At 36.3% G+C, this 72,089-nt stretch overlaps 1 pseudogene; it reads right to left on the bottom strand.

Moving 5' to 3' along the window:
• Window positions 1-27,479: 27,479 nt before the first annotated feature.
• Window positions 27,480-57,070, bottom strand: LOC125164900 (profilin-1-like; annotated as a pseudogene).
• Window positions 57,071-72,089: the final 15,019 nt, after the last annotated feature.

Raw genomic sequence — 72,089 nt, 5'->3', positions numbered from 1 at the left:
TCAACCTCTATGTGAGGAAGGATGGCCCATATGTTAGAAACTTGCAGATAGCTACATGAATTTTAGGGAGTGTCCTGAAAACTCTTGCTGTTTTAATGAATTTTTTGAAGAACTGTGAAGAGTGTACAGAGGCAGAGAAGGGAAATGAATGGTGGCTACAGTGGGCTAGCCTCTACTGTGGGCAGTTCTGTTGGCCCCTGCTGCCCACTGGAGGCGGAAGCTTAGGTTAGAAAGTTGGAGGAAGAGCTGAGGTTAGAGAAGGATGTATGGGTGCCCACTACTCTGCTAGCTTCTGGGCTGGAAGTTAAGGTGAGAGAGCAGGATAATAAGTTAGAGACCTTAACTTGCTGTTTTGCAAAGCTAGGAGGGTGCAAACTACTGTGGATTAAGTTCTGAGTGCTTGTAACACAGCCTGATTGGGACACTAAGTAGGGAAATCCCTGTGAAAGTGAGCAGAGTGAAGAGGAAGATGTTGTCATGATTGTGAAGTGGACGAAATGCCCCTGCTACCTGACCCCTAATATGATAGAAAGCAAAAACACAGTAACAACCCCAGCCGGTGAGGCAGCCCCCAATTGAGGAAATGTTCATGATGAAAGAATATAGTCCCACTGAGCTTATTGATATGGCTGCCAAGTTCCAGCAAAAGGCCAGGGAAAGTAGCCAGGCATGGTAAATGTGGCTATAGGATACAGGGAGTGATGGCGTTTCTCTGACAGGGCAGGAAGCAGAGAAAATGAGTATTATTACCACACCACCCGCCCTCTGGCAGTGCCTGCATGGTGCTCTGGGAGTTCAGTTTACTCATTCCCTTACAGAGTGAATTATTTTATTCTCTGGGGAGGCTTGGTTCAATGAGGAAGATCTCTCATTGCACGTGGGACCCTGGAACTCTATAGAGGAGGTACAATAAGTTCTTAGGGATCTGGCAATGAGACAGGCTATTTACTCCCCTGTCCTTGAAGGCCCTGATCAGGCCACATTCATTGCGTGAGTGAAAGTCAGGATCCTCTAGTCTGCCCTCAGTACCTGGTATGAGATGCTGATATTCATGTTAATCCCAGATGTAGGATAAGACATTTATGATATTGGGCAATACATTGCTTAGCTGGGGGAAACTGACAAATTCTGGGAATGGATATAGACTGTGGGAGAGACCCAAGACAGGGAGGGAACTCAAGAAGCCATAAAGCTATCCTAATTGGCTCTAATGGGTCTGGTAAAAGTAATCCTCAAACAAATGTGGTTTGACCTCATTGCTGATTGAGACCCCACCTGAAAAGATAGGCCTGCAACCCAACACTGTGTTGGTTGATCTGTGGAAAGCCTTAAAATTTGAACAACAGTTCAGATCTGCCCCTACCATCACTAGGGCCACCTGCTCCAGGAGAGACCTTAGGGATATAGTCCTATTCAGGGCGGATGCCTCCCATGCCCCAAGTGTAAGATGCAGGCCAAGATGACCTCCAGGTAAGGCCCCATATTGAGCTCACTGTTCAGTAGCCCCCCCCCCAGAAATAAAATGTGAAATCGCTGGTTGATACTGAAGCCAAATGTAATCTTTTTATTTTTTCAAGCAAATGTACTCTAATACATGGTAATGCTCAGAAGTTTTCTGGCCTCTCAGTGCCATCAGTGGTTGTAGAGGGTAAGTGGTTATGGTCAGGAAGGTCCTTTTCATACTGAAAATTGGATGTTCTCTCCCATGGGAATGTGAGGTTTTTCTCTCTCCAATACCAGAGGGCATATTGGGCACTCACATCCTACAAGGTCAAACTCTGAAAACTTTTATCAGTGAATTCTACTTCTGAGTTAGAGTACTCCAACCACTGCTGAGGGAAAACACCAACCAGGAACCACCCTGCAAAAAAAAATCTATCACCTGCAAAAAAGTCTATCACCCTGCAAAAAAATGGTAGCTGTCAAACATTTCTGAGGTAAGAGGGAACATAAGGAGATATGAGAAACTGTTTGAGAACTGCTTTGGGTGGGTATTGCACACCTTGTTCACAGTGTTTTCAACATCCTGGTATGGCTGGTAAACAATAATAATTTTTAAGATGAATAAACAATTGTAAAGATAAATGAAGATAAAGCCATGGGGGCTGGGGGAGTTGAGGTGGTAGGTGGTACTGTTTTGTAGAGGATTTTGTCAGGAAGGTGACTGCTTGGTGTATTAGAGTAATAGCCCTGGAGTCTTGTGAACATGGAGAAGCCAGCAGTGGTGGCCATAAGTCCTGAGAGATGTCATGGATTATAGATAGTGGGTTTGGGGTTTTACTGTAAGGAAAATGGGAAGTCAGTGAAAGGTTTATTATGTGCAGAGAAGTCTTTTAGATTTAGTTTAGTTTTTCTGCTAAACTTTCTGAAATTCATAAAATTGGTTAAGTATTCTAGTTCCAATTATGCTAGACTTTATATTCAAAAGTAGAACGAATTGGGGCACCTGGGTGGCTCGGTCGATTAAGTGGCTGGCTTCAGCTCAGGTCATGATCTTGCAGTTCGTGAGTTCCAGTCCTGTGTTGGACTCTGTGCTGACGACAGCTCAGAGCCTGGAGCCTGCTTCAGATTCTGTTTCTCCCTCTCTCTCTGCCCCCACCCTGCTTGTGCACATTCTCTTTCAAAAATAGATAAAGAAATAAAAAAAGAATACTGTGCATCAAACATAACTTGTTAAAAAATAGAAAGAATTAAACTTTTATGTATTAAACAATTATAAATAAACAGTATTCTGGGGAGGAATGTAATTTCCCCGAAGTAAACAATAAGACATCTTTAGTTGATAAATAATAGTAATATAACTTTATTACAGCTGTTTTGAGCTGTGTATTGGAGCACTTGGTGCACTGTCAATTACTAGCAGGAGTTAAGAGTGTAACTTGAAAATTACTCCTTTTTTAGAGTTTATTTAATTATTTTAAAGAGAGAGAGAGTGTGCACACGAGCATGAGTAGGGGAGGGGCAGAGAGAGAGGGAGAGAAAGAATCCCAAGCAGGCTCTGTGCTGTCAGTGCAGAGCCCAATGTAGGGCTTGATCTCAAGAACCATGAGATCATGGCCTGAGCTGAAATCAAGAGTCAGACACTTAACCAAATGAGCCACCCAGGTGTCCCCAAAATTATTACTTAATATTTCCTCTCATAATAAGCATTATACTTAAGTATTATCAAACACTGTTAAAATAAATGTGGTGTTTTTGATACTTTTGAACTTATAAGACCAGGCTGAGTCTGAATCTTTTCTTTGCTACATACTTTGTGGCCTTGAGAAAATCTCCCCAGTGTCTTTGCGTCTCAGGTTCTTTATTCCTAGCATGGGCATAATAGTCTCTAATTCATGGGTTATGTGTATTAAATACTTACCCCACTTTTTACCACATAGTAAGCATTTAAAATAATTATAGCTATAATAACTATATTATTTTTGTCTCTCCTGGTATTGTTACATATTAAACAGACTAAAATAGGTTACAATGTTTGCAATCTGTTCACTTAAGCATACTTATTAATATAGCCTCATTTTTTTGATATTCTAAGGATCTAAAAGTAATATGTACAGAAGTAAAACAAAGAAACAACCACTATAAATTAAAATACTTTAGATGGCTAAATAATAAATTCTTTACAATATGATGAAGTTTTAATTTCAGACTCTCCAGTATTATTAGGACTTAATTTTTGTTCAATTAGTTTTGTTCAATGAACGTTTGACAATTGCCTTATTTATCCGTGACTCACTTGGGCATCTTGTAGATAATAAATGTTCAATAAGTGCTTGTCAAAGCGTGTGTGTGTGTGTGTCTGTGTGTGTGTGTGAAAGAGAGAGAAGGGGGAGGGAGAGGGAGAGAGAGGGTTTAAAAAGTAAAACATCTTCTTGAAATTGAGAGTTTTGTGCCCTATTTATAGGAATACAGAATGGTATGAGCCACTAGAAAACAACATAGCAATTCCCCAAAAGTTAAACATAGAATTATTACATGATCCAGAAATTGCACTTCTTTTTTTTTTTTTAATTTTTTTTTCCCAACATTTATTTATTTTGGGGACAGAGAGAGACAGCATGAACAGGGGAGGGGCAGAGAGAGAGGGAGACACAGAATCGGAAACAGGTTCCAGGCTCTGAGCCATCAGCCCAGAGCCTGACGCGGGGCTCGAACTCACGGGCCGCGAGATCGTGACCTGGCTGAAGTCAGACGCTTAACCGACTGCGCCACCCAGGCGTCCCTAAATTTAAACTTTAATTTGAGAGCACTGCTAGAAAAAAGGCTGGCAAACAGAAGGAGAAGCATGCAAAGCAAAAAAAAAAAAAAAAAAAAATAGAGGAAGAAGAAGAAGAAGAAGAAGAAGAAGAAGAAGAAGAAGAAGTTCTTTCTCTTTCTCTTTGTTTAATATGCTAAATGCAGAATAGTGCTAGTATATTTCTAGGTTATCTAGCTTAAACTCTAATTCTGGTCAAAAACATTCAGAAGAGAGTGTCCATCCCATCCCCAACCCTCCTTAGTTAAAGCGAGAGAATCTCCTAAAGGAAACAGAGACAAATTGTTCCTAGTCAGGAATAAATCACCTTTGGTGGAGGTGGGAAGGGCCTATGACTACAAAGAACACAATAGCTGAAGTTATTTTGGTTTTGTTTCTCTGTTCAGTAAGTGCAGGCTTGTGTCCTTTCTTCTCCACTCCTCTCCTTTTCCCTGATCTGTTTGTCAAAAGAGAAACAGCAAAAATAAAGATAAAATAGTAAAATAAAAATGATAGAGACTATTGAATCAGATATAATCTTAGAGAAATAGTGTTTAAATTCTGAATTTGCTGCTTTAATAATGCAAGTGTACCCAACATTCATTTTAGTATAGTTTTTGTAAAGGGAGATGTTTTCGTATTTAAACTGCTTGCTATAAATACATGGAAAGGAGGTTATATTGGAAGGGCTACCAAACAGGAATCCTAATGTTACACATCTTAAGATTTCAAAGCATTCGACCACTGTCACCCTGAATGTCTAGTTGAGGAGAATAAATTGCCAAAAATTGTTATACATTTTTCTAAATAGTACTTTGGTAAGTCAGAAAAACGGCATTCAAGGGGAGATAAATGGTTGAAGGTTTTAAAAGAATGAACAGAAGAGGAGTGATAGAGCAAAACCCTAGAAAAGTGTTGAGAAGGTATGCGAATCACCATTTGACAGGGATTTTGGAGAAAAGTGGCTTCTCACTGCTTTTCACTTGAGCTTTGAGTAATTGTTTGTGCCTTTTAGTTTAAATATATATATGACTTCAAATTTTCTGTAGTTAAGGAAAGTGTAAGTTTCTGTTTTTAGAAACCTAATTGAAAGATTAGAGGAATTATTCCTCTAAAACGCTAGAAATAAAAGGGGAAATGAATCCAACAACCCAACCATGGGCAACAAGTGGAGAAGTTTCTGTTCCTTTAGAAGATGATCTAAAAATATTAAAAGATCCCTGCAGCCTTTCAGCAGATGTATGTGGTGGGAGGGGTCAAGGTGGGCAATCTGAAACTGCATTTGAGGCTCTCCCAGACTAAGGTGTCCATGGTGGTTCCAGAACAGCTCTGGGCAAATGACTCTTGCCTACTTTGTAACTCCCCTTCCACCGCATTTTCCTTTATATGTATTTATTAGGCAAAGAAAATTATAATGAGTTAACAACTTTGAAAGAAATAGATTCACTCAAAGCTCCATCTCTTAAATGATTTTAAATAAGTTTGATTTGTTTATTTTCATGCTCTTTTAAGGTATTTATTGTTCATATGTGCCCATTTTTAAATAATTGCAATCCCTTCACAGATACAATTTTGAATTCACAGTCATTTCACTCCAGCCTTTGTTTATAAGAATTACTCCATGTTCCTGTTAATTTTAAAATAATCTCGTTAGTGGTATCACTGCCTATTTCTGTAGTGTTTAACAATTAAGTTTTTTCATTCTTTCATGGTCATAAATAATATTGAGAACAGGTACTAAAATGTCTTTTAGAGGGTAATTGCTTTTATAAAAATATATTGCAAAAGCTTGAGGCACAAGTTGAGACATTAAGACTTTGGCTAAGATCAAGAATTCTGACAATGCACAGTAGTACACGAGAGAAGCATAGATGAGAAATTATTGAGGATCCTTATTAGACAATGAAAAGTGAGTGGTGAAAAGAGCCATTAGTATTGATATGTTCACTGCTGATTAGCTTTTTAAAAAATTCTTTTTGCTTTTTTTATCTTATTTTTATTACTTTCCTTATTTTTTAATTCAATTTTTATTCTTTCTTTATAAAGATTTAAAGAAAAAAAATATATGCCTGATAACAATTGTTATTCATAAAAAGTGCCAAATTATTTATAAAAGAATTTGTTATTGACTTTTCCATCAACATAAAGAAGAACAGTAAATTCCCCTCAAGGGGCACCTGGGTGGTTTAGTTGGTGAAGCGTCCAACTCTTTATTTCAGCACAGGTCATGGTCTCATGGGTGGTGTGATAGAGCCCCACATCAGGCTCCTGGCTCTGCAGTGACAGGGTGGAGCCTGCTTGGGATTCTCTTTCTCTCTTTCTGCCCCTCCCCTACTCACATGCACATGCACTCTTGCTCTCTCAAAATAAATGCAAAAAAAAGAAAAAAGAAAATAAATAAATTCCCCTCAATATTATTAGCAGCCACAGTATTTAAATGAACTGAGTAGAATCTCATGGTAAGAAAAGGACCTGCCTGAATTGCTTTGGAGAGAAAGGAACAGTGTGGGTGTATGCTGTGATTATATTTGCCAGTTGTATTATATCCTACAGTACTTGGCTATTGTGTTGTTAGTTAAAACTCTCTTCTTTAGAAACCCTTGCCTCATGCATTCACATGGATACAGTGAGAGTTGACATATTATTGCTACAAAATTTTGTCTTTCGTTGTAATAGTGGTTTGGTCCAGATATGAAACGTTGACCCATTTGAATTGTTGACTCTATTCCCTGGGACTGCAGATGAAAATTAGAGTCAACTTATCCTTGGTTCCAAAATTATAATTTGAGAAACCAATGGATTATTGTCTGGTGGTTTCTGGAGAGAAGGAAACTGATGGTATTTGAGCTAATTGTTCCAATTCTTTCTATGATACATAAATCTTGCATTCTCCCATCTTTCCTTATCTACTCTTGAGGACTCTTGGATAGATGCACAGTATGCTTGTACATTTTTTCTGCCTGAATGGTGACCTACTACTATATAGGAATCTCATCCTTCTCAGAGATGAATTTTGCTCTTGGTTAAACCTACATCAACTATTAGTTAAGAAACTTCTTGCTTCTGGAAAAATAATTGTCTGACAAACTAATTCACAATGAGTTGTAAATATAGGTTAATAGTTTAATGCACATTCCCAAATCTGCTAAATAAGAATTTTCTAGAAAGATATTAAAATTTTCTGTTTCTTTGTTATGCCAGTTATTTCAGAGAAATTAGGGACAATCAGAAAAACGTGAGGCCTCGACATAGTATGGATTGGCCTCTTTTTTTTCTTTTCTTTTTTTCTTTTTTCTTTTTTTACTTTTGAGAGAGAGAGTACATGTGCAGGAAGAGGGGCAGAGGGAGAAAGAGAGACAGTCTTAGTAGGCTCCATGGGGCTCAATCCCATGACTGAGCATCATGACCTGAGCCCAAATCAAGAGTCAGATGCATAACTGACTGAGCCACGCAAGCGCCCCTGGCCTATTTTTATCTCTGTCTGTCTCTCTCTCTGGATTTGCTACCTCTCTTTTCTGAGACTTTATTTTTGCTTTTCTTCAGCTGCCTACATGTGACCTCTATGAGGTGGGAGGATGGAGGGTCTATATACAAAGCTTACAAATAAATTTCATATTTGGTCAGAAATGAACAACACAATTCTACTTGGACTCCATGATCATTCCATAAAAACTAAAGTCCCGTGCCTACCTGCTAACACCATTCTTCACTCTTCATTTACGTATGATTTGCTACATCCTGACTCGGCCACATGGTATGTTTTACTTTTAGATCCACTGATAATCATCATAGTCTCTCTATATCCCCTGTACCATTGGGTGAGAGAGACAAATTTGATTAACAAAATTTATAATTTCACTTAGCCTCATGAGTAACATACAGACTGATGGATTGAGCACCTTCTCAGGTGCTCATTAGTGATCCAATTCCAGTGTAAGAAGTATGGATTTACAGAGAATGAACCATGGTCACTTAAGCATAACAGAGAAATCCTCTTACAGGGACTGAGAAGACATGATATTAAATGATCTTGTGTCTTTACTGAAATCTTCATTGATCTTAACCGTAAAATGTGATAAGAGAAATAATTTTTAAAAATTGAGTAGATAACCTAATAAATTCCTTTCTGTCTCTTCTCCTTCCTCCCTCCCTTCCTCCTTCTACACACACACACACACACACACACACACACACACACAGTCTCTGGAGTTGCAGTTAATGATACTAGTTTTTCAGAATTAACGACGAAAAACCCACAATTGTGGTCTCTAGGTTGACTCGGCTCTTTGGAGGCATGTTTAGTCTTAATTTTCTTTTTCACTTATCTTCCCCTTCTCCATCAGGAAATAATATAGAACAGCACAATAGAAAGAAAACTTGGAGACCAACAACTTAGGTCCCCTGACTACCACCAACTATCTAAATGTCCTTGAGAAGTCATCTAAGTTTACCCACCTCCCTCTCTCCCTTCCTCCATCTTTCTCTCTTTATGTATATATATGTATATATTTATATTTAATGCAGACAAAAGGAAAATTTGATGACTCTAATACTCAAAGTGTGTGTTTATAAAATTGTCAGTTTCTCAAATATGTGTTGCTATAGGTCCAAACTTTTGAGTACCAATACAAAAATGAATAATCATTTATGTAATTTATAATATCTAAAAATAAAGAATAATTTCTGGTTCTAAAGGAAAATAGCATTTCTTTTTACTGAAATGAAGGAGCTATTCCTTCCACGGGTCCTCATAGAGAAGGCATCATATAAATATAATAAAAAAATATTCCTAACTATATCTTGAAAATAACTACAGAAGTAGTCGTTCCTGCAATCATTAAGGGTATAGGGTCTGAGTGACCTCGAGCAAATTACTCAATCTCTTTGTGGTCCAGATTTCTTATTGTAAAATAGAGAAAACAATGGCATCTAATTCAAATATTTTTTGTGAGGATTACTTGAAATCTTGTGCAAATGATTCTTATAATAGTTCCTGACACATAGTGAACACATAATAATAAGCTATTATTATTTCTGAAATATGGTTTATTATTTTAAAAAATATGTCAGGGGTGCCTGGGTGGCTCAGTTGGTTAAGCATCTGACTCTCAATTTCAGTCCAATATCAGGCCATGATATCACAGTTTGTGGGTTCAAGCCCCATGCCTGTGCTAACAGTACTGAGCCTGCTTGGGATTCTCTCTCCTTTCTTTCTCCCGCCCCTCTCCTGCTCACACTCTCTTTCAAAATAAATAAATACACATAAAAAAATTTATGTCAAAGAAGACAATGGCTTAAGCGCCAAATTGGATTTGTCTCACAATAAGGTTTTGAGCAAGCCAAAATTTTCAGTGTTCTGTGATGGTCAAACTCAATCCCGGGAGATACTTTAAAATAGACAAATGAATAGACTACCTGTTCTTCAGTCATCCACAAATAGTTTCGTTCAACCTAGTTTTTGATAGCTATTGATCAACTGTGATTTTGTGGTCATACTCTTTGAAAAATACTTGGAAAACAGCTTTTCTGAGTTGTTAATTAGGTGCAAACCTTGTGTTTTAAAGGGGCTAAAAGGAGATTTCAAGTTTATGGGCTTGATAAAGACACATGTCTTAATAGAAACCCTGTATCTCAGCATGGAGATGTACAGAAGCTATCTGGGGCAATAGCAACATTCTAGTTAAAATATAATTTGGGATTTGACCCAGCATCTAGATGAATGTATAGTTGAGGCTCACACATTTTGGCCAGAGAGCAGAGGCATAATGATGTCACCTTGGAATGTTTTGAAAGCAGGTGTAAAAAAAATGCTCACCTCAGCCATAAATAAAAGCCCAGTGAAATACTCATAGAATGTTTAACCTTGAGCAATATTCATTTCTTGTATGTACTCCAAATATATGTCAAAGTAACTAAGTGGATTTTATATACTGTACAGATTTATTGATTAAGAGCCACTTAAGAGTTACAGAATATGTACCCAAAATAATCATTTTGGTTATAGAATGTTTCATGATACAATTTATGCTTAAAAGTATGCTGGTGGCTGTTTGTAGACTAGATTATTATAAGGCAATGGTAAAATCAGGAAGATAAATTAGGATGCTATAGCAGAAATATGGGTGAGACATTTATGGCTCTAGGTAAATCAGTTCAAGGATTTGTAAAAGCGTATCACAGACAAATCCACAAGATTCATCCCTCATCCTGATGTTCCTATCCCCGGGTTCAGCTAAATCCCTCAAAGAATATGGGAAATAAAAGCTAAAATGTCATCAAACCAATCTTTTTTGATCTTAGCAGTGGATGTGTGTCTTGACAGGGGCAATGTGTACTTGTATACTTTAAAATGAACCAGGCACAGCTTGCCAGGGAAAGGAACTGAAATTGGATGAGTTTGCAGTGGTATGAGCCAGGTGACAGTCCCTTTGCAGTTGATGAAGATAAGGATGGCCAAACTACCTTTCTTTTTTCATTTCTTTTCTCTGAATGCTGGAGATTTAAAAGTCCACAAAACTATGAAAGTGAACGGATAATTCCTCTTAAAGTTCAAGTAATATCAGAAAAATATTCCATCAGCATTCTTCTTTTTGCCTGTCCAACTAGCCGTATTTCAGAAAAGAAACCATAGTACTTGGAGGTTATGATACTGGGAACTTCTATATTAAAATTAGGAAACTTCTGAATCAATGCATTTATATTGTCAAACTGGCAACATTATGAGATATTACCAATAGAGAAATTATCTAAAGGCAGATGAGGTCATATGTGTCAAAATATTAGTTTTAAATTTGGAAGTTTATCAAGAACTGTGAAAGATTTGAGATTTTATCCTACTTGCAGGCTGACAAGTTGGCCTCTCAAAGTTTCATGGATATGGGCAGAAGACAAGAGACTTCTGGTCAGAGACAAAGGATTTTATTACTCTTGGCATAGCAGACAGCATGAGTTTCAATTTGCATCTGACCCACTAGCCCTGACTCCCGCCAAGTGCCACAGGAGCAATGTAGAGGTAGGCCCTGGTAGATGCTTGTGTGCATGATGTATTTGTATCATAGCTAAGTAACCCCAAGTATGAGGAACCCCAGTCTCTTACAAGATAGCAACAGGCAAACCTGCCCAGTCTTTGCTCTAAAGGGAGACATTTATCTATATTATACTTGGCAGCAAACAAATCTGCCCTCTGCTTCAGATGTAATATATGCCTTCCATGGCTGTTTGCTATCCAGACATTCTTCTAAAGGTAGTCAAGAAAAATTAGTCATCATTGTAAAAAAAAAAAAAATCATTGTAAAAATGCATAGCCACCAATGACTTGTGACACACACATATACCATTGAAGTACCTGGGTTGAGAAGCTATTTTATATATGATGTAGTTAGCCTAAATTGGGCTCTCCCATCTCGATCAACCAAGAACAGACAAGTGTTCTTTTGGGATCTTCAAAGGAGTGGAGCAAGTCCAGTCAGCCTTCTTTGTGAGGATTCCATTCTGTCTCTTCCAACTACTTCTATTTTCCTCTACTTGTTTTTTTTTTTTATTACATATAACAGCTAGATTAAAGGTCCTATTGCCTGTGGGGAATGGTGAGGGGGCTACAAAGAGAGAGAACATGCTGTTTTTTCATTTCCACCATGTATGATATTGAAACAATTTATGAGATTATTGAAAGTGATAAGCCGAAAACCAAAACAATATGTCCTAAAAAGTAGCAGCTTTCCTGAATTATATCCTAAATTCTTTTCCCTGAATTTAGAATAGAAACACCAACTGTTTATAAATGAAGACTAAATGCTGTTAGCAAAGCATACCTGTATCTGTAGGTTTCTTATGGTGAATCTCAGGGCTGTAGCTAATATCCATATTTTTCAGAATTAATCATGGCTCTGGGGCTCCCTGGTGGCTTTGAGTGCTTACTTAGTTATTTGGAGGTATGTTAGGCTTGCTACTCTTTCAACCAGCTATTTAGCACAGCATTAAATGAATTGTAATTATTTCGTCCTCTTATTTCACTTTCCTCTTCACTAAGCTAATGCCACACATTCTAGATTTTTGACATAAAGTAACTCAAAGTAAAATTAAATTTCTGTAAATTAATGAAATGTAAGTGGATAGAGAAATGTAGTTACTGTACTTTTTAAAACTAACTTGAAACCTTTGGAAATACATGATAATGTAATTTACTAAAAAATTGCTTGTCAAATTAGGATTGGGTGAGTCAGATGTAAATGATTAGACAAAAAAAGAATGAGAAACATTAAAAGATTTTGTAGTAATATTCCTTACAACTGACTCTAAGTTGTCCTTTCGTTTAAAGAAGGGGTGTTGTTATTGAAAAAAAATAAAGAAGGGGTGTTGTATGGAAACCAATTGACAATAAATTTCATATTAAAAAAATTAAAAAAATAAAAAGATCTTACAGTAAAAAAACACAACAAAACAAAAAATAAAGAAGTCTGTACTGGAAACCCCAGATATTTTACTTTGTATGTGGTTTATTCATGAAGAAGGCACTGAGCTACAGCCAGCAGACCTATATATAAGGGTTAGACTTTGTCATATGAAGTTTGGTGAAAGAATATTTATCTGTTTATCTATCTATTTTTTTAATTCTCCATTTTAACCAATGTTTTCAATTACGTGGTAAATTTTGGTGATGGAAGGTATGGGGGTGGGGGATGGCTTCCTTCTCCCCAGGTGGCAGTTGGTGGTATGGGCATGCTTTTAGCCCTTCAGAAGATTTGCATATGTGTATTCTGACCCAGTCTGTGCTGATTTAAAATGTGATCTTTTGAGGATAATTCATTTCCCCCTGAAGTTTCTAGGGGAGAGAGAGAGAGAGAGGTAACGCACTCTCTTACACAAAGCTGGTAAACTATGTATGTAGGTTTTTGTTAGTTTTTGTTTTTAGCTTAATTTTTTTTTCCTTTTTTCACTTAGAATTGAAGTAGGAACACTTACTTATATCATGAAGTCTTGGAAAATGTGATTTTTGGATTACGTAACATTTCACCAAAATAATACCTTTTAAATTTAATACCCAAGTTTTGGGCATTTAGGTTGCTACAAGATTTGTATGATTATCCTCTGTTCTTGTTGTCCAATTATTCCTATGGCTAAGTCCCTATAGGTGGAATTGCTATTTCACAGAGTATGACAAATTTTCAGACTCTTGATATATGTAGCCAAATTCCTGAATAGAGCTTATTCCAATTTATATTTTCCCCAGCTAGTTTATTGAATCCTATTGAACAATATGTATCAACATTTTTACAATCTTTGTCAAATTGTTAGGCAAAAATCGTGTTTATACTACTTTAAAATACATTGGTTTCAAGAGGAACATTTCTTCCATATGCTTATTGATCATTTTTCATTCTCTTATAAATTGAATAAACTCTGCAAATTTCTCAGGAAGATACGATTGTGGTTTGTTATATTTACTGCAATTATTTCCCCCAACTTATTGCTTTTTTAATTTTATGGTGTTTGAAATTGCACAATACACTAGCAAAAGTAGAAGTATGGAAATTTCAATGTTACTATTTAAATTCCAACTTTTTAAAAAACATTTAAATTATCAAAGGGCTTACTCATAATTAACAGTAAACAAATTAAGCAATCCCTAGATGACTTGATTAAAGCTTATTAGTTTCAAAGACTGTCATAGAAAAAGTGAAGAAAATGATGACCGATTATGACTTTGCTGTAGCAAAATACTGCTTATATAGTGTGAAATATGTTTACCCTCCTGAAAAAAAAACTCAAAGTAGTAAATCTACTTTTCTTTTTAATTTTTTTTTTTATTTGAGAGAGAGAGTGGAAGTGGGGGAGAGGGGCAGAGGGAGAGAGAGTGTCTTAAGCAGGCTCCACACTCAGCGTAGAGCCTGACACAGGGCTCTATCCCCTGACCCTCAGATCATGACCTGAGCCATAATCAAGAGCTGGACACTCAACAGACTGGCCACCCAGGCGCCCCAGTAAATTTACTTTTCCTTGTTGTTTAGCCATCCAAGAAAATCCCAAATATCCAAGTTTCAGTATATTATGATATGCAGATGTAGTACATCTTTTAGTTGTCTGTGTGAATTTCTGAAAGATAAGGTCTCTTCAGGTCAGGGCATACTAAAAATATGTTTCAAAAAGTAAAAGAAAACAAAAATATGAAAAAAAAGCCTTGCTGCATTTCATACAAGACTAAGTGAAGTATGATATATATTTGCCAATTAGATGTAAAAGTAAATCTCAATAGAAATGCCATCACTTTCATCACAAGAAAAACTAGTAAGATATAAAAAGATACACAGTGTGACATAGTGTAAACCGTACATATTATATTAAGCTATAAAGGTTTGAGACATTTTAAAAGCATCAATCTTGCAAATTTACTTTATAAAAAAGGAGATGGGGGGATCTAGAAAGGGAATTTTTAAAAATCTCCAAGAGTTCCTAAAATTTTAATACAGTAAAAACTTAAAAAAGGCTTTTTAAAACAAGATATTTTTCCTATACTCACATGGAAACAGAGAAGTTACAAGGAGTCCTCCTTTGATTTCAGATGAAGAAGCATTTTCTAAAACTCTTTTCTAATAACTTTTTGAAGGATTAGTTTCCTCTTACGTTGTCTGATGCCATCCTCTGCTGCTGCACGACCTTTGCATTTTCTTTTTCTGTGCAGATGTTTTATACGTGACAACTTGAGTTTTCCCTTAAGGGGAGTTTACTGTCATCTATCTCCTGTCCTCATGTCTTGCTCTACCTTTACTCCTCTTTCTATTGTTTAGTGTGAAACAGCTGCCATAAAATGTCTGAAACCTGAGCTTCTGAGGGGCAGGTGCAGAACATAGGTGTGAAAAAAATAGAGGGATAGCTGCTTTCTTAATGGAAGTCCATTTATTTGCCTGTGAAATAGCACAGTCAGATTCAGGAAAGGAGAGAAAAAGGTCCACCCACAACTAAAGAGTTGGCATTCAGGAGATTGATCATAGGGTGAATTGGCTTCATCCTTTTACAAAACTGAGGTATAATTTACATAAGGTGAAATGCACAGATCTTAAATATACGCTGACAAATTTTGGCAAATGTTAGCAGACACGTATCTGACACCATGATCAAATTATAGAATGTTATCACCAGTCCGGGGTGCCTGGTGACTCAGTTGGTTAAGCATCTGACTCTTGATTTCCACTCAGGTCATGATCTCAGGGTCGTAGAATGGAGCCCCGTATCAGTCTCTGTGCTGAGCATGGAGCCTGCTTAGGATTCTCTCTGTCCCTCTTTCTCTCTGCCCTTACCCAGCTTGTGGGTGCATGCCTGCAAGCTTTCTCACTCTCTTAAAAAAAACACACACAAAGAATATTTTCATCAGTCCAAAATGTTACCTCACGGTAGCTTCTAGTCAATTAGCAATTGCTGTTCTGGTTTTTACTGCCTTAAATTAGTTTTGTCTGTTCTTGGGGTTCATTTAAATAAACATCCAGCACAAATTATTTTTGATTTGTATCTTTCATTTAACATAAAATTGTGGTATTTATTAAGTTACTGTGTATATAGATATCCCATATTTGGTTTGGTTACAACCAAATGAATGTTATGCTTAACTTTAAAATTAAAAAAAAAGACATTGGAATTTTGATAGGGATAGCACTGAATCTTTAGATTAATTTCAGGAATGTTACCATTTTGGCAACACTGAGTCTTCTCATCTATGGACATGGAATGTCTTTACATTTATTTAGGTATTCTTTTATTTCTTTCAACAATGTTTTGTATTTATCAATGTACAAGTCTTGTACTTCTTTTATAAGATTTACTTCTAAGTATTTTATTCTTTTTTGATGCTATTATGAATATCATTTTCAGATTGTTTATTGCTAGTATATATAATGAAAATTGATGTTCATAAATAAATGAGTAAAGCAGCCTTGCTTTATTAGTTTTAACAGTTATTTTGGTAGATTCCTTAGGATTTTCTGTAACCAGTAAGTATTATCCATGAAACAAGAGTGTTTTATTTCTTTTTTTTAATCTGGATGACATTTATCTATTTTTCTTGCCTAATTTACCTGGCAAGAACCTTGGGTACAATATTTAATAGAAGTATTAATAATGGGGTGCCTGGGTAGCCGATTCAGTTAAGCATCTGACTCGGTTTCGGCTCAGGTCACAATCTTACTGTTCATTGAATTTGAACCCTGCATTGGGCTCTGTGCTGGTAGTGCAGAGCCTGCCCGTGATCCTCTCTCCCTCATTCTCTCTCTGCCGCTCCCCTGCTCCTGGTCTCTTTCTCCCTCCCTCTCTCTCATTCTCTCTCGAAATAAATGAATAAACATTACAAAAATTCAAAAGAAGTGTTAAGAATGAACATACTTGTCTTGTTCCTGATCTTATGTGGCATGCTTTCAGACTTTAATCTCTAAATATGATGTTAGCTATGCATTATTCATCAATATCCTTCATCAGATTCAGGAAGTTGCCTTGTCTTCCTAGTTTTTAAAGTAATTTTATCCTTCCATAATTCGTTGTTGTGTTCTTAACATTAGGGACTTATTTACTCTACATCTGAATTTTAATCTGTTATTGTAGACAAAGAAGGTGTGCCACCTTAATCCTACTTCAAGGCAGGACATGTTGCCCAGCTGTCAGCAATACAATCAGCCAAGAGCCTTCACAGCTCATTTTCTTCAGGGTCAGGCTCAACTGCAGGGAGGAAACTCTGCTAAGGTCATGCATTCCTTAGATATATGCATTTTTGGCTCAATGTGAGAAACTGTAACAGTTTTTGCCCCAGAGTTCTTTGTTGTATTGGCCAAAGCTTTGCCAGATGTATCGTGTTTTTACTTTGCTTTCTATCTAGTCCCTTTTCCTTCCCATTCTATTCCTAAGTGTTGATCCCTAATAACCATCTTGAAACTCCAGACTATATCTGATGATTTGTTTCCAAGGAGCTGAACTTCTAACAGTTGGGACCAGTAGTGTTCTAAGAAAGCCAGTGATAAGGTGAAGTTTTGGCTCTTGATTTTATCACTTGGAGCTTGATCTTTGGAGCCTGACTGGCTGAGGACCTCATCACTGATTATAGGTGGAAGTACAATTGTTTAAATTTTAACTGGGGATGAATTGGGAAGGAAATGTATGGCGATGATGAATGAAAGAAAATGTATGAGGAGTTTGAAATATAGAGGAAATAGTAGCTGTAAAGATAATGGGATTGGATAGTTATTGCTAGATTCTACTGGTGCTCATCAGAAAGACGATAAAGATAGGAGAGCAAATGATAAGTGATTGAAAGCTAGATGTCAAGTCAAAGGTCCTCTTTTGTTGCAGACAAAAAAGTCTTCAACTCTTCCAGGCAGAAAGTAAAGAAAGTAGAGAACCAAGGACTATACTTTAAATGTGATTAAAAACTTAACAAAGTCAAGCTTGTTATATCAAAATAAGGACACTGATTAGGAAAACTTGGGGCCCTGACAAAAAGGATGGAGAGATCTGGATGGATTTTCCTCAAGGTTTTGTTTTCCCAGACTGCTCTGAACACACTGAGGCTAGAGATGGGCTCCATTTCTTTCTTTAGGACTCTGTCTGTTATAAAACAGTACATAAGGGAACATGTGCTCCCCTCAGGATATTCTCTCATTTATTGGCCATTTCTTTCATAACTATAGCTAGGGTTAAGTTATAGCATACCTTTAGTAGATGTATTCTGAAACTGATATATTGACAGGAGCTGGGGGAGTCTGCTTGGATGTGGATTCTGAGATTGTTTCATCAAGGAGGTCCTTAACATAAAATTAGATCAGGAAGAATTTACTAATTTGAGACTGCTTTCCAAAATAGGATTCAACACTGACAAATGACTTAGGATGATGAGAACTTCCCTTTCGGATGGCTCCCAGAAGTATGAAAAAAAGTGATGGCTTATGCTGAGTGAAGTTGAAATGCCATAATTGCCATGGCAGATGGTGGAGAAAGAGATTAAAAGTCTCAGGGAAATGGAAAAACTAGAATGAACCTATTATGTATGGCCAGAAAACTCTCCAGATGATTATATTCCATAGGAAAATTCAAAAGACACCATTTACTAAGATAAAGAATGTGCTGAACGTACTAGTATCCCTAAAATATGTTTCGTGGTGGTTCCCCCCTGTAGCCAGGGCTTATAACACCTTGGCTCCGAAACAATGGAGGGCAGGTGGTGGTGGTGCTTAGCCACTAGATGTCAGAGTCTCAATTTATTAAAGTCACTGAAATGGCAAAGCAAGGAGCTTGACACAAAAATGTTATGGATATGGTTACTTGAATTCAATGTTACAGAGGGAAATACATATGGGCATCCTGTAAAGATACTGGTAAATATATATAATCAAAAGAAAATAAGAATGAATAAGCAGGAGACTGAGATAATCACCCTACAAAAATTTTCCAGTTTTCAGATCTAGAATCTACTGACTGAAGAAGTCATCAAGCCTCCAGAAGGAAATGTGCCATAACACTGATACAAATACATACTACACTTATTCCTCTAATTATTTTTCAATATTACCTATGGCCATTTCCTCAAACAATGATCCCAAGATAAAGGGGCATACCCAGGTGTTTGAGAACTTTTGAATATAGGGTCTGAGTTACCTTGATACTCTTGTCACTATGGCCCCCCTATTAAAGTGGGGACTTATCAGATCAGGTGAAAAATGTAATGCTGGCCAAGGTCCAGCTTATGATGGGCCCACCAAGTCTCCAAACCCACCTAATGGTCATTTATCCATTCCCTGAATATATAATTAGATTTGATGTGTTTGGCATTTAACACTGTCATATACTGAGTCTTTCATATGTGGAGTAATGGCCAAATGAAATACCCCTCACCAGCCAAGATGGTAAATAAGAAACGATAAGGCATTACAGGAAATGGAGTGTGGGTAGAGGAGGTTGGAGCTATTATTAAGGATCTCAACGTACTCCTATTCATTCACCAGTTTGGCCACGACTGAAACTAGATGGATACTGTAGGATTACCATACATTACTGAAAGTCAGGTAAATGGTAGCTCTAATCACAGCCACCATGCCATAAATAGTGTCTTTTCTAGAGGAGAATAATATAGATTCCATGGATAACTCTCTTGCTCTCTGTCATGATGCAGTCTGAAGATGTCTGGACCATTTTTGATATTCTGAGATTACATTGATTCATTATATCAATAACATTGTGTTTGTCTGACTGGATGAGCAAGAGGTAGCCAGCTTTGCTACAGGCCTGATAAGATAAATTTTCTCCAGAGGTAGGATATAAACCCTGAGAAGATTCAGGGGGCTTAGCCACTTGAGTAAAATTTTAGAGGTTCAGTGGTTAAGGGCCTGTCAGTATATCCTCTTTCAAAGTAAAAGATAAATTATTAAATATTGCTTCTTCTCCCAGAATAAGAAAGCACAATGCCTGATGGGTCTCTTCATGTTCCAGAGATAGCATATTTCACACTCAGCTGATATACTGAGTGACAATTTTTTGTTGTTGTTGTTGTTCTACCTATGTATGCAGCCAGAGCAGTGAAAGGCCTAGCAGGGCAAGCCTGGTTTTTGTGATACAAACCTTGCTTTTTGGACCATGCAATCTGTCAGAACCAGTATGTTGGAGATATCAGTACTATGTGAAGGTACCAGGTTGATTTTATGTCAAGTACCAGTGGTAGGATTATAATATAGGCTCCTGGGGTTCTAAAAAAGGCTATAACATTTGCATCAGGGAATTATATGTCTTTTGAATAATAACTCGTGGCAGACTTCTAGGCCTGACTATGGCACTGTAAGTGACCATGTGGACAGAACTAATTATGAGGAGTTAGGTCCTGTAATTCCCACCAAATCATAAAGTCAGGTAATACCAACAATAATCCATTATAAGATGGATTAAGAGTTATGCACCCAGGACTGAGCACAGATTCAGAAGACACACAAAAAAACTGCATAATCAGGCAGTCCAGGCACCCATGGCACCCACTGGAGTAGTACCAGCACTTTTCCCCCTTTCTATGGTTAGATGATAAAATATAAATTCAAGTGACCTATTTGAGTGCCTCTTGGTTCTTTCTTGCCTTGTTTTGACTACAAATGAAGTGAAAGCAACCTCAACCTGGGCATAATGACCATGGTTCAGAGACTTCAGAGATGGTGTGTGCTTTATAACATTAGGCAAGCCACTGCTGTGGGCTGAATTGTGTCCCCCCACCCCCCAAATTCACATGCTGAAAGTCTACCCCTCGATATTATGGTATTTGGAGATAGGGCCTTTGAGAGATAACTAGGTTTAATTGAAGTCATGAGGATGGGGACTTCATGATGGGACTAGAGCCTTTATAAAAAGAGGAGGAGATACCAGAGCTCTCTTTGCCATGTGAGGACATAGCAGGAAGGTGGTCATCTGCAAGCAAGAAGAGAGCCCCTACCAGGAGCTGAATAGGCTGGCACCTTGATCTTGGACTTCACAGCCTTCAGAACCATGAGAGATTAATGTCTGTTGTTTAAGTCACTTTGCTGGCACTTTCTTGTGGCAGCTCAAGCTGTCTATGACAGCCATCAAGGTCAACAGAGTTGGTAGCTCAGGGTAAGGGGACTCGAGAATGGATAGCAAAGGAGACAGACAATAGGCATTGGGTGCCTTTCTAAGGCTAACTTACATAGCCTCCCTTTTCTAAGTTTTCCTTCAGGCAGAGAAGCCTTTAGCAATTGTGGAGAGGCCGTCCTCTGAAAGTTTATGAAGTTTGTATGAGTAGTACCAGGGGTGGGCAATGGTGGCATAGAGATGTGTTATGAAGATGCCCCTTCAGAGAAGAACTTGCTGCTCAGCTATGTGCATTGCAGTCAGCAGACATCCTTCAGCTCTCAGTTCCTTCAGGACTTGCCTCAGTTTCCCAAGGTTGTTCCACCCCAGGTCATACCCTTTCTAGGGAAGCCCACAACAGGTGACTGGATCAGTGAGTTATCTAAGACCTGGCCATTTTGGCCTGATAAAGAACACCATGATAGCTAATACTACCACTAGAACTCACCACCAGGTTGGACAAGACTTTCTCAGGCTTCCATTGCAGTTAAAATTCTTCCTGTATGTAGTCCTGTTTCCTATGTCTTTCACAGATCCATGGATTTTTATAATGTATTTTTAATGAAATTGTTTTTATTGGAAGGAATACTACAAAAAATTGTTTGGGGCCCTGCATACCCTAGAGTCAACCACTAGCCAAATTGACCCAATTCAGTCAATTTCTTGGCTAGTCTTCTTTTACACTCACGATTCTACTAGAGGATGCGGCCATCTGATTTCTTCTCCCATATTGCTAACTCACTACTGCCCACTTGGGGTTGCAGTAAATTCATTCTTAATTTCTAGATATGAGAAGCCTTTTGTAATTAAAGAAAAAAAATCTTGCAAGTAAAGGGATTTTCCTAATTGTAACTAGTTTTGACAGTTAACATATTCCCTTCATGTACTCAGGAATATGCTATTTACTTCTTTTCTGCTTCCTGAAACACCTTACATATTTTCTTGGCAGGCATTTAGAACACCTGCACATAAACCATGGGTAAAGTATGGAATAGAGGCTTCTGTATTGACTTCTGTGTTAATTTTCTGGGCAATGATTAGTTAGTTGAGGTTTTATTTGTTCTTATGAAACTACTGAACTACTGCTCAGAGTCGGCTCAGTTTCGATGGAAGAGATTGATTTCTTGGCAATGTTTTCAATTCTTCTACCCCATGCTGATAGCAGCTGGGTGAGAAACACATTCAGCATTGCTTTCATGCTTGACAGTTATAGTTGTGACCATGCTAATTACCATCCTGTCTAATAGCACAATGGGGACATGGTATAGTAGTGAGAGTGATTATAGTCTTGCTTTTTTGGGGGAAGATTTTATTGGAAGTCATGTGTAATTTGTAATTAAAGTTCTAGTCATCCTTGGTAAATCTATCTCTTTTCTAGTATAAAATTCTAGTTTACTTTCATTTTGATTCAATATTTTGCAAGTTAGGTATATCTGGGGATGGGATCCTAAAGGTCTCATGTTGTGTAGCCTGTGACAGGAATGGGAACATAACAACATTGTAGTATGCCTTATTCTTATAAAATTCTTAAATTAAGAAATAAAATATATTTAAATGAAAGAATAAAATAATTTATATTTTAAAATATTTTGTTGAGAAGACCATAAAACAAAAATATACACTTCAATGAAATACTATAAAGTACAAAGTGAAGAACCAGGAAATCATGTCTACTACCAATTACTGCAGCCTGGATCTCCATCCTTGCCCCCAGAGTAGGCTCTCCTTAACTTTCGTGATATATGCTTTCTTTTCTTTGTAATTTTTTCCATTGGAGCACAGGTCTCTCATCATTATACTATAGTTTTACCTGTTATAGAACTTCATATAAATCAAACCACGCAGTGAGTGTTCCATTTTTTCTGGCTTCTTTTGCTCAATGTTCTGTTTGTGAGACACACTCCTGTTGTTGATGTACATAGAATTGGTTCATTTTCATTGTTTGAGTATTCTACAATTTGTTATTCATTTTAATGCTGATAGATATTTGGGCTCTTTCCAGTTTGAGGTGTTTATAACCAGTATGCATATTTGTAGATGTCTTTTGCTGCACATGTGCACACATTTTTCTTGGATATATACCTTGCAGTAGGATTCTTATTATAGTGTGTGCATATGTTCAATTTTAGATGCTGATTCCAAACTGTTTCCAAAGTTGTTGTCCCATTTTATTATCTCACCAGCAATGTATGTTAGTTCCTATTGCTCTACATTCTTGCTAGCACATGGTTGTAAGATCTTAATTTTAGTTATTCGTGGGTTTCTAGTAGTATCTCTTTGTGATTTTAATTTGCATTTCCCTGATTTCTTCTAAGATTGAAAACATTTTCATATATTTATTGGCCATGAGGCTATCTTCTCTAGGAAATGCCCATTCCACTCTTGTTTCCTTTCCCTTTTGATTGGCTAGCTTTTACTTTTGGATTTGTAGGAGTTCTTTATATATTCCCATATGTGTTCTATATCTTTTTCTGTACATTGGCTTGCTTTTGGCTCTCTTAATGATATCTTCTTCTTCTTCTTTTTTTTTTTTAACACTTATTCATTTTAGAGAGAGCACGAGTAGGGGAGGGGCAGAGAGAAAGGGAGACACAGAGACACAGAATCCAAAGCATGCTCCAGGCTCTGAGCTGTCAGCATAGAGCCTGATGTGGGGCTTGAAATCATGAACTGGGAGATCATGACCTGAGCCACAGTCAGATGCCTAAGCAACTGAGCCACCCAGGCACCCCTTGATGATATCTTTTGAAAAATAAAAGTTCTTAATTTTTATGTAGCACAATTTTTAAATCTCTTTCTTATGTGCAGTGCTTTGGTGCTTTGTTTAAGAAACGTCTTCCTATTCCAAGGTCATGAAGATAAATTATTTTGTATCATATTTTGAAAATTCGTGGTTTTGCCTTTTACATCTGTATGCCAAAATTTTGATTATATGTGATATGAAGTAGAAATAGTAGTGAATATATATATATATATTTTCCCCCCATATTTTATCCAGTTGTTTCATGGCTATGTATTGAAAAGGCTGTCTTTCTTGCATTGTTCTGCAATGCTACCTTTATTTTAAAATAAATGTCCATATATGCATAGATACCTTTTTGGGCTCTTTTTAAATCAATTTCCATTGTCTGTTTGTATATTTAGGAATTAATATCACACTGTATTAATTAAATGTTGCTTTACAATAAATATATCAAGGGTTAAAACAAATATTTCCCCTTCTTCTTCTATCTTGAGTAGTATCTTGACTATTATAAGTCCATTGGATTCAACTTAAATTTTAGAATAATTGATAAAGTTACACACACATACACCCACTCTGTTATCATTGTATTGATTCTTTAGAAGTTTGAGGAGAATTAATCTTTATAATATCAAATTATCTTCATAGTATCATGAATAAACATGCTATATAGCTACATTTATCTAGATCTTCTTTAATTTCTCTCAATAATGTTTTATTTTTTTTGTTTATTTATTTATTTTGAAAGAGAGAAGGAGAGAGAGCACACGATCCTGGGGTGGGGGGGGGGTGGGGAGAGAGAGAGAGAGAGAGAGAGAGAGAGAGAGAGAGAGAAGAATCCCAAGCAGGCTCCACACTGTGAGTGCAGAGACCGACATGGGGCTCAATCTAAATGACCATGAGATCATGACGTAAGCCAAAATCAAGAGTCAGATGCTTAACTGACTGGGCTAACCCGGTGCCCCTGTTTTATTTTTTTAATTTTTTAAATTATTTTATTTATTTTATTTTATTATTTTTATGTAGAGGTCTTACACATCTGCTATTAGATTTTCTATTCCTCATAATTAGGATGCTACTATAAACAGTATGTTCATTAATACTTTTATTTTCTAATAATTTATTGTGCAAATTTATGGAAATATAATAGATTATTCCATTTTGAACATATAGTCAATAACTTCCTAAAATAATTTATCAGTTCTAAAAATGTACATGGTTTTACATTTTCTATATATACTGTCATATGATGGGATAGTACAGGATAGTGGTTAAGAATGTAAGTTCTAGAACTAAGCTGAGTTCCATTTCTAGCACTGCAACATTTCAGATAGGTCTTTTGGTAAGCTATTTAAGCTTTTCTAGTTTATTACCTGTAAAAATGATAGAATCTATCTCATAGGGATTTTGTGGGATTTAATTAGGTGCCAAACTGAGTGAGCTTCCTGAGGGAGCTAGCTAGCTATAGCTAGGAAACCAAGAATAGAGACCAAGCATATATAAAAATTTAAATATAAAAATAAAAATTTTGAGAGTAGTTTTAGATCTACAGAAAAAATGCAAAGGTAGTAAAGTTCCCACATACTTCACATTCACTTACCCCTATTATTAATATCTGACAATATTTTTTTCTGTTCCAGGATTGTATCCAGGATACCATATAACATTTAATTGTCCTGTCTCTTTAGGCCTCTGTAAACTGATGGTTTTTCAAATTTTTCTTGCTTTTGATGACCTTGACAGTTTTGAGGAACACTGGTCAGGTATTTTGTAGGATGTCCCTCAGTTTGAGTTAGCCTCATCTTTTTTCTAATACTGAGACTGGGGTTATGGGGTTTGGGAGGAGACCACAGAGATCACATCACATCTAGGTTATATACTATCAACATATTTATTGTGGTTAATGTTAACCTTGATCACCTGGCTAGATAGTGTTTGTCCGTCTTCTCCACTAAGTTACTTTTCTGCCTCTTTCCATATTGTATTCTCTCAAAGAAAGTCACTATGTATAGCCTATACTTCAGCAGAAGGGCAGAGGCACAAGTTCTTGAGGGCACAGTTATCTATATAAATTATTTTAAATTCTTCTATGTGGAAGATTAGTCTCTTCTTACCCATTTATTTATTCAGTAATTTATATCAGTATCAACTTAGAGATACTTATTTTATACTTTGCGTTATAATCCAATACTACTTTATTTATTTTGTTGCTCAAATTGTTCCAGTTTTGGCCATTGGGAGCTCTTTTAGGTGAGTCCTGTGTCTCTTTGAGATAGATATATATATATATATATATTTTTTTTTTGAGATATATATATATATATATATATCACCCACATTTTATGTTTTTGTTTTGTTTTCCTTTTTTAGATCTTATGTAAAAGTGAAACTTTTAAGGTGCCTCTAGTGAAGAACAAGAAAAAAAATACAACAATAAGCCCCTGATGAAGAAATTCTAAAGGGATAAGGCTTTATGTTTGGCAGAAAGAAAAGTGAGGGAACACTAATTGCCTTAAACTATCTGATATATCTTAGTTGTTAGAACTAGCACTACTAATCACAATTCAAAGGGAAATGGACAAGAACTTGGGAAATTTTTTTTTTAATATGTAGCTGTAAGACTCTAGAATTGCCAAGACAATCTTTCTCTAATTGTCACACTAAAAAACAAAATTAAAAAATCAAAAAAGGAGGAGTTTTAAGGTAACTGAAAGGAACTAATTTTTAGTGAGTACTTCCATTGTATTCCTGGCATTTTGCATAAGTTACATCATTTGAACAATAGCCATCTTCCTCTGGTTTTCTCTGCTCAAAGCCTGAGGAATAAACTCTTGTTCTCATGTTACATTATATTCTGTGAATCATCAAAAGCCAACTGAAGAATTTCAGGAAATAAGAAACATTAGTTATTTTTATTGAAGGAAGTCAAATTACATCCAAACTCCATAGAAATGACTTTTTTGCTTCTTTGTAAGTTTCCAATACTAAGCAGTGAGGTGCAAATAATAGGATTTGGAACAGCTTGTTCCAAATACATTCAACTGTGGAGTGTCCTTTTCAGCTACCAAGAGCACACCAGTAACTTCTGTAATCTAACCTGCTGTTGCTGATAAACATGATTCACCAGTGAAGAGAGGGGTTCCATGGACCTTTGACTCATGTGTGATGCATAATGCTTAGAGACCCCAACTGAGGCTAATCTATTCTCTCTGCTGTGCTTCTGACCTTGGATTATTACCTGTATTTGGTTCAAGTAATGAGATTCTCAGGCAGAATCACACATTTATTTTCTCCTACAATTTAAGAGATCTCAGGGACTAGTTATGTTATTACCTGTCAAAGCAGGTATCCTTGGTTTCTAGGTCTCTCTTGCTCTCCTGACAACAATTTCAGTCTGTTGCTTCTGAAGTTGGAACCCAGAATAAATAATAGAGGCTCCTGAAATAGTTCCCCAAATCCCCAGACATGCATGCTTTCCCTAAGAAGGGTTTATACCCACATTCAGAGAGATAGAGAGGTACCCTCCTGCATTTTAATAACCCCTTTTAATACAATTTCTATAATGTTGGCATATCTATTTCCCCGGACTGCCTTAATAAATAACCACTTAATTTGATAACTTTATATTTTTCAGGAGAATGTTTTTTATTCAGACCCCCCCCCCCCCCCCCGCACACACACACACACACACACACACACACACAAAACCACAGTTTTCCAATAACACACAGGTATGGGTAGGGAGAGGTGTCTGTCCATCCAGTCCCAGCCCCTAGTCCATGTGGTTTTGTCAGCAATAAGAGGTGTGGGGTAATGTCCCAAAATAAAAATGGTGTTATGTATGTGTATGGGAAGGAGAGGCGTGCAAAAGCAGTGGGGAATAGTGGGGGAAAGAGACAGAGGTGGTCAGTACTGGGAACGCTGCAAGTGGGAGGCCACCGCATAACATTCGGTGTTGATCATACCGCCGTGGACACACACTTTGCCCATCAGTGGTACTAGCATCTTGGCAGTCCTGCGGACAGAGATGTTGAAAGTGGGAGCTCTGAGGGTGATCTTGGTACGAAGATCCACGGTAAATTCCCCTTCCTGCAACAGTGAGTCCCAGATGAAAGAATATTTTTGGTCCCCAACTGTCCGCCCATTCACGAAAAAAACCTTGACGGGTCTTTGCAAAGCAGGACACCAAACTCAGCTGGCATGTTTTTGACTAAGGTTTTATCGGGGACGGCGACCCAGACGGGGGGCGAGTCCTTTTAGTCCAGGACAGCCGCGTCCTGACACGTGACCTCCGCCAGGAGGTTGTGGATGTAGGTCGAGGGCGCCTCCGGCTGGCGGGCACGGGAAGGTGAAGAGCTCCAGCACGCGCTGTCACTGGGACCTTGGCTCTGCTGTGTCTGATGACTTTAAATAACAAATTTATTTTCTCAGTTCTGGAGTCTAGAAGTCCGATATCCTGGTGTCGGCAGTGCCATGCTCTCTAGGAATGCTGTAGGGAACAATCTTCTGCTTTTTCTATGTCTGGTGGCTCCCAGAAATCTTTGGCTTTTCTTTGCTTGTAGCTTTATCACTCCAATCTTTGCCTCTGTATTTACATAGCCTTCTTTTCTGCAGGTCTCTGTGTGTTCCCTCCTCTTCTTACAGGATCACCAGTCATTGGATTTAGGGTGCACCCTAGTACTGTATGATCTCATTTTACCTTAACTAATTGCATCTACAGAGGCCTTATTTCCAAATAAGATTACATTCTGAGGTCTGGGTAGATATGAATTTTTGAGTATACTGTTCAACTTAATGTACTACGAATAGTCATTTATTTTTTCAACTCAAAGCCAATTAGGAGTACAGACAGGCAGATTAAGGGGACTTCTGAGACTATACATGGAAAACAATGAGAAATGCTGGCTGACAATCTAACAATGAGGGAAAAGTCAAAAACTCTCAAACACGCTTATATTTTGTGTACATTATATCAGAGCCCTCAAATGTATATACATAATTATTCTATCAAGAATGTGTTTATCTGGAGGCATTGTCCCATTACTAGTTCTTAGACACCATTTTATAAATATTAACTTAATTCTTCATAATGAAACATTACTTTTTCTATAAAACAAAATATTCCTAAAAAATATTTGATTTTCTTATTATCTCATTTTCTCATCTAAAATGTCACCTCAATAAGAAAAAAAAAAGATGATAGATGTATTACTTCCAACATAAACTAGAACACTTTCTCAATAATATCAAGTATTTGTGGAGCATATCCTAATTAATTAGAAGTTTCTATATCATAATAATTAAGAGTGCAAACTCTGATAACAAACTCTATGGATTTGAAGCAAGGCTCTACACTTTATTGTCTGTGCTTTTTTTTTTTTTTAGTTTCTTTCTCTGTAAAATGGACAATATAATGGTACATAGTTCATAAGGTTGCTTTAAGAATTAAAAGATTATATGAATGTATGTCAGTGCCTATATGTGTGTATAGACGTATATATATAGGTATATATGTAATATATATGAAGGTATATACATAATATGCATAATATATAATATATTACACAGCATAGACATTATTATATGCTTACCAAAGTTCTAGGTCTTTTATTGGATCATGTCATATTATATTCACAATCAACCTTTAAATTAAATATAATTTTTAGCATATCTATTCTACAAATTAGAGAAAATGGTATTATTTGCCAAAGAGGTCAGTAATTTGCTGAAGGTCACACAGTGGAGCAGTTAGGATACTAACATAGGTCTTCTAGTTCCAAATATCATACAATCAGTTATTATATAATATCTCCTCACCACTTTATAGGTAATTAATAAACACTAGTTGATTAAGTCTATGCTCTGATTTCTGTTGATTTGACTTGTTCATAAACCTCTCAAATTTATGTTTCTCTTTAGTGGCTGAAAGTCACTTTATTAGTTATCTATCACTCTATGACTAATTACCTCAAATTCTAGCGGCTTAAAGCAATAATAATTATTTATTGTCTCTCACCATTTTTGTGGGTCAGGAATTTGGAACATTCTCACCAGGCAGATTGTGATTCAGGCCTCTTACTAGACTGCAGTCACATGTTAACTGGGGTAGAAGTCATATGAAGCCTTGACTGGATCTGGAGGATCCATTTCCAAGGATCCAAGTTGGTGCTGACTGTTGAAGGGAGATCTCAGTCCCTCTTCACATGGGGCTCTCCGCTCCATAGGGCTCTCTACTTGAGTGTCCTTCTGACACATAAGCTGGCTTTTTCTAGAGTAAATAAGAGATCAGTACAGAAGTTCCAATGACTTTTGTGGCCTTAACTTGGAAGTCACAAAACTTCTTCACTTATGCTGTATTCTCCTGGTCTCAGAGATCAGTCCTGATCCACATACAGGAGATTATTCAAAGGTATGAAGTTTTTTATGGGCTATTTTGGAGGCTGGCTTGTGTGCACAGCATGTTTCTGTCTCTAGCCTCTCTGTTTTGGTATTTCTCTCCCTTCCGATGGAGAGATGCCTCTTCTGGATCCTGTAGTAGTAACCTGCTCCCTGAACTCACTTCCCCATAGGTTTACAAAAGTAGAAAGGTGACCTGCCCAAGGACAAGCATGTGTCACTTCCAGCAGTATTATCCCTGCATGGAAATATACAGATTCAAAAGATCATCTGTCTAAATCATCCAACGAGCCCATAGGAAAACTGTCTATAAATTTCTCTTGCTTCTCCTGGTTCTTGCTCTTTTCATAGCCTGGGTGTTCAGTTCTTCCAGAATTTTCTGTGTTCTTAGGTATATCAGAGTTGTGTTTTCCTTCACCATCAGACAATCCTAATAGGTACATCTTCACACACACACACATGTCCAAGGATAAAATGCATGTGTGTGTTATATGGATAAAAAAAAACAGAAAGCCCTTTTTCGTTGTGGTTGCTTAGTGTCTCAGGCAACTGAATCATTTTGCTCAGGGAGACATGTGATCCCTGAAAGGGAGTTTAAAACCTGCCCTAGAGACACCTTTTACCTCTTCTTTTGTGAGGGCCTGCCATCACAGGCTGGGTGCTAAAAGACTACATTCCTTACAAATCTTGGCTTATTACTAATAGGAGTTCTGTTCATAGAAGAATTGTTGATTTAGTTAGCATTTTAGATTCATGGTTTAGTCCTGTACATATAAAAGTCAAAATATTTCTCTTATATACTATTGATATAATAATAATATTGGTGAATTTATGACTCTTTCATATGCTGAAAGATTCCCACATACTAATGTGTACAAGGTATTTCTTTTGTAAAAAAAATTTTTTTTCTTTAATGTAAATCCATTTCAAATGATCTGGTCTTTTTCTTCTTGCTTTCATTATTATAAACCATGAACACCAACTTCTAAAATATATTTTCTCAGCTGGAAGTATATATTATTAGTTTAGTCTTCAAAACTAATAGAAATAGACATTGTGTTCCAATCACTTTACAACCTGAAAAACAAGCTTAGGGGAAGAAGGGATAGAATTATGTGTGGGAAGGTAAAAACAAGGGTAATAGTTTCTGACACACTGTTAAGTGTGTGTGGGTGGTCAAGACACCATCAGCTGAGAAGCAAATATCAGAGTATTTATGTAAGGTGCTTTCGAAACATTTTCCCTCCAAATTAACGTGTTGAGGTTTTGGGTTCTTTTTTTCTTTTTTTTCCTGAAATGATTAATTGGTATCTACATCAGCTATTCCTTATAAATGAGTCACATGTAACATGATGAATCAGGTGCTAACATGGCAAAGGCTGTTAGCCTTTGAAGATGGATTTCAGTATACTCTAAGTAGAAATAAAAAGATGCCCCCTGTCGTTCGCTTGTGTTGAGTTTTGCCATAAACTAACAAACACACTGTTTGCCATAAACAGTGTGCCTGAAACACTCAGGCATACACAGGTATACATACGAACTTTCATAGGGAATATCAGCTTTCTTCTGTATCCAGCTAGGTGCTTGGATGTTTCACATGTGTAGTAACTGTGTTCTGACTGCTGATATCAGGGTTTGTGTATGTGCAGATTTGTATAAATACTTTTGGACATGAAAACATGTACATACTTGTTTTCATGTTTTATTATCTGTGTGGGCCTTGGATGTGTCTGTGTGTTTGTGTCTCACGTGTCCTGGTTGTTAACTTATTTCATTCCATGCTCCCTGGTTACTACTTCCTCATACCTGTAGTATTTTGCTTCTCTTCTTTCACCTCATCACCCCCATACAGAGTTCACATAACCCTTTGAATCACATAAGTCCCTTTTAGATTAAATGACCATTTGAGAATTCAGAATTCCTTTCTTTTCCTCCCATTTTCCTAAACTATTTCTCAGTGTTTTACAGAAATCTCTTCACTATTGTGGGTTGACAATATCTAAGATACATTTTCCTTGTGTGGGAGAGGAGAAAGGCAAAGAAAAATAACTGATATTCCATGGAAGGGAAATATAAGTCAAAGAGATATATGGAAGTCATCTTTTGGCATAGTGATTTTTTAAAAATTATATAGAAGCGGAGCACCTGGGTAGTTCAGTTGGTTAAGCGTCTGACTTCAGCTCAGGTCATGATCTCACGGTTTGTGAGTTCGAGCCCTGCATCAGGTTCTGTGCTGACAGCTCAGAGACTGGAGTCTGCTTCAGATTCTGTGTCTCCCTTTCTCTTTGCCCTTCCTCCACTCACACTCAGTCTCTGTCTCTCTCTCTCTTTCTAAAATAAGTAAATATTAAAAAATTATAGAGAAGCAATATATTCATTTATTCACCTAGCATTTATTGATCTTCTTTTGAGTAATAAGGTAGTGTTCCAGGCAATATGTAACAATGATAATGGTGTTGAGCTCTTCAAATTTTGCTAGAAGTTATGCTAAAAGAAAAATATCCAAATAAGTGATTTATTTTTAATAGGAAGATATCTCTCAAGAAGTTCTAATAGAAAGAGCACTGGACTTGGAGACTGAATATCTACACAGATACCCTGGCCCTCCAGCCCTCCATAATGTAGCCAGAATCTTTAGATTCAAATGCAAAAACGATGAAATTATGTCTCCTTGTCCTTTAAATGTTTTCTCATTGTCCTTAGGATAAAGACAGCAGTCTTTAACACAGCCTACAGATCCTGCATAGTCTGGCTCTCTTATTTCTCTAATTTCATCTTCTGTTACTGTTCCTCTTATGCTATATCCTCTAGGCACTACAGCCGTATTTCATTTACTAGACAATGCTTCATCTCTTAGAACTGTTGTCCATTGTATCTTTCTCTCTAAAGCACCTCTCGTTTACTTGCTTTTTAACTTCTACTCATCTCACTTAGAACAGATTAATTTCTGTGAGTTTCTTGAAATCCTGTTGCTTTCCTTTGGATTACGTATCTCCTTTTTAAATTGTATATTAATTTGTGTCATTAACATTGCACACTCCCACTCAACTATCTATGTCCCTGGCCATTGAATTCCCTGTGCCTATCAGTTTCTGACACACAGTTTTTGAAATGATCGGAGGAACTTATTTAACTGATTTGAAACAAAGTTTCAGCAATTTTAGAATGGGTTTAATAATTTAGTAGGTTAACTGAGAGAATGAATGTGCATTGAAACTTTGAGAATGCTATAAAATATAAGGTAGAATAATACTTAGAGGATAAAACCAAGAGGAAGAGAAGAACTGGTTGATGATATGGGTGGGGAGATTGAAAGAAATCATGGTTTCTTGTAGAAAAGAAACAATAAGAGGAAACACTCTCTCCATATATATGCATATATGGAGATATATATCTGTATCTTAAGATGGTTTGAAAGGAAATTTTAAAATTAAAGTTTCTTCCTTCATCTGTCTTCACTGCTAGCTGTAATCTGCAGTTGTGAGTACTTTAAAGAATGTTTTCACTTCCTGTGTGGTTATCACTGTTTTTCTAAATTATATGTATTTATTTCTATTTCTTGATTTATCAACTTCAGTCAATATCTACTAAGTTTAAATTATCATGTTAACTTCCACCTTTCTCCTTTCTAGTACCAAATTGTTATTTACAATATTTATAACTTCTCTAGTATTGTATCTATGACTTTAAGTAATATTCTTCAACAAATATTCCTTGAATCATGTAATTTAAAAGTACGCATTGACCTCATATTACATATGATAAAGTAGTATACTTATATTTTTCCTAATTCTCTGTACCTTTGTGTTTTCTTAATTCTGTCACATAGCATTGTTTGATTTGCCAAGTCATATTTTGTTTCAGTCTTTCAAGTTTATTGTTCTTGCCTGTGTTTTCACTATTGGTTGATTTTAAAAATTGAAACCAGGGGCACCTGGGTGGCTCAGTCAGTTAGGCATCTGACTTTGGCTCAGGTCATGATCTCATGGTTTGTGAGTTTGAGCCCTGTATCAGGCTCTGTGCTGACAGCTCAGAGCCTGGAGCCTGCTTTGAATTATATGTCTTCGTCTCTCTCTGCTTCCTCCCGTCCCCTCATTCATGTTCTGTCTCTATCTCTCTCTCAAAAATAAATAAACATTACAAAAAAATTAAAAAATTGAAAATATATCAGCCTCATAAAATATTAACATTATGTAAATGTGATTGATGTTATGCATAAATATTATTTAAATTATTTATTATAGTATTAAGCTTATAAATATTATTGCAATCCAAATATTGTCATGGGCCCATTGAAAAAGGGGATGTAATCCTACGTAATTGAAACTGTGCCAAGCAAAAGACAAATTCCAAGGTCTTAGTGCTCAAAATCATATTATATTTTAGTGTGCTCAATATGTGATCTTTGGGTTTCTTACATAGCTTATGGTTCTCCAAAGAGTTTCTAATTCCATTTTTTTGTTCTTACTGGCAGCAAAATGCCCATAAGTTTAGTCATATTGGTAAAATATTCAAGATCTTAATTATACAGATTGTTGAGTGGGATCCATCTTGTCCTTAAGGAATTTTTTTTTCCAGAACCTTCTGACTTCCTGTTTTTTGTTTGTTTGTTTGTTTTTGTTTTATTTGAGAGCAAGTGTGTGAGCAGGGAAGAGGGACAGAGAAACAGAGAGAGAATCTTAAGCAGGCTCCATACTCAGACTGGAGCCCAACAGAGGACCCTGACTGGCATCATGACCTGAACTGAAACCAAGAGTCAGACACTCACAACCAATTGAGCCAGTCAGGTGCCCCTTCATTCATATTTTGTAACAGAGGATGATCTTTCATTCTGCAGATTATATTTTTCTTCAGCTCAGAAATGCATTTTTAAGGGGCACCTGGTGACTCAGTCGGTTAAGCGTCCGACTTCGGCTCAGGTCATGATCTCGCGGTTTGTGGGTTCGAGCCGCTTGGAACTCTGTGCTGACAGCTCAGAGCCTGGAGCCTACTTTGGATTCTGTGTCTCCTTCTCTCTCTGCCCCTCCCCCACTTGTGCTCTGTCTCTCTCTATCAAAAATAAATAAATGTAAACAAAATTTTTTTAACTTATTTTTTCTTTTCCCGTTTATATTCTTATTTCTAGGATTCTTCTTAGACAGATGTTGTCTTTCCTATATTTATTCTCCTTTTTCCTTACTTTAATAATTTACATTATGTTTGCTTTTTTGCTTCATAATTATTAATTAACATATTGATATATTAATAAATGTTTATTGAATAAATATTGAGCTCTAAGCTCTGTGAATATAATAGGAAGCAGGCAAAAACCTTGTCCTTACATTATAGAGTCTAATACACCTAGTTAAGGCTTTCTGAGTGATTTCCTCAGTTCTGTCTTAGAGAACAGTAATTTTTCTTCATTTATGTTTACTTTATCATTTTTTAACCTCTAGAAAAATTTTAAATTTTTTGTCATGTTTCTAATATATAAAAAAAGTCTTTTTTTAAATCTTCTACTTTTTTCTTAGGCCTCTTCTGGTTTCATGATTTCAGTATTTACTTGAATAGCACCAAGATTTGTAATTATGTTTCTTACAAAACTTTAAATTTCAGAGATGTGAGGTAAAAGTTTTTCAGGTGCACATGGAAAAATCAGACCTGATCACAGATGAAGATGACCTAACTAACTAGTTGTATTGTCCTTCAGTATGGAAGCTAAAGTTCTATGGGTTTGATATATTGTAGGACACAAAGGAAGGGTAAGGGTACACACAGCACATTCCTCATTATCTTTCTCTGGGGTAGCGGTGTTCTTAATTGCCCAGCACACTCTCTCTCCTCCAATCCATTATCCATATTTGAAGGCATGATTAGAATACACTGGGGCAAACCTATGATCCAAGTGGGTCTAGTCCTCAACATTGGCTGTGCCTTGGCCAGGTCTCCTCCAAGAATCACAGTATCAACCTGGTTACTAATAGTAACCTGGAAGCCAGTGGTGTATCAATCTACAAACTGGATTATATACTTCTTTTGATTGTGGAAAGGTCAGAATAAACATTTTTAGGAACTACAATAATGTGAAACTCAACATGGTAAGAGTTACATTTCATGTCCTTATTGTGTGCTTATGGTGAGGGTAATATTGCGCCATTTGGTTCACTGGCTCTGCAAACCTTTGCCACAGAAAGCAATTAATCATGAGGCTTTTAAGCCGACATGACTGAGGCTGATGTGGCTAGAGGGAATGGGGTGCAAGTATAGCATTCAATATTGGTCTGGAATTCTGGCAGATCTATATTCAAGTCATTTTCAAATTTGAGGGAGGCAGTTATGGAGGACTATCTATCTAATAAGAGTGTTAACATTAGTGTACATTGGGCACTCAATACTGAGGGTATGTATAATACATTCATGACCAGGGTGGTATGTGTGGTGAGGATGGAATCATAGGGACATGGAATTTAGTTAGAGCTGTGGGACCTACGTAAATGGAGAATGTGAACTTCAACTTACTACTTTATTCAACCAAGACTTTCTAGAAGTGAGAGTTAAACCTAGAGTCTGTTTGCCCAACAAAAATGTGAAAAACCAAGATTTTTTTACAGACCTATGAACTCATTGGCTAATTTGTGAAACCTGTCCCAGACTAAGTCAGTAATTTTCCTGCCAATGGTACAGTGCTTTTGGACATAGTTACTGGAAGAATTTTCTTTGCCAGTGATGTGCTGCTTAAGGTGGAAGAGACAGTGGTTAAGTGTCAGTACAAACTTCCATCAGTAAATGTGGGTTTTATGTCTACAAGCAATACTTTGGAAGCAAGCTCCCTATCACACATTTCACTGAAAGTAGTTTAAGGAGTCACTTTCCCTAAGCTGCAATAGTCTTGTTACTTGCTAGATGACATGTTCCAGGCAGTAGTGCTCCCAGTCAATTGCTTGTCTGAGCACCAGCCTGCCTAATGTGATAGAGATGAATGCATGCATATAGCTATTGGTTAAGAGCTAAACAGACACAGAGTCCTGGTTACCATGCCAACAAGCTAAGGTTTGAGGTAAGTAATTCACTTAATTTTTTTGAAAGTTTGATTTTATTCTCCAAATGACCTCTTTTGGTTTAGATTGTGTTATTGTGTTTGTGTGTATTGGGATTTATTTTTTAGCATAAAGAGGTCCTCAAATCATCTCTAATGATACTCCATTTTTTGCCTATGATTACGAATGATGATTTAGACGGGTTAGCATAGGTAGCTGGTATACAGGTTTCTTTAGATTTGATATAAATAGGTTCAGGAAGGGGATGGGAGAGACAACACATCAAATAATTCAGAATATCTTAAGTATAATAGCCTTATTTAAAAAATAGCTAAATATAAATAAAGTAGGTGTACTATTTTTAAATAATGACACTGTTGTCATCATCATTATGATTGACCAATATTCCTTTCTCTGTAAACTTGTGTTTATTATATATTGATAAACTCTGATAGAGGGAAGGATATATTGGTTTAAATATTGGCTTAGATTAGATAGAATCCCTGTCATATGAAGATTGAAAACCTACTGGATATAATTATCTTACAGTAACTTTGGAAAGTACATCAACTTGTCAAACCTGACATCAGTTTAGCAAAAAGAGAAAATATTAAATAATGAAGATGGTTTATTATAAAAATCTTATAGTATTTTAACTTATTTTGCAAATATTTTCAGGCATAATTAGGACAGAAAATGAGCACAGTAGATGCAAACTGTCTTATGACAGTTCTTTCCCCTTTGCCACAAGAGATGTGTTCCATTTAAAGTCTTGTAAGTGCTGGCTTTAAAATAATGTATTGCCATATTTTATTTGCTCCTTTGTATGCTCAGAGATAAAATAACAATATCAAAGCAGTAAATACTATACAGAAAAAATTGATGGAAACAGTAGTATAATAGAAAAATATAACTCACTTTTCCTATTTATATGGGAATATTGGAACACAAATCAAAAAGAAGGGAGGTTCTGTGAGAAGGGATACATTTTTAAAAAGTGCCTATTTTCTTTTCTTTTTCTAGTTCCTCTTTTTAAAGACTGTATTGGGGGGGTTGCATCATTACTCAAACTGCATGGCATGACACTTCTAGAAGGTAGTATTAAAACACGAACCATGATGACAACTGGAAACACAAACTAGTTGTGTAGAGGTTATAAAAAGTGATTCTCCAAAGTGACTGTTTACTCCTTTCATTTAGCTTCCATGATTTTGCTCTAACTTCTCTTCAGTGCTTGGCAGAAGGATTTTTGCGCACATCTTTGTAAAAGAACAGTAAAGAAGATTTCAGTTGTTCATGACAGATGATTTAACTACATATGTCTTAAACTGTAACCTCTTTTTTTCTCAATTATTATGTTGATATTTATATTTTTATTTTTCCATTTTATTTAAAGTAAAATAACATACTTTATGAAATTTACCTTAAACATTTCCTTTTCATGAGATAGTGATAGGTAAATATAACCCATTGTGATAAATTATCTACTTTGTTATTACAGAATTTTGGCTTTCTTTAAATTGTCATGAGGCCAAATCATTTTTGCCTAGGTGCACAATGATGGCCCTAATAGTTAAATACAGAGCTATTTCTCTGACTCTTACTCCTGGCATATATGGTAAATATTTCTTTGCTTATACATTTTTTGTTCATGGTTCTAAACTATTGGCTAACTCAATAATAAGCCTTAAAGACTGGCATATGGTCCTGTCCCAGAGGATAAGTTACTCACTTCTTATGAGGGCTCTGGTACTGAAGAGACAGGGCATCATTCTAAGAATGATGAAGCCAGAACCATACCTTTTCCAGGGTCATGTACAATGAAGTCTCTGAAAATCTTGAGTTTCATGAAAGCAGTTGTAAATAGACAAATGTGTGTTTCTTACTAGACATTTACACCAAATACTCCAGGGTGGAAGAAGAAGAGACATTTCTACTCACTAGGAAGCTGTTTTACTGAAAATAGTTATAGGTCATTACAAACAACGTGGTTTATAATGTTGGTTTGTAAACAGTATAAAGACCCTGTCTCTCTCTCACTCTGTCTCTCTCCCCCTGCGCTCTTCCTGCCTCTCTCTCTCTCTCTCTCTCTCTCTCTCTTTCTACTCTTTTCTGTTTTCAGAGGGTGAGTTGATGTTTTTTAATGAAAGCAATAACTTCTTTGGAGCTCTCCTTAGTATCAATACTTCTTTCTTGAAACTTTTGGACGTTTAAGTGTTCAGCCCTATGTTTTGTCTAGCTATACTCAGTTTTTGTCACCAGAATAAATATACTTGCTTTTTATTTGACTGAGAACCCAACATTTGTGTAGTGTTGCCCTAATGTAAATTCTTTTTTTTTAATGTTTATTTATTTAATTTTGAGAGAGAAAGAGAGAATATGAGTGCAAGCCCGGGAGGGGCAGAGAGAGAGAGGAAGACAGAGAATCCAAATTGGGCCCTGTGCTGACAGACCCAAGGGCAGAGAGACCTGATGGCAGAAAGCCCAATGTAAGGCTCGAACCCATGGATGTAAGACTGTGACCTGAGCTGAAGTTGGACACTCAACCAACTGAGCCACCCAGGCGCCCCATATAAATATGTTGTAATAACCATTATTACTCTAGGTTTGCTGACTCTGCAATTTACTGAAACTTTTATTGCTCTTGTGACTAGTCATAGTGTATCTGCTCGTACATTTGTCATCATAAGGCTGCTCTTATTTTACTCTATCCTTGTAAGAGTTTGCTCTATGCAGCAATAAATCAAAGATTGTGCATATAAAATTTCTGGAAAGAACTTCATTAATTAAAACCTATTGAGAAAAAGATGATTCTCAGCAGGCAAAGTGCATCATTTCAGCAGTTTTTTCACTTAGTAACATCTATGAAATTAGTTTTCTTGTTACAATCAATGGCATCTTCAATTTGACTAAAAAATGGTGTAATCTACCAGCCTTCCAATGCCCTCAAGCATTTTATATCCAAAATGCAGACTTAATAGGGCCAGATATTTTAGAGAATGAAGTATGTAAAGAATATTCATTTTTTAAATAAAGCATCACATCATTATGGGGATACTAGGGATGTTGGAGAAATCCCAAGTGTATTACTACACTAATCAATAGTGTATAAATTAGCTCCTGGGTTATAACGGTGTCTATTTTTCAAGATCTGATCAGTCAGGGATAATTAGAATGGACTTGCCAGAGTTAAAAATATAATAAAATTCACAAAATCACAACTGGCAGAGTATTGCTGTGCACTGACAGATGTTTGGAAAAGTTGGAAATAACTCCCACTCGAATGGGTAAGTTTCACAGTAAAGTGTGACAATGACCAAAAGAGTCTAATTTTTTTGACCAGAATAAAAACTTAATAAGGGAGAAGACATAGCCATCTTGTTAAACTCATGCACAAACCCATTTTATGTTGAAACTACTTGATCAAAGTACATTCTGATAAAAAGGCCATTAAAAGATGGTATCCAGGCGCTTTGGCTATTTTCAGTGGGTGACCTTACAGTCCATTGTTGGTTTCACAATTACTGAGAGCCAGTGAGCATAGACTCTTTATGTTCTACCAGAATTTTGAAGGGGATAAGCCAAATCTGCCTAAGCCTCAGTACACAGAATTCTGTAGAGTTAGCATCAACAATGACTATGGCTGATCACATTATCAAGTAAATCATCATCTACACATCATTCAAGACAGAACCATTTTTAAAAAGAAAGATATATCTTGGAATTGACAGGCCTGATAAATCAAATCTAGGCTTCAAAGCCAAGAGTAGATTCAGTGAAACCATATGAAGCCACAAGTTGGCTCAGAGAAGCTATATAGTAAAATTAAACTTGTTTCCAAATGTCATAGGTACACTTAAAAGCCTCATTTGGTTGGAATTGAATAATATATAAATTAATTTATGTATGTAGATTATAAGGGGGAATAACGCTGAAATTTAAACATCCCATAGGCTCTGAGATTAGATATCCTTATTTTTCATTTGGGTCCAATAAATTAAATGATTCTGAACTTGAAGATAAAAAAAATAGCTAAAAGTGTCTCCTACTGAATTCCAATTCCTACTGAAGAACAAATGCAATTAATAAATAGAAGGAGAAGGGTGCAGCCAGGTAAGGGGCTGACTTTGGCTCAGGTCATGATCTCACAGTTCGTGGGCTCAATCCCCACGTCAGGCTCTGTGCTGACAGCTCAGAGCCTGGAGCCCGCTTCACATTCTGTGTCTCCCTCTCTCTCTACCCCTCTCCCACTAGCACTCTGTCTCTCCCTGTCTCTAAAAAATGAATAAAAACATTAAAATTTTTTTTAAATAAATATAAGGACAGTGGTGAAATGGAAATGCACTGGCCAGATCTCCCTCAAGGCAGGACTTGTTCCATCTGTCAGTAGACAGCCTCCAACTGTTAGCTCCTTCAGTGTTTGCCTCAGCAGTGGAGTGCTGCCTCACTGAAGGGATAGCTTTCTTAGGGTAGTCCCCATCTCATGACTGATGGTGGGGTATACAGGCCCTGCAATTTTGGTCCACCAAGGAGTGGACTGCATGTACTCTAGAGCTCTGCACAGCATTAACCAAAGCTTTGCTAGGACTGCAGTGCTATTCAGTGACTCACTGTGCTCAGTCCTGCTCCCTTCCCTTTCCAACTGCTCTACTAGTTATCCTGCATGCCAGACTCCTTCTCTGTGTCTGCTTTTAGAAAACAAGTTTGCAGAAAACAGCATACAAAAATGATCTCTGCAATGAAAATATCAAGCCCCAGCTCTTCTCTGAATGTCACAACAAACAGTTCAGCCTACAGAGGGTTTTGGTACCTTAAAAAATGGCAACTTATGGTGTCTACTTGTTGCACCAGGAACCAACTTTCTCATTGCTGTGCCAGAAAGAGTTGTATGTTATTTCCTTATTTTTCAGACACTTACCTATGAAATAATAGTTATTGGGCATTCTCTGGAGTGTGTGTGTGTGTGTGTGTGTGTGTGTGTGTGTGTAGTATCTAAAAAATACGGATAAAAATGATTTACCTCTAGGGCAAAGATTTTCAGAGGAGAGAAATGTATTTGTAAACTGTTGCAGATGACTTCTAGACTGGCTTACTTTTAACAGCTTAATTCAACACCTTCCAATACACCTGCTTATTTCCACTGAATTAAGCAATCTTAAAATCACAGCACAGAAAAATAAAGAGGCCTATTTTTTTAAAGGAAAAGTAAATGTATTATTAATCCATCCTTGAACCTCCCATTCTTGGGTTTAAAGGAGGTGTATCTCCCACTATGGGAAACTTCTTCTTCAGGACATATGTGGCTGGCAGATGCGGGATATGATTTCATTGCATAGGGCCCTTGTGTTCTCATTGTGCCTTGTCCTCGTTTTTAAGAGGGAAGTCAAGAGTGTTGAAGGTAGGTCTCAAGGCATCATCTAAATGTACATCATAGCAATCTACTCCCTGAAAGGTGTTCTTTTAGCAATTGCAATTTCCCCTTCTCTCACATTTCTAGTCCCTAACACCTGTCTATCAGATATAAAACTTCTTGTAACTAGCACCTCCAATGCTTAATTATGGAAATGGAAATGGAGATTCATCTCTTATAGCTTCAATTATTTTAAGCCCCAATCAGAGGACTACAGATCTAATTTATTTAATGCCTTCAAATTTTCTTAGTTATTAAATTAATAAATATTAGGAAAATTACTCATTCCTCTTCCTAGATATTTTTAAAAGGGAAATATATTTATTACTGAACCCTAAATATATTAATATAATTTCTATATTTTCCTTAAAGAAAAATACAACAAAAAAATGATATTTGCTCTTCTGTTTTCCCCTAAACCTGAAGATTACCTATATAATTTCAAAACAGAAGTTAGCAATAAAGTTGCTCTTCCCACCCTCCACCATACATAGCCTCTTAACTACCCACTTGTGCTTTCCAGTGGAAACTGCTAATGGTTTGATTATTATGATTTGAGAGCAAATAGTTTTTCTCTAGTTTATTTTTGGAAATAATGGTAAGCTCTTTTTGGAATATGTTAAATTTTGTGTCACCCAGTAGTGTCTGTTTTTCTTTCTGTCTTCTCTGATTTATCGGTTATTTTAAGAATGCAAATATGATCTAGGGTTAGAAGTTGATGTCAGATTGTGACTAATTCACCCATGCTCTATCTGCTGCTTTTTCCTTTCTCTGCTGACCCCCTTATTCCTTTGCACCATCAAATCATACCTAAATGATCAGCAATACTTCATGCTCTAGGACACTCTTAATGTTTAGTGGCTTAATATTGAATTGTCTTTTCTGCTAGACTGTGATATTGCTCATGTTTTTAGTAAATGGGCTTCAGGATGGTTCCCTGTGCATGACTATGTTTGTTGGTTTGGGTTTTATGATGGAAAAGTGAGGGCAGGGGAGAAGCTATCCTGTCTATTCCACTGATCTCCTTAGGCCTCCAGCCGAGTGATTTCTCTTTATTTGAAGAGTTCACTCACCTCTTTACTTGAAGAGTTACTGATCTTCTTGAAGGTGTGTTTTTCACCTGCTGTGTTACCAATATGGTAACAATAAAAAAGGAAGAATATGATTGGTTTGATATAAGTTTAGAGAAATTGCTGAATGGGCACAACTGGAAGGACTAGAAGGCGAGATGGTTAAGGATATTGGTGAGAAAGAAAATTAAATAGTGAATTCTCAAATTTAATTGGGTTTGGAACAAAGTACAGCTAACAGGATTTATAGGTTTGGATGAAATGAATGTGTCAACCAGGTGCTAGTAGAAAATGGATAAGATTCTTAAAAGAGGTAAGAGTTTATATACTAATATTTGGTCAGTCAAAAAAGCATGGTAAAGCTCCCAAAGACTGTCAATAGAGGGAATTCTCACCTTCTCTAGGCCTGAATGGCTATAGAAGGAAGGGATGGAGGTGGGGGGTGGGAGAACAATGAGAGAGAGAGGGAAAGGCTGAGAGAAAGAGAGGATAATGAGAATTTTACAATTAGAGGAGGCCATTGAAAATGGAATGTGGCCTTTGGTGGTACAGGGAGACAGGAGAATAAATTCTTCAACCTCGCTCTCCTCTCACCCTCTGACACCATGTCTCTTTGGCTGAACTCATCCAAAAACCAGAGTTGCAAGGGATACTGGTTGAGAAAGTACATCAGTGAGTCTCCTGGGACAGAGACCAGGTTAGAAAAGACAAGACTATAGATTTGTGTGGAGTATGAGGCTTCTTTTAGTGTAAGGAAGTGTAAAAGTTATAGTACTTTTTAAAACGCAGATAGAATGGATTTTAAGCATTCAGTGGTGAAGCAGTTTGAAGAGTGACAAGTGAGTGTGTGATAAAGTAGAGGAAGAGTGAAGGTCATTTGGCTTGCTCTTGAAGGTATGGAGTGAACTACCTTCGTTTTCTTGAGAGAAAGAGTTTTCCGGGGATATAGGACTTTCAGTGCTAAAAGTGTCCAGAGAGTCTGGGCAAATTGGGCAGTTGGTCAAACTTCTTGAAGGATAAGTGGATTTGACAGGCATTCCATGCAGAGGGAAAACATTAGCCTGGGTATAGAAATAGCAGAGCATAGGGAATGTTTGCAAGGACAACGAATTGCATTTTTGCTCTAGTTTAGAGTGGATTTAATAGGAAGAATAAATAAAATAAAAAAGTAGTATCACTAGGTTATAGAAGAACAAGAAGCTTGAACTTTATGCTATATAACCAGCATTTTGGTTTTCCAGTATTGATGTTGAATCTCACTGACTGATGTATAGATGTCACGGAAATAATACACAGGCATAGAACCTGTGTGTACCTCCCATCTAGCAGTATGTGACTTTTTTCTTTCCTTGGTTATCTGTGATTTTGTCATTTTTAGCAACCATTCAAACGATCTAAAGTCTTTAGATGAAATCTGTTAGTGTGTGTTTCTATACATCTATGGCCCTAATTGTCAAGGAAACTCAAGTTTCAAATATAGATTTTTTAAAAATTATCAGATGAAACAGTAATCAGTAGGATTAAAATAATTAAAATTCAGTTTCTCCCCTAATATTCAAGTTTTAAAATCCCAGGTAAGAAATTAGTGCCAGATAATGCCAGATGTTTTCTTAAATTTGGAAGAACATAAACATTTCCAAAAATCTGTCATTTGAATAAATCAAGTCAAATTAAAAATAGGAATGGCTGGAGGAGGGTGGGGAGACGGGTTAAATAGGTGATGGGGATTAAGGAGAGCACCAAGTGTTGTAAGGAGGTGTTGAATCACTATGTTATACACTTGAAACTAATATTGCACTGTATGTTAACTAACTGGAATTAAAAAAAAAAATCTTTACAGGGTCACCTGGGTGGCTCAGTAGGTTAAGCATCTGACTTTGGCTCATGTCATGATCTCACAGTTCTGAGTTCGAGCCCCATGTCAGGTTCTCTGCTGTCAGCACAGAGCCTGCTTCAGATCCTCTGTCTACCTCTCTCTCTGCCCCTCCCCGACTCATGCTCGCTTTCCATCTCTCTCTCTCTTTCTAAGAAATAAATTAACATTTAAAAATAAATAAATTAAAACTTTAGAAAAATAAAAAATAGAATTGGCTGTTAGAATATAGAATATAGAGTATAAAATAGAATATAAAATAACAATTCCTTTTTCTGTTTTAAATATAACTTAAACTTATAAACTGCCATCTTGAATGATCTAAAATGCTTCATTATGAATCACTTTTTAAAAAGCCTAATATCAGTTTAATACTGATACTGAGGGGCACCTGGGTGTCTCAATTGGTTAAGCATCTGTCTGACTCTTGATTTCGGCTTAGGTCATGATCTCACAGGTTGGTAGGTTCCAGCCCTGTATCGAGTTCTGTGCTGATGGCATGGAGCCTGTTTGGGATTCTCTCTCTTCTTTTCTCTCTGCCTCTCTCTCTTTCTCTCTCTCTTTCTTTCTCTCTTTGCCTGTCTCTCAAAAAATAAAGAATAACAGTTTTTAAAAATATATTGATACTGAATAATATTTTTTTTCATGGGATTAGTCAGTTCACTAAAATACTACTTTTCTAAAAACAGGGTTGAAAGAAGAGTCAACTTTTCAAAGTCGATGAGGATGTTCTGGGGTTGTCATGTGACATAAGACTTTGAAGTCCTAATGGATAGGAAGCTTTGCCTTTTCAAGTGGCCACTCATGCCCAAATTCTCACCAAAGCTGCAGAGCTGGTAGCTACTGTGAGACTAGTTTTCAGGCTTATTTGTCCACAAAGTACAATTCAAACATTAATACCTGAGATTGGTATAATTTTGTTTATTGAGAACCATAAATTAATTAAATTATCTCTATCTAGAATTTTTCCTATAAAGTAATGTGGAAAAATGTTTATTAATCATATATACCTTATACATCATAGACTCTCAATCGGTGTATTTTTAAAATGTTACCTTTGAAGGTCTATTTGCTGTCTTTATGCTCATCTCTGTAGCCACTTCCTCCTATGGTAGAATTACTTGAACAACATACTGCAATATTAATCAGTCCTAGATTTATATAACTCAGTATCATTCCTGTTTTCAGAGGTGAAATTTTGAGTTTTGTGAATCAGATAAAATAAAATACGTCAGGAAGAAACTGCCTGTGGATTAAAATAGTCAGAGGTCTAATGGCAACTTAAAAAATTGAGGCTAAAGTGCCATTATCCAGCTTTTCAATTATTTCTTATGTTAATATTTTCTTCTTGAGGTAATAGCCACATTGACCTTTATAGAACAGAAATAAACTAGAGAATGTTTCTATATAATGCTTTATTTATTGCTGTAAGTATTTCACTAGGATACTATGTCCACTTTATAGTAAAGAATTCTGAGCACTAAATAAGAATCAATGAGTAGGAGTTACAGGGAGGTCTCATCATCCTCTTGGAATACCTGTAAAACTGTTGTGCCATATATATTCATGTTGAAGTGTTTAAACAACTTGCGAGTTTTTAAATTGTCAAGAACACACTGGCAAATGCACAGTCAGGCCAACTTGGACCAAGAGAGACAGAGACTAGATTCCAAACTGCAAGAGGCAGCTGGTGAGGCTGCTCAGTAATCATGGGGAACATATTCTGTAATCCTCTCCTCTAAAGTGGCTAAGATGATGATAAAAAAGAAAGAATAACCCAGAGGGCATCTAGGACCTTTTGGCAAACAGATATCGTTCCCTTGTACCATCCCATCTCTGCACTCAGAGGGATTTCTCAAGGTCAACATTTGAGAAGCCATCGGAGAAAAATGTTCTGTTATATATTCTCCTCAGGCCATAGGCTGCCTACATTGATTATATTTACATTTTCATAACTAAGAGAGATTGTAAAAAATGTTTCTACTTCCATAGTAACAAAAATCTGACCAGAAAAAATTCGCCTTTTTACTTATACTTGCAGAAGTTCTTCAGCTGGCAACTCTTGTGCAGTTGTGAAGTTCCCTGTGGCAAGGTCAAGTTAGAAATCAACTTGCTACTTTTTCTGTGTATGTTGGAAAGTGAAAACATTTCTTTTCTTTCTCCCCCTTTTCTGGAGTTATTTCTTCACTGTTAGCAATTTCACATTGTACCTAGTATTACAAGACATATCTATTATTAAAATGTGTGAACCAATGTTTACTTAGAATTTTCTGACTCTTTGATTCTTTATATCTTTCCCAAAATGTAGTTAATTCTCAAGGTTATAGCCCTGAACAGATTGAGGAATTGAATCTCAATCCATACAATCAAGTCTTTCTATATTAAACGTTAAACTACAGTTATCAAGAGTACTCTTTATTGCTTTATTTCATTAGGAAATTTAAAGGAGTTGCCATGACTAAGTTCAGAGAAAGGAGTTTTTGTTGTTTTGATTTCAAATAAGTATTCTGAAGTCTCTATATGCAAATGGGGGCAATGACTGCAGAGTGTAATGGTGGAAGGAAAATGATCAACTTTAGCTTGGTAAGAGGACATTGGTAATTTCCTTGATTCATTTCAAATCGTGATATGTGATTAAGGGATTAGATTTATCAGTTTGGCTTCAGATGTCAGAACTAAGGGAAACTGGTGGATATCTTAGAGAGGCAAATCCAGTAAAATCAACCATGGGCTTAAGTAGACTCTGAATGATCACAAATTGCAGATATTACAGATTCTTATATTGAATGAGAGGTTGGACAGTATGCATACCAAGGCATTCTCCAACTTCAAAACTCGAAGACTACAACTTTTATAATCTGAGGAAGATATAAACTTAATCTGAGAAAGGTAAATATTACTGAGCTCATTTTAAAACTCTTTTTTTTTTAATTTTTTTTTCCAACGTTTATTTATTTTTGGGACAAAGAGAGACAGAGCATGAACGGGGGAGGGGCAGAGAGAGAGGGAGACACAGAATCCGAAACAGGCTCCAGACTCTGAGCCATCAGCCCAGAGCCCGATGTGGGGCTCGAACTCACCGACCGCGAGATCGTGACCTGGCTGAAGTCAGACGCTTAACCGACTGCGCCACCCAGGCGCCCCAAAACTCTTTTAATTATAATAGTCTTCAGAGCCCATTTCTTTCTTCCATGAGAAAAATATAAAGTTACAAAAATGTATTTCCTGATTTTCATTCTTTTCTTCCTCTATGCATACCTCCAAACTTCTTTCATCTTACTTCTTCCTTCTCCACTTGTGATGGATGCATATGGAGTCATTGTACTTAGTAGTCTTTGACCCAACAATCTGGAATATCATTTTTCTGTGCTGGTGCTGACTACAGTAAGACTCTTTGGGGAAGAGAGGCTGTGATGTGAACCCAGACTTAGAATGGGAAGCCTTCTAAGAACTACATTAGAATCAATATGGCTCTTCCTTATGTGTGTTATGTAACAAAATGATTTAGCATCAAAAAGCCAATCATGGAAATTTATACTCTTTGAATCCTAGGATTATTATGATCTCTATTATCATGAAAAAATACATGAAAAAATGGCATTCCTAATAACTTGAAAGTTCATCTAGGATTAAGAATCACTGTTTTAACCCAAACATTTATCAGAATTTTAAAAGTTAAATTACTTCTGTATGATAAGTCTTTCTGCTCATAGAAAATTCTTAAAATGCCATTGTGAACTCTGGAATGAATAATACATAAGGCCACATCCTCTTGTCACTCACTCATGGATACTTTCTCATATCATTCTTTTTGGTAGCCGAGAGCAGTGATCTCATGAGTTAGGGTACAAGATGCAATGCTATATGGAGCAAAAGTAGAGGAAAGCCTGGAGGGCAGGACTTCATGAGGTTCAAACAGAGGGGCCAAGAACATCCTTGGCAGGGAGGGAATAACAGAAAGATATTGAATTATTTTTACAAAGAGAGGAATCCAATGGGAATGGATATAAGGAAGGACCCTGACAGAAGACAACCTAAATTTGTGGAAAAAGCTTAAAATTCATGCTAAAAGATCTTCAGATCTGCTGTTATCTTTTCCCAAGTTGTGTAGTCTATATTAGCTTCCTTATCTTTGTCTGTGAAATCAGAAATAATTCTACTTCACAGTAGTTATGATTTAGATAAAATGTTTATAAAAGCATGTTAAAATTTTCTAAGGGTTATGCATGAATTAATATAATGATGTCGCTAATGATGATTATCTTAAAGTTGTTTCTGAAGTCTGAATCATATATATACATGCATGCTATTTTCACTATATACATAATAGTTTCCTGAAAAAAAAAGATAAAGAATCTCCTCTTTCGTGTCCTCACTGTGTGATGATTCAAAATATCTAACTAATTACATTCTTATCACAAAACACAAACTGAACTATCCCATTAACTACAGGATGATTTTCCTTGTCAATGATGTTCTCATTTCTAGCAGTATTGTTGAGAGCATGGGCGCTGAATCTAAGGTTTGTGAGTTTGAGTCTAGCTCTACCATCTACTAGGTCAGGGCTGAGACTTGACTGATACACATCATGATGGTTCTCTCTCTGTTTTGATTGTTATTGCCCATGTTGCTATTATATATTTGTAATATTGCCATTGACCACCTGTATGACCCTGGATAAGTTACTTAATTCATCTGTGTGTGAGTTTCCTCAACTGAGGGATAAAACTGATATCTATCTATCTCATTGGGCTGTTGTGAGAATTAAATTTATAAATATCTATACAGTGTTTAAAAAGTTCCTATTACAGAATAAGTGCTTAATACATGCTATGTATTATTTTTTACCTCTCTTTGGCTCTTTCTGATCTATGATTCTGTTTCTTGCTTTCTCTGTGTTCTTCCTGTAATTATGCTCTTACAGAATGTAAATGTAAAGAAGAAAGTGAACAGAGGAGAAAAAGTAAAAATAAGAATACTAGCTAGGAGGTTATTTCAATTGCCTGTTCATGAGTTAACAAAGAAGAGCTTTATCTAATGTACTAGCTCAGAGAATGCAAAGCAAGGACTAATGATAATAGTTGACATTTATTGAGCCTTTATAGTGTGCTGAGCACTGCTTTTAAAAGTGGTTTCTTAACTTCATTCTGCTGTACATTTTGTTCTAGGCATCCCTATCAACAACTTAAGGACACTAGAGTTTACTGACGTTAAATAATTTGACATCTAATCAGTGACAAAGTTGGAATTTTAATCCAGATATTTGAGAGTCCCAAACGTATGTCCTTAACTACTATATATTGCTTTTATCCAGGGAAAATATGTATTCAGGCATTGGACCTGAAGGAATCAAGAGACTCTAGTAGATATGGCTTGAGTTATTTGAAAAAAAAAACTGTCAGAATATTGTATTTTAATTTTTTGGCATATTGTTTCAATAGCCAGAATGAAGGCTTTCATCAGAAGCAGCTTCATTTTTGATCTCCAAAAGCCATAGGGGTCTTATCAACAACAAAACACCTGACAGTAATAAAGGAGGACTCATTAGCCTTATCTCTGTAGACAGGCTCAACCACTAGCTACCTGGAGTTGTCCCACACTATTTTATCTGGGCATGAGATGGTAAATGGCAAAACAGCCCTTACAAATAATTCTTTCCTATAACTCTTTTTCATCCTTGCTGCTTCCCAGTCACTAGTATACGAGGAGATTAAATAAAGCCTGCCTGCCTTTGCTCTGAAGGGGAAGCAATGACAGATCTCTTTTATAAATGATCCCCTTCTTTGTTCAAAAGAAATGTCACCCCCTAACGTAATTTACAGCAACGCTTAATATTTATTTCCCTGGATTCGTACATTAGTTAAATCAATCATGGAATCCACACACTGGGGGCTTATGATAAACTTGAGTTTTGGTTGATTTCATTTTTCTTGATTATAAATATTGGAAAGGGAATGAGTTTGAGAAATAAATATCTCTAAATAGATTCCTATTTTATAGGTACCATATAACATACTATACTCAAAGGTTTAAGAGGAAAAGCAAAAACATAGTTATACCTACAAGCACAGACATTACATACATCTGTATATATATTCATACATACAGATGTTCCTATATACAGTTTTTTTTCAAATTACATTTGTGAGATTTGGATAAATTCAATAATATGTAACATTTCATAAAATGTCAAGGTCTTATAAGGAAATTTTCTTTCTAATTATCAATTCTTTTTAATATAATACATGTTTATTTTCTCCCTATAGATTTGGTAAATTTCTCCCCATGCTAAAAATGAAAGATTCACTTTTAAGAGTATCCATAGTTCAGTCATGTCTGATAAATAAATATCTTCATAACATTTATTCCATTAGTATGTATTAAAGGGCCAACTGTGCGCACTCTCCTAGTCACTGTAAAAGGAATGAGGAAAACAAAGTCCTTCTGCATATGGATGTCACATTCTATTGGAGAAAGACTGGCAGTAAACAAGCAAACAAGTGATGTGTCCTGGTGATAAAGGCTCTGACAAACAATGAAGTCAGCAAGGGTGATAGCATTCAGGATGCTATTAAATATCAGGAATCTGTGGTTAAGAAAGTCTTCCATGAGAAAGTTCTTCATCTATCCATAAATGAACAAGCCTTGTCATCTAAGACATCACTATTCTCAAAGGAAGAAATTTCAGAAAGAAGGCAACAGGAGGTAAACTAATACCTACTCCTTAATGGAGCTTGGATACAAATCCCATGTTTACTTAAGGTCATGCAGAGATATGTTTTGCCGAGGCTTGAGCCCTAAGTGGTTTATTTTACCCAGGGGTAAACTATTTCATATAACTTACCATTGCAGTTAAAAACCCAAACAAATTACTGCCAAAGAAACAGAAATAGAAAATGAATAGGAAGAGTAAACTTGCTTCCGAGAGCTAGAGTGAAAGCCAAATAACGCAGGCTTTTTGGCAAGGGCTGCTTGTTTCCCACAGTTGTAGGACAAAGAAAGTGCAAAATGGATAGAAAGATAGCAGGGGGCACTTGTCTTGGTGCTTTTGTGTTTCTTCCACTTTGGCTGCATTGGAGTATTTAACAATCACTTTGATCTTTAATTTCATTTCAAAGATCTCTAGAAAGTAGTTCCCAGGCAGTGTCTTCAAAGGTGATTGTATCCACATTTCTAATCTGTTGGAGCAATTGCTTCATAAAATCCACACCTCCATAAGAGCAATGAAAATAATGGCAAAAATGCCCCAAACCAACCATTTCAGAACTCTCTCTGGAAATTAAGCAAAGAGCTCTAACAATCTGAGGAAGCATTTATTTGTTTGTTTGTTTGTTTATTTATTTATTTATTTATTTATTTAATTTTATTTTTTATTTTTAAAAATTTACATCCAAATTGGTTAGCATATAGTCAAACAGTGATTTCAGGAGTAGATTCCTTAATGCCCCTTATCCATTCAGACCATCCCCCTTCCACAACCCCTACAGCAACCCTCAGTTTGTTCTCCATATTTATGAGTCTCTTTTGTTTTGTCCCCCTCCCTGTTTTTATATTATATTTGTTTCCCTTTCCTTATGTTCATCTGTTTTGTCTCTTAAAGTCCTCATATGAGTGAAGTCATATGATTTTTGTCTTTCTCTGACTAATTTCACTTAGCATAATACCCTCCAATGTCTGAATCTTGGTATGAATGTCGAGCTTTGCAGCATTTTACTTTGCTCTATTCCCATCCTCTTCTCCTTAGGTCTACAGAAGCCTTGAAACAGCAATTTTACAACCTCAGTATCTGTGAAAACCAGGAACCTAGCAGCCACTGGAGGAGGCAGACAGTTTTAGAGCTCTCCAAAAGTCCCATTCCTAGAAATGTATCATTATTTGACTTGTCTGGCAGCACTCTGGGAAAATGCTGTTCTTGGGCTTGACTTTATTTGACTTAATGTAGCACTCACTTCAGAAAACTTTATCCTCAGGAGGGTAGGTTAAAAACAGTTGGTGGCATTATTTAACACTGCAGTTGCCTAACTGTGATACTAGTTGGTTATAACAAGGGACTGGCAAAAAAAAAAAAATCTGGGGAATTAGATGTACATAGGAGGCTTTACAAAGCTTTGACATATTTATAAGGGATCTAGTAAATTGTTCTCATACAGAGCCACGTGCATGCTTAAGGAATATCTGATTTGGTCCAAATCTCTCATCTCTGACTCACCTGAGACTATACAAGCAGGAAGTAAAGATTAAGTAGAGTTGTAAGATACTGAAAGGTAAAGACTTACCCTAAGAGCAAGGACTGAGATACTTTTTGGTTTAAGACATTTAATGAAATCCCTGTCAATTAGCAGACCATTAAGCAAACCAAGCAGAGACTTCAGTGGCCACATATGACAAAGATTACAGACTTTACAGAATTAGCCCAGGAAAGTCAGAAGTGAAATTTTCTTTAGAAGAGATCAAAGTCACTTTGAACAGGTAATAGAATCATCCAACTTGTGGATGAGTCAATTGAGATTTTTTAGGCTAAAAATAAAAAAGAATAAAAAAAGAAGGAAGAAAAATGAACAGAGATTTGGAGACCTCTGGAACAATATCTAATACACCAACATATACATTATGGTTGTCCCAGAAGGACAGGAGAGAGAAAAGGAGGGCAGGGGGAGAGTATTTGAAGAAATAATGGCTGAAATTTCCAAAACTTGAAGAAAAACATTAATCTATAAATCAAAGTACCTCAATGAATTCTACGTAGAATAGACTCAAAGAGATACACCCCAAATTCTAATCATACTATCAAAAACCAAAACCAAAGAGAGACTTTTGAAAAGGTATCCAGATATCTATATGCAAAAGAATGAATTTGACTGCTACCTCATACCATATACTTATATTAACTAAAGAAGTATCATTGACCTCAATATAAGAGCTACAATTCTAAAAATCTTAGAAGAAAACGTAGAAGTAAATCTTTAAGGGTGCCTGGGTGCCTCAGTTTGTTAAGCATCGGACTTCAGCTCAGGTCATGATCCTTCGGTCAGTGGGTTTGAGCCTGCATTAGGCTCTCTGCTGACAGCTTAGAGCCTGGAGCCTGCTTCGGATTCTGTGTCTCCCTCTCTTTCTGCCCCTCTCCCACTCATGCTCTTTCTCTCTCTCTCTCTCTCTCTCTCTCTCTCTCTCTCTCAAAAATGAATAAACATTTTTTTAAAAAAGTAAAAATTCATAATCTTTGGTAGGGAATTGTTTCTTAGAAACAAGTCATTGAAAAAATACGAGTAAATGGGCTTTGTCAAAAGTAAAAAAAAGGTACTCAAAAGGTACCATTAAGAACATGAAAAAAAAACATAGACTGGGAGAAAATATTTGCAAATTATATACCTGATAAGGACCTATATCAAGAGTATATAAAACACCTCTGACAACTCAAGAATAAAGACAATTCAAATTACCCTTGGGCAATATATTTTGAGTAGACATTTACCTGAATAACATACATAGATGGCTAATATGCACATAAAAAAAGTGTTCAGTATCATTAATTATTAGGTAAATGCAAATCAAATCCCCAATCAGATACCTCTTCACACCCACAATATGACTAAAAGATAGATGAAAACAACTTTGGCAGGAACATGGAGAAATTGATACCCTCATTCATTGATAGTGCGATTGGAAAATAGTTCAGCTACTTTGGAAAAAAGCTGGGAGTTACTCAAATGTTGAACACAGAGTTATCTCATGATACAGCAATTCTATATATCCAAGGAATTCAAAACTATCCCACACATAAACTTGTAGATGGGTGTTCATAGCAGAATTATTCCTATTAGCCAAAATGTGGAAGCAACCAAAGTGCCCATCAACTGAAGAATGGCTAAACAAAAGAGGTATCCATGCAGTACAATACTGGGCAATAAAAATGATGTGCTGATGCATGCCACAACCTGGATGAACCTTGAAAACATTATGCTAAGCAAATGAAGCCAGTCATAAAAGACCACGCATGGTATGATCTTGCTTATGTAAAATATCTAGTTTAGGCAAATGCTTAGAGACGGAAATAGGTCAGTTGTTTATGGATGAGTTAGGATGGGGAGCCACTGCTAATGGTCATGAGTATTGTGTGCATGTAAAGTTTTTGTTGGTGATTAAAATGTCCTAAAATTGGAGAATGGAATGGGAATTTAATATTAATCAATATTACACTCATTTGGACTTGTAAAGACCATAAAAGGTATTAATTTAGAATGAACTAAAGCATATCAGTATAATTAGTCTTTGTCTTAATTGATCTTCCACCCTTATTTACTTGTTATTCTTCTATATCTTTTGGTTCCCCACAATGGCTCTATGGACTGTGATGATCATCCTGCTAGACTAGTTATTTATTATGTTAGTATTGGTAAAATACAATTTTACTTTTTCTCTAATATACATACTTTCTCACCTGCATTTCTTTTACTTTGGCTATTTGTTTGTGATTGCTAACACCCAGATCCATGTGAGTAAAGGACATTTATTCTACTCCAATGTGTACTTGCCAAAATTGTCTGTTGAAGTCATATGAGATCCTCTTGTCTCTCTAAACTATAATGACTGACAAGAAAAATTACATAGATACTCTTGTATTTTAATAAGAAAACAATTTATATTTGAATGCTTCTTGAAAGTTTTGTCATGACAGGAGTTTCTGTTTACCTGGTTTGTTGCATTGTTTTACATGCCACATTCCCACCTCAGATTGCTGTATATTTTCTTTTAAACTGTAGCGGGTGCATTCATGGGTATATTAGTTCTCCAGGAAAACAGAACCAAGAGGATATATATTTAAGCATATATATATGAGGAGATTTGTTATAGGAATTGACTTGCATGATTATGGAGGCTGAGGAATCCCATGGTTTGCCTTCTGCAAACTGGAGAACCAGGAAAGTTGGTGGTATAATTCAGTCTAAGTCTGTACGACCACTAATGTAAGTCCTAGAGTCCAAAGATCAGAGAACCAGGAGCTCTGATATCCAAGGACAAAAGAAGATGGATGTCCCAGCTCAAGAAGAGAGACTTTATCCTTCTGCCTTTTTGTTCAATTCAAGCCTTTAACAGATTGGGTAATTGCCCACATTGGTAAGGGTGGATCTTTACTTGGTCTGCTGATTCAAATGCTATTCTCTTCCAGGAACACTTTCCTGGATACACCCAGAAATAATGGTTTACCAGATATCTGGGAATCTCTTAGCCCAGTCAAGTTGACATATAAGATTAACCATCAAAACAGGTAATTGGTATATGAAATAGACAAAATGCATTATATCCTTAAGGGAGGACTGAAACATATTGCTCCTGGGTGTGCCCTAGAGCCATATTCTATATGTAAGTGGCTACATAAGCAAGTACATGTATATTCTATTTTTTATATCTCATAGTATAGTGTGTTATTATTAGACTTCTTTAGCCTTCTTTGTGTTTCTGTTGAAGCATGGTTGGACTCAAAGAAATTTACAGGTGCAGGGCTGATAATGCACTTTTCTCTCTTGGGTAAGGTGGGGCTCTATACTCCATAGGTTTTGCTCTAGAAGGAAATCTGGCTGGCTTTCCTGCTGCTTTCCATATTGGAGGAGGGCAGGGATCATCCTAACTGGAACACTTTGAGCTTGATAATCTAGGTTTCAGTCTTGCTGGTAGGAAACTTACTGTTCTCTGATGTCTGTTCGAATATTGGTATTTGGTTTAACAGAAGGCATTGCCACTCACAACCTTCCAGCCCAAAGAGCTGATTGCTAGACTTCCTCAGGTAGTCTGCTGGGATCATCCAGAGAACCAACTGTTTTTCTCCTTCACTATTTCCATATTACCTTGAAAGTTATCTAAAGTCCTCCCAAAATTTGTCAGCATTTTGAATAAACTTAGTCTCCAAATTAAGTTTCCCAAGCATTCTATCTTAATATGAAGATACTAATGAACTAAATATTGGGAAACATGAGTTAGGTAATTCTGTCTCTGCTTGAATTTCAGAACTGGAGTCAACTAATTTCTATCAAATTCACTTCATCACTAGTATGATGAAGTACAACAAGATGATTTCTCATCTCTTGCAAATCTGTGATTCTATAATGATGTGCAATATTCAATAAGTCTATTAAAGGAAATAATTCAACTTCTATGCATTTACACAAGATCATTTTACAAACTTTTCCATTGAGAATATTCCTCTTTATTCCAGATTTCTATTTACCTTATTGTCTGGGTTTCTTATGAACTATAAGGTAACAACACGTAAGGGAAAATACCTTAGCATGTCTGACTCCATGTTGCTTCTATTTCCCTTGCTGCTGTGACCTGTACCTTAGAAACTTCTGCTTAGCCCTGCACATAGGCATGTTACAATTAATATTTGAAAAAAAATGCTAGCCAAAACCTACCTTAGGAGATAAGGAAGTATGCACAGAAATGACTATGCTGTGTTTAAGATTTACAGAAATGACATGACCAGATTTCTGTTTGCAAAGGTCAACTGACTAAGGGCAGAAGAGTTTCACAACCCTCTTTGGTCCCTTGCAGGAACTTTAGTGTCTACAGATGTCTGTAACCTTTTGACACCAATCTCCTCCTTCTCCTTTTCCCTAATATAAAAGAAGCTGGAATTTCATGGAAGGGGTGATGATTGAAGTGTGCTGCTTTACAACAGTCGGCCATCTCTTCAGTTTGCTGGATTTTCAAATAAAGTCATTTTCCTTAGCCCGACGTCTTGTTTCTCAACTTATTGGCCTGTTGTGCAGCGAGCAGAACACACTTGGATTCAATCAGTTACAAAAGCAAGAGTTGGTATATCTTTCTTTGGAAGTTGGTGTGTTAAACTTATCCTGCTGTATTTTAAATTCACTAAATCAAAATGTCTTTACCATAATTGCATCTCAAAAGTTCACACTGCTGTCATATGGTCTTTTCTCTTTTAATGGATATGAAATTGGCTACCAGGAAAAAAAAAACTTTTTAACACTTTATATTTACAGAGGCCAAATCAAATGTTTTTTGTGCAGCTATCACTGGAAAGATGATCATGTGGTATAATTAGCACTGTATCATGTTAAATTCTGTCTACACTTAGGAAACATAAACTTCTTTTTTTTTTTAAGTTTATGTATTTATTTTGAAAGAGAGAGTGTGAGTGGGAGAGGGGTAGAGAGAGAGTGAGGCAGAGAGTATCCCAAGCAGGCTCCTAGATGCCAGTGCTCCTAGATGCCTGACGTGGGACTCAAACCCATGAACCGTGAGATCATGACCTGTGCTGAAGTCAGACACTCAACCAACTGAGGCACCCAGGTGCCCCAAGAAAGGTAAGCTTCTTAATGTCCCTAATTAACAGCCAAAAATGAACTCATTTTCTATGACAATAGGAAAACGACCCATGTATACTTTTCTTCCTTTAGTGTCCGTTTATTGGGCTCGAGTGAATCATTGAGTAGTATATTTATTATTCATCACTAAGTGCATAAGATGAACTAGGCAATCAAAGTGTCTTTTAAATACAAATTATCTAATACCAAAGAAACAATACTTTTCAGATAATATTTCACTAAGAAATTTCTTAAGATTTTTTTTTTAACCATAATGTACTTTTACAAGTGCCCAGAATGAAGTATACTTATTTCAAAGACTTTGCAATTTTTTAACTTAGGGAAAATGCAAGTCAATGTAGAAGAGATCTCTGTATGAAATTATGTATATGAAATTCTGTTTATAAACAGGGGTTTTTTGGCAGCTCCTTTAGTAGCTCCCGCATGGGAACCTTAGAACTGGTCTCCCTTCTTCAGGTCAATCGAGAGCGGAAATGTGCTTACACTGGGTCTCTGCTGACAAATAATCTGTAAAATGTTGCAAAGGCATGACATGAAGAAGACTCTAATGAATTCTGCAGGCTCTTTATCCAGATTAGTATCATTTTTAGAAAGTTGTGTTATATTCCCCGTATTGACAGTTTCTGAAAAGGCCATTACTTTTGTACTCTCTATTTCTTCAAAGCTTTGTAGATATCACTAACCTTCTTCTCAAAGTCCTTCTAGATTCTTCCCACTCTCTGGGCATTCCCTTCTTTCCAAAGACACTTCCTGATTTTTTTTTCTTTCTTTCTTTCTTTTTTCTTTTTTTTTTTTTTTTTTTTTTGCCATGGAGAAACTCCACTTCAAGGTACCAAAATCTGTTAATCTGTTGCACATAATAAATCACTCCAAAACTTAGTAGCTTAAAATAGTAATAAATTGTTTATATCTCACACAGTAGTGTGGTGAAGAATTTAGGAGCTGCTTAGCTGAATAGTTCTAACTTGATAGTTTTTGTTCAGTTGCAGTCAAGCTAGCAGCCAGTTCTGCAGTTGTCTGGAGCTTTGACTGGAACTGGAGGATCCAGTTCCAAGATGGTGCTCTCACATAGCAGATAGTAGGACTGTTTAGTTCCTTATTGGCTTATGGCAAGAGGCTTTACATGGATTGCCACAGAGTTGCTTGGGAATCTTCATGACATGACACCTGGCTTACCCTGGAGTGAATAAAGCAGTACAGCAGAAGCTATAAAGACTTTTATGACTTAATAGTGGAAGTCACACTTGTCATTTCAGTCAAATTCTGTTGGCTACAAAATCAACACTAATCAGGGTGGGCACTCACTACACAAGGGTGAAATACCAGGAGGAAGACATCACTGAGGAGTATCTTGGTAGCTGGCTACTACAATCTGAGTTTGCTTTTGTTCTTTGTTTTTCTCTTGATTGTCAGTCACACTTTCTCCATCTTTGCTGAAAGTCTAGTATTCTTTAACTGTATTATGTGTTTTGTGTTTAAAGAGATACTGTGTTGAAGCTCCGAATGACATTATCTTTTACCTGAAAGACTGCTTTCCTTTATTAAGCAGGGAGGGTGAGGGGCTCACTATTCAATCTAGCTTGGGCCTCGGTTGGATCAGGGATGGATTGAAAGTTTGTTGAGACTCTACCTTTGAATTTTCTTTCCTTTGTTGTGTCCTGTCTAGGCTTTGTACTGAGAGCCTGGCAAGTCACTATCTCCTTCCTGAAAGATAATAAATTTATCATGGGGAAAATCTAATTACATGTTTAGGATTGATGCCACTCCCAAATTATTAAATAGTTCTAGCACTGCATGACTATCAAAAGTTTTTCTGATTTCTCTTTCCCCCAGTGGAATACCACTTTGTGGGCCAAGCTATCGTCGGCTCGAACTCAGAATTGGGAACTGCCCTCACAGAATAGGGATTTTGGTAACTCTACTACAGAAAAAAAATGTTTTGTAACAGATTTGCTCCCTCATAGAGCTCTCCTGTTTCTGATACCTGATGATGTTTCAGTTAATTGTTCCTCTTTTCTACAGAATTAATGTTTGCAGTGGGAGCAGAGTCTTCCCTGGAATCTATTGTTACATCCTAATTGGAACTAGAAGCCTCTATAGTTATCTCAGAAAAGAAAAGAAAGAGGGCTATACTCTACAATTCTGTAAAAGAGATTCTCTGTTTTTCTCATCTGTATAGTCTAACGAGTAGAGTTTTGTGAATGTGTGTGTGTGCCGTATCGCGTATTTTTTCCCCATTCTTTCTTACTTTGGAGAATAAAATCTTAGAATTCTTTGCTGATATGGTTTACAGCCCTTATCAATAAGTCTAAGGACATTCTTTAGGCCTTGCAGAAGTTCCCTTTGCAAGGCTTGTACATCATACAGAGCATATGGCCCTCTGACAAGAGATTGATGTGCTCTGCTCCTTGTAACTCAAGACCGCCATCGTGCTTGATTGTAATGAGACCAACCTGACTGGGTATGTGGCAAATATTGAACAGCTTTTCCAGCCTCGGGGACCCAGTAAGCTATGCAGCATCACAATTACAAACAAGATACTTTATTATCATAGTGTCAGCATATGCTTTTAGGACATATTTTTAAAAATTTGATTATCTTCTTATGAAATTTATTCTTGAAAACTAAATTTACTTACTAGGGCTCAAAAGTAAATTTACTTTCTAGGGCTCAAATGATGAAATCAGTCTTGGCAATTAGTGGCACATACTTGTCATAACTCCCATTGATTTCCAATAGGTATGTTAATTAGAAGTCTCCAGAAGCTCTTGGTTTGACAGGTGAGGTTAAGCAGCTATGTTTAATTACAGAAACCAGAAACTTATAAATCTAAATGGGTCACTAAGGCCACACCTTAAGAATAGAGTATTGCTCATTAATTACACACATTGAAACATTATGTTGTACGTTCTAAGATGTGCTATGCCCTTCTTCTTGGAGGGTATCATAGAATCAAAGAACTGGAACAGATTTCAGGGATTACCTAAGAGAATTCGATTCACTGGCAGTCACCTACTTGTTCTGCTAGTATAAGCTCAGGTAGATCTTGATTATTTGTGTTCCCCTTTTCATCCCTGCCCTCACATCTTCCTCCCCACCAATGTTTATTGTCTTCAACTGTACCTCATGTATTTAACTAAAATCAGTCCCTTCTTCCCTTCCCTTCCTTTTCTTTCCTTCTACCATATTTTGTAGGAATGCATATTTAACATCACCACATTTCCTTTTCAGATATACGTCCTCCGTCTCTTGAAGTTAACTGAGCGCCAGCACCTGCTTCTCTTACGATGGCTTACACTTATAGATAGTGTGCTTTAAGGCATGGTCTTATCTTTTTATTTACATTAATACTAGACTTCTCAGGTCCTCCACATTTGTTCTTTCCTCTCCTGAGAACCCTCTTCTACATGCTGAGATCTAGAAAGGCAGGATCATGTGGCTGTTTACCTCTGAAGTAGACATTTGCCACCATGCTGGGAGTATTGTGTGTAGTAAACCCTTGTATCTTATTTAACTAGGAGCGAGTGAGTCAATAAATAAATTAATTGTTTTTAAATGTTTATTTATTTTGAGAGAGAGCAAGCACGCGTGAGTGGGGTAGGGGCAGAGAGAGAGGAAGAGAGAGAATCACAAGCAGGCACTGTACTGTCAGTGCCTGATGCAGGGCTTAATCTCACAAACCTTGAGGTCATGACCTGAGCCAAAATTGAGTCAGACATTTAACCCACTGAGCTACCCAGGTACCCCGATAAATAAATTTTAAAATGTGGCTCATATTTACTGTTCATATTTTCTCACTATCTTTCTGTTTACAATCTTTTTATAATTTGCCTGTCCCTTCCATGGGCACAAATTTCTCAACAGGTTGAAAATGACTTTTAGACCATCATATTTCTAAACATAACAGTCAGTTTTCATAACTTATCTTACTAATTTTTTCTGGCTTTTCTCCTCACCTTCTCCTTTTGCAATCATTACACCCTTCAGAGGAAAAGTATATTCCCATTAATTCCTACCATTTTTTGTTATTGTTGGAAATGAAGTGATTTCTAAACTCTTATGATAAATTTTTGTGCTTTAATTTGGTAACTTAACATTATGGTAGCTTGCGGTAATTACATATATAGTCTTATTATCCCTGTCAGATTATAGATTCCTTGTGGTTAATAATAATGACTAATATTTGTAGAACCATGACAGGCTTTATTCTAAGTGCTATATACATAATAACTTAGTCTCCATAACTCTATAAATAAGGTATAATCCTATCATAATTACCAATTTGTGAAGTAGGAAACTGAAGCCAAGAGAGATTTAATAAACCCTCACGGTCATGTAGCTTGTAAATGGTAGAGCCAGGAGTATAACACAGTTTGTCTCAACAGTCTGTGTGTTTACCCCTTGCTATACATCTGTCCATCATAGCATAACCTGCATTTTATTTCTCCTTATATTCTCAGCTGCTAGCTCAGTGCATGAGATATGTATGTAATATATGTAAGATATGGGTATGTAATATATTTTGGGGGGATTAGACTGAGTTATTCATGTCAGTCCCAATATTGAGAATCACATAGACCTATACCTCAGTAGTAAAAGATCCCTATATGCCTTCTTCAGAGATCTTTCCACTGCTTGCAGAACGTTATAGAAGCACTACTTTCATTTTCAATAACTTTTACTTGATGTGAGCCTACTGACAAATCCTTGATACGTTATAGTTCAACACATGTTTTTACAATTTCAGCTTTAATTTGAATCACATATGTCTCCCAGTTAAATTAGGAATTAAGGCTTGATTTCTGGTAGCCGCACTGTCACTAATTAGCTGAGTGACCCTGAATAATTATCTTTACCTGTCTAAATTTAATATGGTAAGCATGCAAATTACACTTAAATGATCTTTATTTCTTCCAGCTGAAATTCTTAGGCTGTGTTTTTTGTTTTGTATCCTTAGCAACCTAATACGGATACTTAATGGAATCATTTATTTAACAAACTTTTATTAAATGTCTGCTATGTACAAGGGATTGTAGATCATCTCCAAAGATGAGAAGACAGAAGAAGAAAATTAACATATCCTTTTGTATTATCAGACTACATGTTTTTCTCAGAATATCCCTTGATATTCATTTGCAAAAAGTAGAGTCCAATTTGCTTTTATGCAGCCCACTGAGATATCTGTGATTCCAGATTCTTCCTGGGGTTTAGATATTTATGACTTTAATTATTTTTTCAAATAGATTCATCCCTTTGTACAATTCAGCTTGTTTTCCATGGTAAGAATAATTTCAATAAGTGTTCTGTACACATTTGTCTTAATAATATATCCCATTTGATGTCGGCTAGGTAATTGTGTAGCTTTATATTTAAAAATGAGCTGCAGGTATTGTAGGGAGCAAAGCCCAACAGTAAGGATTGAGCCCAACGGGCATGTCTGCAGAGCTGGGGTCTCTGCAATACAATGAGTTCCAGTGATTGCCATTGCAGTGATGACCCTGTTTTATCTGTTCTATTTTGTATATGTGGATACTAGATGACTGTTGCAGAGCAACAACTTTATAATTTTCCTGCTCTTGAAATCTTCTGACCTCATTTCCACATGTGGCATTTTTAATTTAGGCATCAATATTACCACTAAATAGTAATATTAACTGATATTTATTGAATATATAACTATATGTCAGATGGTATTCTCAGTACTTTATAAATATTACTGCATTTAATTCTCCTAAATCTGTCAGGTGGATTTTGTTGTCATTCTGATTTTTCTCATGAAGAGTGTTAAGCAGCTTGCCTAAGGTCATATAGCTAGTAGCAAGAAATAGAGCAGGAATGTATATCCCAGTCTGATTAAGTTCAATCTGGTATTAGCCTTTGTTCTAACTACCGAGTACCACTTTAACTCTTAATTATATATTATTCCATAACTGTCTCCATATAAATCTCATTTTCTATCACTGATGAAAGTGGAGCTTCTATTTAAACCAGCTTTGTGGATCTACATTCCACTTATTGTATAAATTATGTATAATTTTATACATGAAATCCAAAATATTTTTAAAGAGGGGTATTAAAATGTATATGTCAAAATCAATGTTATACATTCAAAATTTAAACTTAAGAGTCCAAATACTTATATATGGGAAGTGCTGCCATTTCTTAAAGTGGTTTTGGAAATAATTTTCCTATGGGGACACATTTTATTGGTATTTATTTTCCTGTTTAGGCACAAAAAGATAAAATGCTTTCATTTATGCACAGATAATTACAGTATTCACATAATCTTTAGAAGTCTTTTTTATTATATTCTTTTCTTTTAAAGTTTCTGTATTTACTGAATTTTATATCAGCCTAAGCACATGGAATCCTTCCAGCTTGCACTTAAACTAATTTTGGGGAGAAAGCAGCATAATTTATACCTTATATTGTACAGTATTTGTGAAACTGCATTTATTAAATCTTTGCAGAAAAATTCATTTAGGGCTTGTTGGCATTTTCTTCATGGTTTGGTTTGATAATTCAATTTATGGCAGTCTTCCCTCTTCACATCTCTGGATGTTTCTCCACCAGTAACAAGGAAAATCCTGTAGCTACAACATTTACTGTAGGAATATGATTTCTCAGCCTCCATTCTGTAAAACAAGTTTAGGGGTCTCTTATTTTCTGTTAACATAATATCTACTAAAGTAATTTGTAACTTCTTTTATATCTTCTCTCTGCATTCTGTCAACAAATCTGCAAAACAGAATAGTTTTTCTTCATTACTTAGTTCAGGATGTTTGAAGGGAGACAGAATAGAGCAGTGTGTAGATATGGGGTATGGAGTCAATACCTAGGTTCAAGCCCAACCTCTACTGTTTTCAAACTGTATGATGTTGGGGCATGGGCATGTTCATTAACTTTTGTAAACTTCAGTTTTCTTATCTATAAGATGGGATTAATACAAATAAGAGCTAACATTAATTGAGCACTTTATATATGTAAAGCATTATTTTTAAAAAGCTTTATATTCACTAACACATTCGATTCTGACAGCAACCTTATGTGGAGGTACATTTATCATTTGATTTTATAGAGAAATAAATTAAGGCACAGGAGGGTCAAGCAGCTTGCTCACGTTCTCATGGATTGTTGAAAGGATTAAAAACTCAAGTAACTAACAGCGTACTCAAAGAACAAACACTAAAGAAAGGTATTTTCTTTTTTTGTTTTGTTTAAAAAAATTTTTTTACATTTATTTATTTTTGAGAGACATAGTGAGACAAAGTGAGAGTGGGGAAGGGGCAGAGAGAGAGGGAGACACAGGCTCCAGGCTCTGAGCTGTCAGCACAGAGCCCGATGTGGAGCTCAAACTTGTGAACTGCGAGATCATGACCTGAGACGAAGTCAGACACTAAACCGACTGAGCCACCCAGGCACCCCAAGAAAGGTATTTTCTTAAACATATAGGAAGAGCTCTTGGTCACATATTTGTGTACCTTTAACAATAAATAAAAGTATAGACTGTTCTCTGCTATGTAAGTACTTGTTTGTGTTAAAGGTTCTGGAAATTTTGACAGAGTCCAGTCATCTAATTTTATAGATGAAGAAGTAGATACTGCTAGGTTATATGAGTTGGTCAAGATTTCAGAGAAAATGGGTTTGCATTTCAAAGACCAGAACTCAGGTTTTCTGTCTTGACCATGGGCTATTCTCTCTTCATAAGCCCAATGTGATAGCTCCTCATATTTCTATCAACTTGTTGGCAATTCATTTTTTAGTTAGAAATATCCAAGGTCAATGAGGTGTGGCTTGTCTGGTTTTTCTACTTCCCAGGAAATAGTGAAGATAAATTACCTTGGTACCAGAATTACAAACTTTTGGCAAGGAAAAGAAAAGTGATTTATATTTGTACTTTGTCCTACATAATCACAATTTATGTTGGTTAAAATAATGTAAAATAGTTCTTTTAGTTGCCTTTCTCTGTGGGGAGAGTACGGAATGTCCCTTTCAATAATCTTGCAAATTATCTACTCAAATTATATACATTAACCTTTTTATTTAGTACTTTCTTTTGCACACTGTGTAGGAGAACTAAATGTGAGATAATGACTCTTAAGTAAAGGGTCAGACAAAGCAGATAACAATCAATGTATCTAGGATGGGCAAAGTTTTCTAAAGGGAAGAGAAAAATCTAATGTCAATTGTATTGGTTATGATTTGCTTTATGGTTTTGAAGTAAAAATAGCAATTGTACTTCACAATTAAAAACAAGACAAATCAACCCCCCCCCCCCAGAAATATAGGGAACATTTTTATGTGTGAAACATTACTATATGCTCAAGTCCAAAGTTATTACTCAACCTTTAAATATATCAAACTATCCCAGAGAGAGTGAATGTCGTGGTTAATGTGACATCTGGTCTTTATGTGTATGGTGTATACCTAAGAATTCTCCAAGTCCCAAAAGCAGTTGAGTTGACTGATTCATTTTAACCTTTCACACAAACACAAACTTAAACTGAATAAGGAATTTTTCTTTTTTTAAATGTTTGTTTGTATTTTTTGGTTGAGAGTTATCTTTCTCTTTCCTGTTACTTTCTTTCTCAGTATGCCTGGATGTAGATATTCACAGTCTAAATCAGATTGTCAGAGGCACTATAAGACATAAAGATTCTAAGTGAGATTAATTTGATTGAATTAATTCAATCAAAATTGATCCCTATTCCACTACAACCTATGAAAAACAACGTGCTTGGGCTTTAAAGGTTTTTCTATGACTTTTATCTGATTCTTTCTCCTGGCATTTAACATCTAACAATTTTATCTAATATAAAAACATGTATTTAGGTTTTCTTATATATATTATAATTGAATAGATATTTATCAAATTTGTAGACAGAATGGCATAATCTGGTTAAGTATTTGAGCTTTGCAGCAAGACTAACTAGGTTTGCATACCAGCTTTGTTACTTCCACAAGACTCGGGCAAATTACTTGTTCTTTCTGTGTCACAGTTCCCTTCCCTGTAAAAGGAGGATCATATATGTATGCTGCATAAAGTTGTGAGGATTATATGAGTCTATATGTTTTTTTAAAAAAGTTTATTTGTTCATTTGGAGAGAGAAAGAGCACATGTGTGTGCTCACATGCGAGCAGGGAAGGGACAGAGAGAGAGGGAGAGAGAGAATCCCAAGCAGACTCCATGCTGTCAGAGCAGAGCCCAATGCGGGGCTCCATCTCAAAAGTCATGAGATCATGACCTGAGCCAAAATCCAGAGTCGGCCACTTAACCAACTGAGCCACCCAGGTGCCCTGAGTTCACATGTGTTAAGTGCTTAGTGTGGTTCCTGGCATAGAATAAGAGGAGTTTTGTTATGATTATTGCTTTAATTGTAATAAATTACCATTGAAGCTGAAAATGTTTTTTAACCATTTGTATTTATTCTATGATTTCTTATTCATATCACTTGCCCATTTCTATTATCAAGTTTACCTTTTTGTTTGTCCTACTGATTTTCCAAATGTGTATCGTTTACTGACATGCTGCTTTGAATATCGTCAATGTCATCAGTGTTCAAAATAATTAATAAAAAAATATTAACCAAGAACATACAGTGTTTGAGACACTATGCTAGGTGACATGTAGAATAGGAAAATGAATGACATTGTCCCTTTCCTCTGGGATTTTTAACATAGTAGGGGGAAAAATTAACATCCAAAATAATTCTATGCGATGTGTCATAATAGAATTTTCCATACCTGTGCTTTTGGTACATTAATAAGGGAGACATTAATTCAAATTGGAATAATTCCAGAAGCGTCTTGGAAGAGGTGACATTTAAGATTCAATTGAATAATGAGCAAGATCTTGAGAAGAGGCATAGGTGGATGGATAAGGGCATTCTAGTGGATTAGAATAATGGGAGGAAAAACAGAGTGGGGAAAGAAAAAACTCATTTAAAAACTTATTTCTAAATCTTGTATCCATATGTGACGCTTGTTTTTATAAAAGAAAATAAACATTATGGTCGCTTCTCCCTTAGAGCTTTGAATCATCAGGGAAAGATAATGACTTGTGCTTAAGTTGACCCAAGACTAAGTCATGAATTCAAACTAGTGGTATAAATGATCCATTGAATGCTACAATTTACATTAAAAGGCTAAACTAAATTCATCGGTCTGACAAACAACATAATAAAGACAATTTCTTTTTTTCAGTATTGAGTAGAAATGGTGGATTATGGCAGCAATTCTAAGGCTTACATATCTAGAGGCATAGTACACAAGATTTTGTTGCAAATTTACTAGGGCAGATTTAAAAGAAACCAGTTAGTGATCCTTGAGTAAGCAAGGTTTTTCAACCTGGCACTGTTGACAGTTGGGTCAGATAAATATTTGTTGGGAGTGGCTGCCCAGTGCATTCTAGGATGCTTAGCAGCATCCCTGGCCTCTATCTACTATATAGAAATAGCATCCCTCCCTACCCCAGGGTTATGACAAACGAAAATATCTCTAGACATTGTTGAATGTCTCTTGGGGTACATAATTTGCCTGTGGTGGAGGACCAAAGAAATAAAATGTATAATTATTCCTTTATTTCAAATCATTCTACTGTTTACCTTGTTCTCAGGGGCTGTATTATACTTTTTATAGTTATAACATCAATGACCTACCATTTATTGAACATAACCATTAAAAGGTTTTTTAAAAATATGTATGTGTTCCATATGGAGTATGTTGTGTTAAAGAGAAGACCCAGAATGGTGTCACTTAGACTGAGTTCTCAAACTTGGGCTTGATACCTGCTAATGCAGTTTTTGCCTCCCCCAGAAATGTAATCTTAACTGGTCAGTCAGGAATTTTTCAATCAGCTCCAAAGAGTCTGCCATAGGGGACCTCTCCGTCCCCCCAAGGAAGATGAGGTAACCTGGTTGATGAGACACTTTGCTTTTTCCTCTAAGGGAAAGTCTTGCCTGAAATAATGCTTTTCTTTTGCTAGTAAGTTTCTTCACCCACCCTCTTAACTATAAAAACCTTCCATTTTTGTACACCTCAGAGTGCCCATCTACTTGCTAGATGGAATGCTTCCTGATTCATGAAGAATGTAACAAAGCCAATTAGGTCTTTATAATTTCCTCTGTTGAAATTTTGTTATTAGAACAGTTCCAAAAGTAAAAACTCCTACAAACCCAGCTGAGCTAATTTTCTGTATTCACCCCCACACTAGCAAATGCCTTCTTTATCTGTAGCAACTTACCATTCCTGCTGTGAAAAATCAAGTAGGTTTCTCTAACTAAAGACCTATGGAATTACATTTTTTTGCAAACTTTATATTTTGAAATAATTTCAGAATTAAAGAAAAATTGCAAAAATTATACAAAATATTTCACATACCTTCACCCAGATTTCTCAAATGTTAACATTTCTTTGCTTTGTGTTCTTTCTGTGTGTGTATTTTATTTTATTGTTTATGTGTGTTTGTATTTTATTATTATTATTTTCAAAATGTTTATTTATTTTTGAGAATGAGTGCTAGTGGGAGAGGGGCAAAGAGAGAGAGAGGAGAACAGAGGATCGCAAGGGCCCTGTGATGACAGCAGCAAGCCAGCAAGCCTCATGCGGGGCTTGAACTCACAAACCATGAGATCATGACCTGAGCTGAGCCCAAGTTGGAGGCTCAACAGACTGAACCACCTGGACACCCCGTGTATGTTTGTATTTTAGAACCATTTGTAAATTGTATGCATGATGCCTTTTCACAACTACATACTTCCATATTTATTTATTTCCATACTTCCATATTTATTTATCCGAAAACAGTATATTCTCTTTTATAACCACAGTGCAGTTGTCAAAACCAGGAAATTAACATTGATTCAGTACTAATATTTACTCTTTAGGCCTTATTTGAGTTTTGCCAATTGTTCCAATAATATCCCATCTAGGATGATGTGTTACCTTTAGTTGCCATGTCTCTTAATCTCTTTTAATACAGGATGGTTCTTCTTCTTCTTCTTCTTCTTCTTCTTCTTCTTCTTCTTCTTTTCTTTTTTGACTGTTATGGACTGAATGTGTTCTTCCAAAATTCATACCTTGAAGCTCTAATCCCCAGTGTGGCTGTATTTGGAGATGGATCCTCTAAGGAAGTAATTAGGGTTAAGTGAAGTCAAAGGGTAGGGCTGTGATCCAGTAGGATTTGTGTTCTTAACAGAAGAGAGACCAGAGAGTTTTCTCTATTTTGTTCTGCATACCTACAGATGAAATGCTGTGTGAAGACACAGAATGGTGGTAGCCATCTGCAAGCCAGGCAGAAAACTCTCACTAGAAACCAGCCCAGCAGACACTTCTATCATGGACTTCTAGATTCCAGAACTGTAGGAAAATACATTTCTGCTGCTTAAGCCATTCAGTGTATGGTATTTTGTTATGGCAGTCTGAGATGACTAATACAATGACTTTGACATTTTTTAAATTTATTTTTGAGAGAGAGAGAGAGAGAGAGCAGGGGAAGGGCAGAGAGAGAGGGAGACACAGAATCTGAAGTAGGCTCCTGGCTCTGAGACAAAGCTGGGCTTAGCTGACTGAGCCAGCCAGATGCCCTGATTTTGACATTTTTAAAGAATACAGAGCAGGGGTTCCTGGGTGCTCAGTGGGTTAAGCATCTGACTTTGGCTCATGTCAAAATCTCACAGCTCATGAGTTTGAGTCTCTGGTCTGGCTCTGTGCTGACAGCTCAGAGCCTGGAGCCTGCTTCGGATTCTATGTCTCCCTCTCTCTGTGCCTCTCTCCCACTTGTTCTCTCTCTCTCTCTCTCTCTCTCTCTCTCTCTCTCTCTGTCTCTTTTAAAAATAAATTTTAAAAAATTTAAAAAAGAATACAGACCAGATACAGTGCTTAAATCTTAATTTTAATATCTATCAAATCTATGATCAGCTAAGAGGCTATTGCAGTTGTACAGGCAATACGTGATGGTAGGTCTAAGATGCTGGGAAAGAAATGGCAAGATGATTCATATTCAGTATATATTCAATATTAAAGCTAAGAGGCTTCCTAATGCATTGAGTATGAGACATGAGGGAAAGAGAGGAGGCCCAGGTTCAACAAACATAACAAAAATCTATGACAGTTTACCACACAGCAATTTCTATTTTGAAGTAATTTTCAGTCCTAGTGGCATAATATTTTAAAAAGATTTTCTATGTAAGTTTATGGAATGAAATATGACTGGTTGGCTGAATGAATAGGTTCATTTATAGCATATTTTTATTTCAGGGTAAATTTAACTTCAGGAATAATTTAAAAGCCATAAGGTAAATAAGTTAGATGACCACTTTAAGCAATAAAATTTGCAGCCAAAAATATAAGTAATGACTGTGATTTATTTGCATTGTTGTTAAGCTGATTGTTAAAGCAAGTCCAA

This window comes from Prionailurus viverrinus, chromosome B1 (assembly GCF_022837055.1).
Source record: "Prionailurus viverrinus isolate Anna chromosome B1, UM_Priviv_1.0, whole genome shotgun sequence".
Taxonomy (NCBI): domain Eukaryota; kingdom Metazoa; phylum Chordata; class Mammalia; order Carnivora; family Felidae; genus Prionailurus; species Prionailurus viverrinus.
Note: the sequence above shows the minus strand (reverse complement) of the source record. Positions and strands in the feature narration are given on the sequence as shown.